The 70,470-nt window shown below is 48.5% G+C and overlaps 2 protein-coding genes, 1 long non-coding RNA gene and 1 pseudogene across 4 annotated transcripts; 1 reads left to right on the top strand and 3 right to left on the bottom strand.

The window, feature by feature from the left end:
- Positions 1-556: 556 nt before the first annotated feature.
- On the bottom strand, positions 557-3,864 carry Ap5b1 (adaptor related protein complex 5 subunit beta 1). Of its 2 annotated transcripts, none has more exons than XM_027944448.2 (3): positions 3,765-3,864; positions 3,242-3,409; positions 557-3,139 (listed from the first exon to the last, which is right to left on the bottom strand). In XM_027944448.2, exons 2-3 carry the CDS (start codon positions 3,389-3,391, stop codon positions 659-661), a joined length of 2,631 nt encoding a protein of 876 aa, XP_027800249.2. In that variant the 5' UTR covers positions 3,392-3,409; positions 3,765-3,864; the 3' UTR covers positions 557-658. The 2 variants fall into 2 exon arrangements, with proteins under 2 accessions (XP_027800249.2, XP_071472150.1); XM_071616049.1 differs by lacking the exon at positions 3,765-3,864 and adding an exon at positions 3,512-3,727.
- Positions 3,865-11,878: 8,014 nt separating this feature from the next.
- On the top strand, positions 11,879-21,512 carry Ovol1 (ovo like transcriptional repressor 1). Its single transcript, XM_027944734.2, has 4 exons — positions 11,879-11,978; positions 18,940-19,157; positions 20,743-20,932; positions 21,217-21,512. Exons 1-4 carry the CDS (start codon positions 11,879-11,881, stop codon positions 21,510-21,512), a joined length of 804 nt encoding a protein of 267 aa, XP_027800535.2.
- A 23,260-nt stretch (positions 21,513-44,772) lies between these two features.
- On the bottom strand, positions 44,773-54,536 carry LOC114100074 (uncharacterized). Its single transcript, XR_011708499.1, has 4 exons — positions 53,466-54,536; positions 45,726-46,008; positions 45,197-45,275; positions 44,773-45,035 (listed from the first exon to the last, which is right to left on the bottom strand). It is a non-coding gene; the product is annotated as an uncharacterized lncRNA (long non-coding RNA).
- A 4,463-nt stretch (positions 54,537-58,999) lies between these two features.
- On the bottom strand, positions 59,000-59,098 carry LOC114100145 (U6 spliceosomal RNA; annotated as a pseudogene).
- Between the last annotated feature and the right edge of the window lie 11,372 nt (positions 59,099-70,470).

The following is a 70,470-nucleotide window of genomic DNA, read 5'->3' as shown; positions in this document are numbered from 1 at the left end:
TAGATGCCAGCAGCAGAACTGACCTCAACACATCTGAATCCTAAGCATATTGCATATTTTGAAAAAGAACTAAGGGAATGAGTTCTTCCCTGAGATTCCCAAGTACAGCCTAGGGATCCTAGGGGCCAGGCTTTGGAGCCAGGTTAGGTCTAGCTCAGATCACATGGCCCTTTTCTGTCCCCTAAGCTGGCTCCCATCAGCATTGGCCTGGGGAGATGAGGAGGAGTCACTGCAACGTCCTTTTGCTACTCTTGAGCTGGGACCAGGACCCTAAGAACCTGGGTTGGAAAGCACCAGCCCCCAGTTTAGGAGGCCCAAGTTCTAACTCCAGCCTCCATAGGATATTGCTGAGTGACCTTGGTCAAGGCCAGACACACTCTGGGAAACAGAATATTTTATCTCCTGCCTCCTGGTCAGAAATTCTGAGACTCTTAGCCTAACTGAGCAAGAACTACCGGGTCCTACATTTCTGGACTTCAGGCCTTTGTTTCTCTGATTCTACCCTGTTGAGCCTGTTCCTACCAAAGTCCAAAACCAAAAAACAAGCCGGTGAGGGTCATTGGTGAAAGTAAGTTTTATGGAAAAGGCACTCCAGGAGCGTGTCCTAGCCTTTAAAAGCCCCTCTTAGGTAACTTGCACTCCATCTGTCTCCCAGGAGTCACTCAGTGACTGCAAGCCCACGGAGATAGTCCCCAACCAGAGGCAGCACCTCCCAGTCATCAGTCCGCAGGGCCACAGGCACTCCGTCCACCTGAGGGGCCTCCAGTCGCAGCAGCAGCATGGAGTTTGGGGGCAGGCGGATGGCTATGTGGTAGCTGGTAGGGGGCCGGGCCACCACTACAAAGGGTTCCAGGTGGCGGGACACCAAGGTTTCCAGACCCTGTGGGCCTAGTGGGCACCACACTCGACTCTCAGCACCCTTTGGCAGGCAGGAGTCCCAGAGTCCCTCAAAGAAGCCTGGCTGGGCCCCCTCAGGGGGCTGAGGAAAAGGCAAAAAGAGGTCTGCAAAGTTCACAGGCAGAGGTGGCAGGTGGGCGTGGCACGTGAGGCCAGTGGGTGTGGTGTAAAGGGCCTGAACTTCCAGCCGTGCTGGGGCGGGCTGTCGGGGCCGCAGGGGCAAGAACAGAGGGTGGGCAGGGCGGCCAGGACACAGGCAGGGCACGTGGACAGGCTCCAAGGGTGCATAGAGCTGTCCTTCCACGAGGAAGCGCAACTCCAGGGAGTAGACGGGCTCCCGGGCTTCCACCTGGAGCTGCAGCACCGGAAGAGGGCCTGAGGCTCTCTGGGGCCCCACACTCAGCTGAATGGGGGCCAAGGCCTCCTGCACTATCAGCCCTGCTGCAAAGCCCTGGTTCTCAGCCATTAATGAAGAGGCTAGTGCTGGTGCGGCAAGTGAGGGGCCCAGGGCCACCCCCAACTTGGGCCCTGCCAGATGGGCAAGGAGGATGTAGTAGAGGCGGGCATGGTCACGCCCATCAGGGTCCTCTAGCTGCCTGGCCAGTGCCTGCAGCAAGTCGGCCAGGCCAGCCCCCCCACCCTCACGCAGCAGGGCCCGGCAGACCTTCAGCAGGGCCTCCTGTAGACCCCAGTTGGCACAGTGGGCAGCTGCAGCCTGCAGAAAGCTAAGGGTGGCACTCTGGGCATCCCCCTCTGCTACTTTTGCCAGCATTTGCAGGTGCCAGCGAAGAGCTTCATCCCTTCCTGGCCGGGACACCACCTCCTGCCGTAGTACCATCCTGAGGGGCTCCTCCAGCTCAGGGCCCACCCTATCCAAGAAGTCCACAAAGTGGGGAGCCAGCACAGGACGAGCTTGGTACAATTGGGCCAGTCCCTGGATCAAGGGTGTCAGCACCATAGGTTGCCTAGCCAGGCAGCTGGCAACCAAGTATGAGGCCTGGAAGCAGAGAGTGGCCAATGCCCGTGGACCACCATCCAGGGCTGCCCTCTGCCGCAAGCCATCCAGCAGCTCCTCCAGGTACCACTGTAGGTTCTGAAAGGGGCCTTTCTCCTCTTCCTCATCTTCAGCACAAAGCAGGCACAGCAAATGCAGGCGGGACAGGAGGACCATTGGGTCATGCAGGAGACTGGGCATGAGACCACGGCATAACTGGGGCACCAGCAGCAATGGGGCAGCCTCCTCACCTTCAGGGCCGAGAGGCCAATTCTCAGGGAAGCTCAGGAGGCAGTGCAGATAAAAGAGGTGGGTGGGCAGTGGCAGAGCTGGGTGCTGGGCAGCCAAGGTGAGCCGGCGGAGCAGCAGCGCCTCATCCTGGGAGGTGAACAGTGCCTCTCCAAAGGCTGCCTTGAGAGCAAGAACTGCGTGCAGCAGTGTCAGCTGGGCTGTGCCCAACAGCCGTACCAACTGTGGCTTGAAGAGTGCTGGTGGCTGTCCCCGCAGACCCCGGAGGGCCCAACCCAGCAGCCACAGAAGCTGGGCCTGGGCCACAGGGGTGAGCAGGTAGGAGGTATCCAGAAGCTGGGCCACAGAAGCCCTCAGCTCCCGGACCTCCTCAGGGCTGGGCTCTAGCATTGCAAGGCCACATGCTCCCTCCTCTGTTGCTGGCCAGCAGGGTGCCTGGGGCTGAAGGTGAGCATGGCCCTCTTTAACTAGTGTCCAGTCCCAGGTACCACCCCCAGTGGAGGAAACCCCCGCCATAAGCAGGCCCTGCAGGCCAGCCCCAGATCTGGACTGTACCACCAGGGTGTTACGCAGAGCAAGTGCCAACAGCAGGCTAAGTGGCTGGATGGGGCCCTCCTGCCCCAGCTGACTTCGCAGCAGCCCCAGGAAGCCCCCTAGCAACCCAGGCTTGCAGCTCTCCAGCTCTCGCAGGCACTCACACGCGGTGGTCTGCAGGGGGCGCTGTTCTGAGATGGGACCAAAGCCTCGCCCCACATCACGACCTGTGGCCAAGCCAAGGAGTAGGGGCAGGAGTCGGCAAGAAGCTCCCGAGGTGGGGCCTAGCACACCTCCTGAGGCCAGGACTGTGGTGGCTGCCAGCAGCAGGAGCCGACGGAGAGCTGAGGGCCGTGGGGGTAGGAGGACCAGGATGTCCAACAAGGAGGTGGCAGCCGCCTCGGCAGCAGGGACGTCGGGCCACAGTTGGGCTGGATACTCCAAGCTCAGGGCCAGCAAGGAAACCTGGGATGGGGGATTTAGGAGGGAATCATGAAGATGATGTTCAGGGTGCAGTAGGCTGGGGTGACCACAGGGGCCATGGCAGGGAACGCATGCAGGGCCTACCTTGGTCTGCTCGCTCAGCTTCTCGCTCCTCAGGTCACTCAGCAGGTCGCGACCCAAATCCTCCCCATCGGCACCTGCCATGAAGGCTGACGGGCTGGCCCGGAAGGCCCCGAGACGCTGGGCCCAGGCTTCCCGGCTCAGGGGCCCCATGGTCAGGCACGCAGGGTCCTGTGCACCAGAGAGAAGGCAGTGTCAGGCCGGACGCGCAGGGCTCCACGGCCGCCAGAGGGCGCCCGAGCCCTCCTCCATCGCCAAGAAGGCTGCTGTCACCCTGGCGCCCGCTCGCGGATCCCAGCAGAGACCCCGCGTCTGGGTCGCAAGCTGAAACCTAAAGGTTTCGGGGGCGACGCCGGGGCGGACAGCCAAGGTCCTCGCGGGGCAGCAGCGCGGGCGAGCGGGGCAGGCGCGCGGGCAGGGTGCGTGCCAAGCGCTCATTAGGCCGCCAGCCCGCCCGCGGCCGGCACCGAAACCACAGCGCCGCCCCGGCTCCCGGCGCCCACAGTAACGGGCCGGCCTCTCTCACCGCCTGACTCAGCCGCCCCGGGCGCTCGGGCCGGCGGCTCCTTCCGGGAGGGCGGGCGGGCGGCGCGTGGGCGGCCGAGACCGGGCGGGCCCGCGGGGGGCGGGGCGTAACGGGGCCGCCGCCTGCCCCGCCCGGCCGGCAGGTGCCGACTCGCCGGTTTCGCTGGGGCTGAGTAACTGTCCCGCCGCGCAGGCCCCCTGCCCCGAAACCGCCGCGGGCCCGGGCAGGGGCGTGGAGTTGGGTGGGCCGGGCTCCCGTCGCGGGGGCGGCGACCGCAGGACCCTCGGCGCCCGCCGGGCCAGCCTGGAGGGCCGCGCGCCCCCCGCAGGCGCCCGGGCGCACCGCACTCAGCGCCGCGAGCGCGCGGCCCGCGGGTCCTCGGGCTGCCGCTGGGGTGCGCAAAGCGCGGTCCCGGGCGCCGCAGGAAGTGCGCGCCTCGGCCCCGGCCCAACCGGTCCGACGGGCGCCACAGGGCTTCTTGGCTCCGCGTCCCCGACGCCGATCCCGCTCCCCTCACCCGCTCAGCTTGGGGGCACCTAGCCGGCGCCGGGGTCGCGGCCTGGCGGAAGCCGCTGACCTTTGCCCGAGACCGCACAGAGGGCCGGCGGGGTCGGGGCGGCTGGCCGGGTCCAGCGAGCGCGGTAGGACCCACATGCCCAAGTGAAGCCGGGAAACAACGGGACCCAGACTCGGGACGAGCGGGTTGGCAGGGTCTGGCGGGTCACGGGGTTCGCGGAGCACGGACGGAGAAACCACCGCCCAGGACAGTCCAGAACCACAGTCCTAACGCCCAAGAGGGCCGGCCCGCAGCTATTTGGGGGCACCTGGCGGGTGGACTTGGAATTCTCCAAGCAGCGCCTCCTAGGCCAGAGGCCCAGGCTGCGGCTGCTCCACTGACCGCTGGTTTCCAGGGCACAGAACTAAGGGCGTCCAAACCCCGCCGCCCACCGCCTGACTAAGGCCTCTGGCTCTAATGAGCAGCTTTGAAGATGAAACGCAGGAGTCCCCATGCCAACTCGCCTCTCCTCTTCCTCCAGGCTGCCCGAGCCTCTCCCCGCCCCATCCTGCCGCCGCTCCAAATGAGAGTGGTGAGGTAGAGAGCTGGAAAGGAGGCTGTCTGGCACCCGGGTGGGGGGGGGCGAGGAGAGAGACAGGTCCAGCCAGAAGGCCTGGTCCTGGCTCCTCTGGGCTGGACTGACAGCTGACTCACAGGCGACAGCAGCAATCCATTTCCCTCTAGGTGCCTCAGTTTCCCCATCTATAAAATGGGAGTGATGACTCCCGCCTAAGGGGATGTGGGGTGGGGCACCTGGCTAATTAAACCTAAGATCAAAGAGGCCAGGATGAGAGCACCCCTGGGTAGGGAAGGCAGCTTGGAGTAGGAGCCTGTCTGGTTTTCCTGTCTGAGGTCCAGAGGGCATTGATAACTGCAAGTCCTGGGTCCTCACCTCTGTGAGAGACAAGGCTCCTTCTGGTCCCATCCTCTCAACAGCATGCCTCTGCCAAACTCCAGCCTACCTGTGCCTTGGCCCCCTGGGGGCTGGGATCTGGAAAGAGGGGGCCCCAAGTCTGGTTTCCAGGACTGAGATAGATGTGCCACATGGACTCACTGAGGCTCAGGACAACCCTGAGGTTGCCTGAGCAATCAAGGATGGGTACCGCACAGATGAGAGTCTGGAGTCCAGAGAGGTACAGTCATTTGTAGGAAGACCCAGAGCCCTCACAGGTAGATCCGGACTTCAGCAAACAGCCCCTCTCTGCGTCTGACTTGCCCCCGACATACCAGCTACCCTCAACCCTCTTGGGTGTCCAGTTCCCTGGGTTTCTGCTTTCTTTGCAGACCTTTCATGGCAATATTTGGGGTTGTCTTTTTATTTGTTGTCTGTTTCTTCCAGTCTTCTGTTTGTGAGGGACCCTCTTGGTAACATTTTTAAAGCTTTATACGATTTACACACCACAAAATGCACTCTCTCTCTTGCTGCTTCCACCTGCCTGCCTGGTAGTTGTTCCCATATAGGAGAGTGGTGATGGCTCTATCCCTGACATAGGCCAGGCATAGAGTTGAGCTCAGCCTCATCATCAGGCCTGCCTAGGAGAGTGGCATTCCTGCTACAAGGACCTAGGTGGGGCCACAGTCAGATGGCTGAGCAAGGAGTTCCCCACTCAATGCCCTCCCGTATTCCCTCTCTTCCTGCTGAGTTTCCGTCCTCCTCCATGCTGCCAAGTTCTGGGGAGACCCTAGGCATAAGGCTTGGAAAAAGGAAAGCCAGTTTTCCTGAGGGGTCCTGAATCTCGTTTTCTCATCTGTAAAACGGGGATACAACCAGCCCATCCCCACAGCACTGGATGCAGGGGAGCCAGGGAAGCCTCAAACAAAGGAGTGCATTGGCCCATCCAGAAACAAAGAGTAGTGGGTGCCAGGGGCAGGGTGCTGGGGAATGGAGGGTGACTACCAGGATCACAGGTTTTCTAGACTTGGTATAACTCTGAGGTGACTGACAACTACTGAACTGTACACATTATAAGGGGGTGATTTCTGCTGGGTGTGGTGGCACATGCCTGTAATCCCAGTGGCTTGAGAGGCTGAGGCTGGAGGATTGCAAATTCAAAGCCAGCCTCAGCAACTTAGCAAGGCCCTAAGCAACTTAGTGAGACCCCGTCTTTAAATAAAAAATATAAAGTAGGGCTTGGGGATGTGGCTCAGTGGTTAAGCGCCCCTGGGTTCAATCCCCATGTTGCAAAATAAAAAAAGAAAAGATGGTAAATTTTATATTATGAATATTTTACAAAAAAGAGACAGAGAGTGCATTTTGTGGTGTGTGAATTGTATAAAACTTTAAAAATGTTACCAAGAGGGTCCCTCACAAACAGAAGACTGGAAGAAACAGACAACAAATAAAAAAGACAAACCCAAATATCACCATGAAAGGTGCTGCAAAGAAAGCAAAATCAGGTAACAGGAAGTGAGGAAAGGTATCAGGCCAGTCATCACGTGGGTAAGTGCCTCGGACAGGAGGAGCCACAGGAGAGGCTCAGCTTAGAAGAGGCTGCAGCCTGTTCAGGGGACCGAGGAGGGAGATATGGTAGGCACCCAGGGAAGTGGCAGGACAGAGCCAGAGGTCAGCAGGGCCAGGGCACACCAGGCCTCACCAGGATGCTATCTGGGGCGAGGGGAGGTATGGTAGGACTTGGGTTTTCAGAGCATGGACAGGGAACTGGGGGCTGCTCATGAGACGGATTCAGGGTCCTAGTGAGGAGCTCCAGGGTGGACATGGATTTGGAAACTGATGGGACTTGCCAGTGGGTGGGTGTTGGGGGAGGAGGTCACAGGTGTCTGGATGGCCCCAAAGCCGCCCTCCCCAGCCTTCTGCCACATGGCAGCACCCCCTCTAGCAGGCCCCCAGCCAGGAACTCATCAAGTGATGGAGACTCAGTGTCACCCATGGCACTTCACAGTGTGTCAGGGGCTTTGCCTACAGCCAAACAGAGGAAAGGCAGCTGATGGACCTAACCAACCTGTTCTAGAGGCCCCTAGCTGCTTTACAGCTGTTTGCAAGGGCATCTGAGCAAAGGCAAACCCAAAGCATCCCCTGATGGCTGAGGGCAGAACTAGAACCCAGAGCCTCACTTTACACGTAGAGAAACAGGTCCTGAGAGGGTAGGAGCTTGGCCCACGTCCCCGGACACTAGGACATCTCTCCCATGTGCCTTTCTGCCTTAGCCTCCAGGATCCTCAGCCCCTCCCCCCTGCATCCCATCCTGGTTCCTCCAGAGACCTTCCCTGAAAACAGGAAGCCAGGAACACAGTGCTTCAAACGCTCTCTTCCCACCACCCAGCTTCCACCCTAGCTCTCCCTGTGTTCCTTGGGATGGGACCTGAGCACTCAATTCTGATGGCACTTTGAGGATCATGGTTCTTACTTGCCTCCTGTGGCCAGTCTTTCCTTCACACCCATCCACTGTAGCAACAAGAGATGGCCTCTCAGGATCCAGCTGGAATGGGTCCTCATGCCTTGAATGGAACCCGTCATTTCCTGCTTGGACTATTGCAGTAGCTCCTTCTCTGGTCTCCTCATCACCACCCTCCCCCACTGATACAGTCCATTCTGCCCCTAGCAGGTCTGATGGCTCTGGGAGACCACAGCTTCCCACCCCAATGAACCTCACATGGCATGACTCACCTGTCTGCAGTCTGAGTTCCCACACCATCCCTTCCCCTCACCATCCAGCCACTACAACTGTTATGTGCCTCGAGCCTCGGAAAAGGCTCCTTCTTGCTAAGGCCTCGGCACCAGCTGTTCCTTTCTCTGATCATTGCTCTTCCCCACTCTGCATAGCTGACCCCCGCCTCTCATTCAGATCTCAGCACCCCCATCTGCCAGCACCACATCACCCTAAAGGTTCTGTTTTTATTTTTGGTATCGGGCATTGAACCCAGGAGTCCTTAATCACTGAGCAACATTCCCAGCCCTTTTTATTTTTTATTTTGAGGCAGAGTCGCACTAAGTTGTTTAGAGCCTCCCTAGTTGCTGAGGCTGGCTTTGAACTTACAATCCTCCTGCCTCGGCCTCCCAAGTGGCTGGGATTACAGGCATGCACCACGATGCCCAGCTACCCTAAAGGTTCTGGTTTGCACTGTTTTCTTATCTCTTTGTTTATCCTGTATTGAAGAATCCCGGGGTCTACCACATAGTGGGCACTCAAAAAATTCTGGGCTTGGGCTGGGGTTATGGCTCAGTGGTAGAGCGCTTGCCTCACATGTGTGGGGCATGGGTTTGATCCCCAGCACCACATAAATAAAATTTTAAAAATGAAGGTATTGTGTCCATCTGTAACTAAATTTTTTTAAAAAAATTGCTGGGCTTTGTGGGGCACACTTGTAACCCCAGCAACTCGGAAGGCTGAGGCAGGGAATTGCAAGTTCAAGGCCAGCCTGGGCAACTTAGCAAGATCTTCTCTAAAAATTTAAAAGGTGTCTGGGGATATGGCTCAGTGGTAGAGTGCCCCTGGGTTCAATCTACAGCACCATAAGAAAAAAAAAAAAAGAAAAGAAAGACATATCTGTCAATGCAATTAAGGCACTGATGAATGATAGCTAGCTGACTCCGTGCTGAGTGCTGGGTGAACAGTAGTGACAGCAGGAGGTGGCCATCCTCACACACTTCACAGTTTAGCTCTGTTTTACCCAATTTCACATACTTTGCTGGCTCTGGAGCTGCCCTTGAACCACAGCCCACACACTGGCAGCCTGTGGGTCAAATATAACCCACAGAAGTGTCTTGTTTGACCCAGTCCATGTTTTTAAAAAAAACATGAGGTAACATTTAAAAATCAGTAGGCTTCACGCACAAATCTGAATTTCTGACTTGTTTGGAAAATGGGAAGGTGTGGCCATGCTGTGTTCCAGTACCCAAATGACATGCTGTGACTGCCTGTTAGATAAAAGGCACGTTCTCCACCGTCCCCACCACTCTCCAGGACCTTCTGAAGATTTTTTTTTTTTAAAGAGAGAGAGAGAGAGAATTTTTTAATATTTATTTTTTAGTATTTGGCGGACACAACATCTTTGTTTGTATGTGGTGCTGAGGATCGAACCCGGGCCGCACGCATGCCAGGCGAGCGCGCTACCGCTTGAGCCACATCTCCAGCCCTCTCCAGGACCTTCTATCACAGTTTAGCAAGACTCTTTTCCTCATACTTAGGAAATCAGCTCTGTCTGTCCCTACCAAAAGTTGGCACATGTAAGGCAAATGGGTCACACAAGTCAAGAAAAAATAGGATATTCATTCATCCCATAAGTATTAATTGATAACTGTCTTCATTCCAGGCTCCATAGTGGATGCTATAACTATAGCAGGGGCCAGCATGGATAAAGCACTCTTCCTCCTGGGACCTCACTCTGTCCACTGTAGCTCTCTTGGCACCAGTGGAGATGTGGGACTGGCTGGCCCCACCCATTTGACCTCCCCACCTGGCCTCCTGTGTGTTTCAGTTTCTCCCCTGATGAGAAAGCCTGCATTTATGTTGGGGGGTCATCTGTGTTGACCTCATAGATGCTACTGAGCACCCACTACCTACCAACCCATCAGGGACTAACACAACAGAAGTGCTCAAGAAAAACTTGTGGAATGGGGAAGGTCATTTCACCTCTCTCCTAGATTATTTATCAATGCTTATCAATGTTTCTCCAGGATTTACTGTCAAATGTCAGTGCCCAGTGGTTGCTCACTTAATGTCAGTTGGAGGAATGGGTCCAGGATCAGAGGGGAGGGTGACAAGGGAAGTGTAGGCTTCCTGAAGACAGAGCCCTGGAAGAGGAAGGAAAGGGGCAGACATTAACAGCCCCTGGCAAGAGCTCATGTCTTCCTCCCAGTAACCCTGGAGGGACACCTGAGGAAAGCCCCTTTGCCAAACTCAGACTCTGGGAGTCAGGTAGGAGGAGGCTTGGCTGCCTGCAAGGTCTCCCCTCACCTACATAGAGGACTGACTCTATAGGGTGGGGGGATGTAACTGGTCTCTGAAAAACAGCCTCTCACTCTTGAAAATATGTCACCTTCAACTAGATGCCTGAGAGCTTCAGCCACTTCTCTTCTGACTCCTGTATTGCTCATTTCCCTACAACCTTTTCCAGCAAAAGCTTAATACTATGTGAGAAAGGTGTAGGTGCTGTAGGGACTCTAAAACGTTAGGAGGGGCTCCTATCCCTGCACTTAGTGGGTCAGCTAGTAAAAGAAACCCAGTCACAGAGGCCACCAAGCACTCCTGGGCAGGGTGGTGGATGTGGGGTATCCCTCCAATTGAGCCTAGCGATCAGTAGAATGTGGCCAGTGGAGTAGGGTGGAGGCAGAGGTCCCAGGTTGAATCTTTGCCCCTCGTGGACGGTGACTGCAGAAAGAAAAGGCTGGGCCTGAGCACGTCTGGGTTCCTCGCCCTCAGCTCTCCTCCAGCCTCATGGAACCTGACATCCCATCTTTGAGACAGGAGACAGGAGAGTTGGACGATGTTGTAAGTCCAGTGACCAAGGTGCTGGGGTTTTGTATCATGTCGGTGGTACAGCGCAGTCTAAATGCTTACTCCCAAGCCTTCTCCGGGCAGAAGGGGCAGAAGACTCTAGCTGGGGTCCTGGGGACCCAATGGGCGCTGGCTGTACATTCGCATGTGCGTCCCGCCTCCCCGCTCCTGCGGCCCGGCGTGCCTTTCCGCACGAAGCCTGCACCCAGCAAATACCTCTGGATTGAACCACGAATTGCTCAGTCGGGCCTTTGGGATCCCGGGCCGCTTGGGCGCAGGCCCGGTTCAACAAGTGAGGGCCGGACCGCGGGTTCCAACCCGGCGGCTTCGCGCCTCCCTAGGCGCCTGGGGCGCGTCAGGCTGGGCCGGGCCCAGTTAGGCGAGTTTCATTTCATCACCCGCTGGGCGTGCGAGCGCCGGTGCAAATAACGTTGCCCTCCCCTCCCTCCTCTTCCCAACTCCCTCCGAAACTCCCGTTTGCAAACGCTAGCACGCCCGGCTGGCAGGTCCGGGGCGGTGGCCGGGTCGGCTGGGCAGCTGGAGCTGCAGGGGACTGGGTGCCGGCGCCCGCCCCCGCCCGTCCGCCCCGCCCGGGCCGCGAGGCCACCTCACCGGCAGCGGAATGGAAACCGGTTCGACAGGTAACAAATAGGTGGGTTGTCACCGTTATTTCCCAACGCATGCGCCATCGCTCCCCAGGCTACTCCAAGCTAATTAGATCAGATCACCCCCCTCCCCGCCCAGCCACCAACACACACCGCCGCGAGCCAATAAAGCGTGAACCTGTCGGTCCGGCTCGCACTTTAAGACTTCCCGAGCGGCCGAGGGGACGCCAGTCGAGTCAGGAGACGCCTACCTGCCGTTTCCCCGTCGCCCAGTGCACTTGGCTGCAAGGGCTCTGCTACCGAGGGGACCGCGACACTCCGCGAAGTTGGAACCGGCGCGCGCCGTCCCAGCACTGTCTTCCCTCGGAACGTGGGGGCGCCTCGACGATTCCTCCCCTCAACTGTCCGCTTCCTGCGCCTCCGAGCCGGCCCGGGAAAGGTGGGACGACCCGGTTCTAGTTGCGGAAACGGACCGCGCCGGGCCAGGAGCGTTCGAAAATGCCCCGCGCGTTCCTGGTGAAGAAGCCGTGCGTCTCCACGTGCAAGAGGAACTGGAGCGAGCTGCCAGATGAGGAGCGCGGCGAGATCTACGTGCCAGGTGAGGCGCCTGCAGCCCTCGGCGCCCGCGGCGGCGGGAAGGCGGGGCGCGGAGATGAGCGGCTCCGCGCCCGCCGCTGAACACCAGGATGCAGGTTGCCGCGGCCGCGGCTCCGTTAGCCCGCGGCTGGCTGACCCCGGGCGCGGGGAGGAGAGGGCTCGCGAGCGGAAGCAGCGTCGGGTGGGGGCGGGGGCCATCTCCCTCTACCGGCCCGAGCCACGGCGTAGGGGAGGCAGCGGGGTGTGTCACCGCTCTGGCGACCCTCGGCTCTCGAGTCGTAAATCCAGAAAGCGGAGACTTTGATGAAGCGCGAGGAGGGCGCTGGAGCGATGCCACTTTAGGGGGCAGGGAACGAGATGGAGTTTCAGCTGAGGCTTTGCCACTTAGATTCTGAGCCTTAGCCGCTTCCATAGGTCTTTCTCCCTCCGCCACAAATCTTGTGCCAGGTGGGGACGCGGGCGAGTATCCCCAAGTTGCCCTGCGGCTCTAGCCCCGCGGTCCGCACAGTGCGCAAGCGGGATAAGAAGGCACCCGGTTGCACCCAGCCTGCCCTTGAGACAAAGATGGGATCGGTTCTCACCTTTGTTAGAAACGCGATCCTTCAACCTTGCAAAGGATACATGGAGCGGAAAGTAGTTTTAAGGAGCTCCCCCCGCCCCAGCCAAAGACAAGCCCGGGGAAGCTGGTGCACCCAGTTTATTTTGAGAAGACGCCTTGACAAGAGTCCGCGTCCACTTTGAATGAGTAACCCCAGTTGTCTTCCTTTGAGGCATCTTCCTAGGGTCCCTGAGGACGCTTTTGCTCCTTCTGTCCTCCCCCTTCCCCCAACAAAATCTTTGGTCAGGAAGCCTTGGCAACTCCCCTTTTCCGACCGTGGGGGTGGGGTGGGGGCTGCAGTCAATACCTTGCCCAGTGCCTCCAAGGAAGGAGAGGTGGTAATTAACCAACCGACTTTGACCCTTGATCTGCAGATTCCCTGGCACCGCCTGGGCCTTAAGGAAAGTCAGGAAATCATCAGATGAGGGGCCAATGAGGGCTCTTGCTTCAGTCTCCCTCTTTTATTAAACTCTTGGGGGTAGGGTTTTTGTGGCCTGAGCTGCCAGGATCCTATGACCTGAAGCCAGGGTGGGATGTGTCACAGTTTAAGCTTATCTCATGGGGGCTGGGCCATCCTCTGTAGCCTCTTTAAACATTGGAATGATCCCAGTGGGGAAACTGAGGCAAAAAAGGAAATGAGTGTCTCCCTATCTAGGTGGGAGTGGGCCAGGACTGTAGTTTTTAGCTGGCTGTGTTCCCTCACCAGCTGGCCAGTGCTCCACCTCCGGAAGGACCAGGGAGAGGCCAGCCCTTCCTTGCTCCTACCTCCTCCCCAACCTGTGTTTGACTTGCTGCTTAGCTGCTCCATGGGATCTGATAAACTGAACTTGGACTGTGTTAAAGGTGAGCTGAGACTTGGGCCCGGCTCAGAGTGCTGTTAATTTTAGTTTTATTTCACATCCCATTTAGTAACAGATCACATATTGACTTTTACAAAGGACAAAGAAATTCCGCTTGTTCAAATCATTGACTTCCTTGGGTCCTAACAATTTTCCCCATAAGAGTTTTGGTGGCCAAAGTGGGAATGGTAGAAGAGACCTGGGCCCCGGGATTGTCCCATCAGGGGCAGGGGACGACTCCTAGGTGGACAGTTCATCTGCCACTACCATCCAGGTGGAGGAGTGTACAGATGCTCACTCTGCAAGAAGGTCCTGGAATGGAGGGCAGGCTGACCTCGAGGGCGATGGTAAAACTTGCCCCCGTGGCTCTGGCAGTGGATGAGAGTTCTGTGGGCCAAGTAAAGGGCATAGGTTTTACCTCTAAAGGCCACGTGACCCACTGGAGAATTTTCCCACAATTTTTGGAAATGAGAAAGGGAATGTCCTTGGGCCACACTTGGACGCTTCAGATGGCTGGAGGGGGCAGTGTTGTGGTGGCCTGTCCTCTGGCTGGGCCATTCCATCACCAACCGACCATGACCCCAGGAGTTGACTGGGCACGTTTCCGTCACCCCCACCTCACAGACTCTCAGCACGTTGTGACCAGCTAAGCACTGACCCCTTTCCCAGGGAGGGCAGGGGAACATGCCGGTGTCTGAATTTTGACCTTCCTGCCGGGGCCCTTGAGACACTCAGAGCATCAGAAGCTCCCTGGAATGAGTGGCTAAAAATACTGGGCCCAGTCCCAGTCTCATAAGTACCTCAGCCTTCCTCCCCCAGGCAGAATTCTACAGGTTCCTCTCCCAGGGCAGAATCTTTCCCTGAGCCCCCATCATCCTCCCAAAGCTAAGGGGAAGCCCTGGTCAGCTGGGTCTGGAATGCAGGCAAGGGAGAAGAGAGCCCCATCTGCTCTGGGATCAGGGGGAGGTTAGTGGACAGGATGCTCCCTCTGGGGGGCCTTGACCCCTTATCTTCCCTCACCTCCCCGGGTGTGGGCTTCTGTCCTCAGTTGTGTCAGTGTTGACTGTGGAGTAACAGGAGGATGCTGGTTTCTGGAGGATGAACCAGGTACTTGTACCTGTTACTTCCACTTGGAGGGATGATGCGTCCCTCCAAGCCTGGCCCCTGCTGAGTGAAGTCTAGATGCCAAGAAGGCACCTGGGGAAAGACCCATCCTGGAAGCTGGAACTCCAGGAGCATCCCTGGGGCCTCTTCCAGAACCCCAGACTCCCACCCCTGGGCCTCCCCTCTGGCTGCCAGCGGCCGCTGTTCTGCTGGTTCTGCAGCAGGGCACAAGCCCAAGAGGCCAGTGGGGCTGAGCTGCAGGAGCCCGGGGTTTCCTTTAGATAATGCAGCTGGGCCTCGCCCTGCTGTTAGGCAGTGTGGGACTTGACCATTCTTTTTCCAGGCTGAGTCAGAAAGGCAGAGAAAATCAGCTTTGGACCCCAGAATAGGGGTGGGAGCGGTGGGAGAAGCTAGGTTTCCAATGAGTGTTCTAGTGACTTCTGGAAGTGCTGGGCAGTGGAGTGGGTTTGCTGTGTCCTCTTGGGAAAGAGGCTGGGAGGAGACAGCCAGTTAGTGCATGGGACAGAAGAGCAGCTTGTGCCCTAACTGGTAGGACTCCTACAAATCCCATGGGGCACTGTCACCGAAGCTGCTAAGCTGTTTGTCCCAAGCTTGGGTGTCCTGTGGCAGAAGCTGCCAGACTGTCCCAGAAAGAGAGCAGGTGAGAGCAAGTGTCCTGGGTGCACAGAGGATGAGGACTGAAGCCTGGCCATCACTGGTGTCGGGTTCCTTTTTACCATTGTTCATCCCCTGGCATCCTATAGGGCCCCACAGGCCTGTGCTGGGCAGGAGGATGAAGGATGCCACAGGAAGTGCACTTCCTGGCTGGCCAAGCCATACACACTGGTGTGAGGACTGAGGACACAGTTCTGACTTCACCATGGACACTGAATGAAAAGCAATCAAGAAAGGGGGCAGATATCGCCCAACAGAGATGGCAGCAGAAGGCCGAGAGATAGGTCCATGTGTCCCCAGGCTGCTGCCCTGCTGGATGGCAGATACGGCTCCTTTCAGAGGATTGCCAGCTGACCTGCAGGACTGGGCACAGGGGAACCCAGCCCTTGTTGATAAGGGTACAAGGCTACCTGAAACCAGCCTGGGCTGTGCACACACCCAGAAGAGAGTTGACCCCACCAGCACCTGCGTGGTCAGCACCCAGGAGGTGGGGCACCCTCACATCTGCCTCACTTGCTCTCCCCATTCTCTCCCCAGAGAGCCAGGGATCAGGCCTCCTGCCCAGTCTAAGGCCTTTGATGGGGCAGGACCTAGCATCCTAGCCACTATTTGGGCCAGTGACTTTCAACCCAAGAAAGGGGGAACTTTTTTTTTTTTTTTAATACAGGGGATTAAACCCAGGGTCACTTAACCACTGTGCCACATCCCCAGCCTTTTAATTTTTTTTTTTTTTTTTTTTTTTTGAGACAGAATCTCACTAAGTTGTTTAGGGCCTCACTAAATTGCTAGGGCTGGCTTTGACTTTGCGATCCTCCTGCCTCAGCCTCCTGAGTCTCTGAGATTACAGGCGTGTGCCATGATGCTCGGTTTTAAGAGGGGGGACTTTTGGAGGATAAGGCAGAATGTGACCCTTGTATAGGCAGCTACCCTGGACCTAAGTCCCTTTTTGTCCATCCCATCGCTCTGGACTGGTCTGGAGGCACGTTGGGCCAATAGGAGGCAAAGCATGAGCTCCTGAGGGAGGAGGGGAGGTAGGCTAGTTTGGCCTTACCACACTCCACAGCTGTGGGTGGGCAGTGAGTGGCCACAGCAGCCACCGCCTTGTTGGAAACATCTAATTAAGGGACAGAGAGCAGCACCAGCAGGGCCTGACCAGTTCTGCTTCCTGCCTCCTATCACAGTAACACTCAGACGTGTGGCATGCTAATGTGCACTCCTGTGTATGCAGCCCAGCAGGGACACACGGGGGTGGCAGGGAGACAGGTTTGGCAGGGTGGGCGGGATGAGGCAATATCCCCACCCTAGCAGCCTTACCTGCCCCTCTCTCAGGGTAGAGGTGGCACAGAGAGCCAACCCAGGGAGGCTTCACCCTGTCCATGCTCAGCACCAGCTATGTCAGGTGTGTGTGGAAGGGCAGAAGCAGACAAAGGACACGGGATTGCCTCCCTACAGGTTGGTCCCAAGGACCCCAACCATGAGCCTCCCCTCTAGTGAAGCCAGAGAATAAAGTGTGGCAGCAGCTTCTTCTTCTTCTTCTTCCTCCTCCTCTTCTTCTTCTTCTTCTTCTTCTTCTTCTTCTTCTTCTTCTTCCTTCTTCCTTCTTCCTTCTTCTTCTTCCTTCTTCTTCTTCATGTGTTAAATTTCTTAGTTGTAGTTGGACACAATATCTTTATTTTATTTATTTATTTTTATGTGGTGCTGAGGATTGAACCCAGGGCTTTGCACATGCTAGGTGAGTGCTCTACCGCTGAGCCACAACCCCAGCCCCCGTTTTCTACTTCTTTTCTTTTTTGGGGTGGGGGATTGAACCTAGGGTTGCGCTGTCTCTGAGCTGCATCCCCAGTCCTTTTCATTTTTTATTTTAAGGCAGGGTCTTACTAAGTTGCCCAGGCTGGCCTCGAACTTGTGATCCTCCTGCCTCAGCCTCCTAAATCTCTGGGATTATAGGTGTGTGCCCCCAGGCCAGGCTAAAACTTTTTTGGGGGTGGGGGGGTTCTGGGAATCAGACTCAGGGCCGGCTCATGCTAGGCAAGCACTCTACAGTTCATTCTGAGTTCAAACTAACTCATCTCACCTGCTGCCCCTCCTCTCTCCTTTGCTCCAAGGCAGACAGAGCTGGGTTCTGGCTTTGGGTTTTCAGGCTCCTCATTCACAACATCCCAAACTGACAGACCCAGGAGAGTAGAGATCCCTGTTTTGTCCACCTGGGTTGAGAAATGGAAATGGCCGTTCAGTTTTGAACACTTGGCCAAGGTCATCAGTGGCCGGTAAGCTGGCACCAGTAGCTGCTAATGCTGTGCCCCAGGTCACCCAGCCTGGTCCCCTGTGCACAGACATAGGAGGGCAGACAGGCCACTGACAGCTGGACCCCCAGAGCTCGGGCCTGACACCAGCCTGTGTGGCTCAGAGAGAGGTGGGGCGCCAGCTCAGGGGCCACGCCAGGGCCTGGCGCTGGTGAATCAACCCCTGGAATGAGGTGGCTCATTAAAGTCCCCCGGACAGACGGACGCCAGCGCCCGTAGAACGGGTTCTGGGCGCGGGCAGGCACATTCTTCCCCCGTCAGAGCTTTGTTGTGTTTTGAGGGGGCGAGATCTGGGGCCTTTCCTGAAACTTCAGTGCCCTCATACTTACCCAGCCTCCATTATCCCGGTCCTCTTCCTTCTGCTACATCCCCATTTGTCCTGCAGAAGAGGTGAGGGCAGCGGCCCTGCCCTGGTCCTCACCACTGTCTTTCCAGCTTGGAGGGGTTGGGGCAGAGGACCTTGCTGGTGGGACTGAAATCCCATATGCACCTCTCTCTCATGCTCCCTCATCCTTTCTGTCCCAGGACTGTCCCTCTTGATTTGTCTTTCTGAAATTTATAGGTTTTAAGTTCAGACCTTAGGATGTACTGAGATTTTAATTGAAATATTAGACCATTTGCCCAGCTCTGCTGGCTTCGAGACTTGACTCCTCTGGGTCACTTCTCATCAGGACCAGGGCTGAGGGTCTGCAGCCAAGCCTCCCTGGCCCGTTTACTGTGATGTGTCTGCTGCAGGGAGTGGCTGCCAGGTATCGGTGCCACCACTGCCTGAGGGAGCCCAGCCTGGCTGCCACAGCAAGCGGTCCGCTGTGGGGGAGGGTTGCATAAGCGCCGGGCAGGCTGCCCGAGCATCCACCTGCTGCTCCCTGACCTCCTCCCTCTCCACCCACCTGGCCTGTTTGCCTGCAGAGCTGGGCTGGGCTGGAGTTGGGAGCCTGGAGCCCTGATGGGCTGTGACAGCAGGGACTAGCAGGCTAGAGGAGGAAGGGTCTAGAACCACCTAAAAACCCAAGACCAATGGCTAAATCTGCCTGGAGGAGAAGCCTGAAGGGTCCCAGACCATCACCCTCTGGGGCCAGGATGACTCTCAAGGAGTTGTCCTTGGCCAGGGCCTCCAGTGGTGCCCTTTGTCCCAGCAGGAGCACACACAAGCTTGGAATCCAGAGGGACTGGCCCAGGTGGGGCAGGCCGATAGGTCTGCAGCCATAATTGGCAGGGCAGTTTGGTCCTCCCAGTTCCGCTAAGACACAAATTACTCAGCGGGCAGTGGCGCTTGGCTGGCGTCACCTGTAATTACCTTAATGGGGCAGAAGGGAGGCGTAGCACGTGGTGGTTGGGAGAAGCCCCACTCTATACATGCCTGTGAGAGCTGGGACAGAGGCTCTAGCCACCTTCTTGCTGGAGAACCTTTCTGAAATCCTCACCCGGCTGTTCTCTCCACAGTCAGCCTGGGCTTCTGCCCACCACAGCCCTACCGGGAGCCAGAGCCATCAGTGGCCGAACCCCCTTCCTGCCCCCTGGCTGTGGACATGAGCCTTCGGGACTCCAGCTATAGTACGGCCCCAGGAGCCTGCGTGGTGGCCCAGCTGCCCTCTGAAGATGTGGGCCGCCTGACTGGCCCCCAAAGCAGAGATCAGGGCTTCCTACGCACCAAGATGAAGGTAACGACTGTCACATTGTCTCAGGGACCAGGGGCACATATGGAGACCTATGTCCAGCCCATGAGATGTGGCACCAATGAAATGTAGGCAGACTGACCTGGGCCCTGGGCCAAGGCTTCTGCAGAGAAGAATTTAACTGCAGCACAGATGGAAGAGACGTAAGTCTGAAGTGAGAACGGCCACTGACCGCATGGTTTGTGTGGCCACAAGAAGCAAGGAGAGCTGTAGGAAGAGCCCCCCAAGGCAGAGAGGCAGGAGTCTGGCCTGGCTGCATCTCCTGTCTGGGTCGCATTGAGCATGAGGTCTGAGTGGCCTAGCAATTAACTATTCCCTGAAGCAGCAACCACCTTGCCCAGATCTGTGTCTCCAGCCTGATCAGTGTCTAAGGACATGACTAGAGCTGGGCCTGGGTGAGCAGCCCCGGTACCCTCCGCAGTACAGGCACGAGGCAGCGCAGGTGTCCCTGCCCCCAAGGACAGCACCAACAGCAGGCCCGGCCTGCCTGGGTCTGCACTCCGGAAGCTCCAGGGTGGGGCAGCATCTGCACACTGATCTAGGGAAGGGTACTCCTTTATTGATGTCCTGTGTCACCAAAGACTGGAACACCATATTGCAACTGGGGGGGAACATGGTGTTCTTTGTGCCCCTGCTGCTCTTCCCCTGACTCTTGGACCCCTGTGGGTGGGGAGAGTAGAGGAGTTGGAGGACTGCATCCTGACATTTCCCAGGTGCCAAATAGGAAGTGTAGTGCGACAGAGGCCCAGGATCTCAGGAGGAGCAGCCAGAGACAGGCCACCCACAGAGCACAAGCACCCTCTAGATGGTAACAGAGGTGAGAGTACAGACTCCATCATCCTGGCTGTTCAGCCACTCCTGTGCTGATCTCACCTGGGGAGCTGCTGTAGCCACTCTGAGCAGCATACTTTCCAAGGTGTTACAGGCACCCAGGTCTTGCTTCAAATGGACAAGGCAAGGGGGAAGCAGGGTAGAAGAGATGGAACAGGAGTGGCCCTGAGTGACAGGCACAGGCTTGTGATATTGTCTCCATACTTTTGTATAAATTTGAAATCTTCCATAATTAGAAAAACATCAGAAAGATTTACAGGCCAGAGGATGGATGGCACAGGGGTCTGACCCACACCATGCCACCTGGCTCAAGTGAACCAGGGAGCTCGCTGGCCTGGGCCAGATTCTAGTCTTGCTGCATGCTTCAGTCTGTAGGCTGTGATCGAGACCCTTTCCCTGGGTGGTCATCTACTCTGTCACAGAGGCAGAACAGGAATGAATTAATAGAGACATGCAGATTTAGCCTCCATGAAGAGTGAATTGTCTTTGGACGCACAGCTGTTTCTGGGTAGTTCAGTTGCCTGTCTCCAGTGGTTAAGGAGGGCCTCAAAAGGGAACTCAGGAACCAAGCAGGATGCTGGACCCATGACGCAGAGGTTCCTTTGAGCCCCCAGACTTCCCATCTTTGAGCAGAGGGCCCAGGGCTGTGGCCTGTGGACATAGACACTGCTTTCCTCAGGGCTGGGGGTTGGCAGTCCCAAATTCTGGATGTTTGTCACAATGCTGTCCTTGCCCACAGGTTACCCTGGGGGACAGTCCTAGTGGAGACCTCTTTACCTGCCACATCTGCCAGAAGGCCTTCACCTACCAGCGTATGCTGAATCGCCATATGAAATGTCACAATGATGTTAAGAGGCACCTGTGCACATACTGTGGGAAGGGTTTCAACGATACCTTTGACCTCAAGAGACACGTCCGAACCCACACTGGTAAGCACAGGCCCAGGCCAGGAGGAAGCACCCCAGGACTGCCCGACCCAGGCCATGTGGGAAGATTCCATGGTGGGAGGGGCATCCTGCAGCTCAGGGTAGAAGTCCTCCTGAGATCAGGGATGTGGACTTGATTTGAGAGTCACTCAGGAAAAGTGGTGATGGACAGGCTTCATCCATCCCTCTGCCTGAGTCAGATGTCCTGACCTTTCTGTGTCTGGATGCTGCTGACAGGCTCCAAGGTCCCTTGTCAGGTCCCTGATGCTGGCCCCTGTCTTCCTTAGGAGTGAGACCCTACAAGTGCAGCCTGTGCGACAAGGCCTTCACCCAGCGCTGCTCCCTGGAGTCTCACCTCAAGAAGATCCATGGTGTGCAGCAGAAGTATGCGTATAAGGAGCGCCGGGCCAAGCTGTATGTGTGCGAGGAGTGTGGCTGCACGTCTGAGAGCCAGGAGGGCCACATCCTGCACCTGAAGGAGCACCACCCTGACAGCCCGCTGCTGCGCAAGACCTCCAAGAAGGTGGCTGTGGCCCTGCAGAACACTGTGACATCCCTACTGCAGGGTAGTCCCCACCTCTGAGCAGCTCAGGCTTGCTGCCCAGCCAGTCCGCCCTCCTGTGGCCTCTCCTCACAACCCTGACATCAGGACTGGAGTCTGTGTAGTCCCCCTCACTCAGGCTGATGCCGACCTCGACTCCTTTCCCTGTTTGTCTTATGGGCAGAGTTGATCTGCACCTGAAAGACACGCAGATGTCTGGGCAGGGGTGAGGCCCACGGATTAGCAGCTGCCACCTACAGAGACAGGCACCAGGACTTCCTTCACAGAGGAAATGCGGTGAGAGGGGATCCTGTTGCCCTGGGCCCTGAGTGCAGGACAGAGGCTGCAGGTCCCCTTGGACAGCAGAGTCAAGAACACTGGCGAGGAGCACCCTGCAAAGACCCACGTGGGCACTGGTGGAGGCTTGTGCGCCTGCAGGCCACGCATGCGTGCACAGCCATGTGCATGTGTGTGTGCAGCACTGCTCTGTGCGTGCTCAAATAGATGTGTCACTCGTGTGTGTACACAGGTGCACACAGGAGGCCTCTTCAGGTATCACCTCATTTTTAAAAAATCAAGGTGCCAGGGAGGTTTTATTTCCTTTTTTAAAAGATGACAAATGTACAGATATTAATATATATTTGGTGACCATGGCGACTGTTTTTAACAGAGGGATGGAGCTGGCTTTTCTCCTCCCTGTGTGGTTCTATTTATCCTGGACATTTCAAACTTCTCTGTGCCTTGGGTGTGGGGCTCCTGCCCAAACCACCCCTGTTCCCTGAGATCTCCACTGAAGACCTCCTCGGGCCCTCCGGAGGGTGCGCTGCTCCTCCTCTCCTTCCTCTTCTCTGGGCAACACCTCACTTCTGCTCCTCCCTGGGGCTCTGCCTCCCAGATCCTCTCCCGGCAGTCCCCAGGTTTCCTGAAGAGCCTGCTGGCACTGTTTGTTGGTGGTCCCAGGCTGACGACAGAGGTCAGCCAGGCAGGATGGAGAGTCTGTGACGGGGAGGCTGCTACTTGCAGTGCTTCCAGCACAGGAGGGCTGGAAAGCCAGCCCTTTTCCTGGGTGAGTCAGACACCCGAACACAGCAACCAACAGTTGGCACCAAAAAATAAAGACAACTGAAACTTCAAGAGGGAAGAGAGTGTGAGATGGCTAATAAATTCTCTTTGTAGCCTTTTTCCTGACTGTTTTCTAAATGGCAAAGCTGGGTTTTGAGTACCTGAGCTGGTTGGCTCCTCTGAGCAGTGGTCAGGCTCCCTCGGCGTAGTTGGGTTTCCTGCTGATAACAGCAAAGTGCAGTGAGTCAAAAGGGTGTTTTTCCAGTGGGTCAGAGAAGATGGGCAGAGGCCACAGCCAGCCCGCCTCCCTTGCCCTCCAGCAGATCCACCAGAAGGCCACCGAATGTAGCAGACTGGGCAGCCTGAGCAGCCCACGGAAGCCAAACCCATCAGAACCGCCATGGCCTCCCTGCCGGGAAGGTGCAGCGACTCTGTGGACCCCAGCTCTGCCCCACTCCAGGCTGAGCTGAAAGGAAAGAGCTTCTTGAATGGAGCTGGATATAGACTAACTCTGCAGACCAGTTTCATTTTACTGTTGTGTGTGTGGAAGCTGCTCTATTCTGAAAGTTCTAGAGTTTAGCTGGGAGCGGTTTGTGTTTACATCTCTGTCTCTCTGGGTTCATTACCAAGCTGAAGCCTCATGAGACTGTTTTTTTTTGTCTTATTTTATAACCTTCCCTTCGACTAGTAAAATCAGAAAAATAATGTTTTCTGTGTTCTGATTTTCTATCTTATGAGTCTTTTTTGCAGAGAAGTTCATCAAAACAATTGCTGCACTCTACCCAGACCCTGTCCCTTTATGGTTACCGTGGGCTGGAGGAAAGGCAAGACTCTGACCCAGCTAGATTAAGTGACTACCAAGGCCTCACCCTACCAGTGCTTCTGCCCCACCCAGCCTGCTCTGCTCTGAGGCTGTGGCAGCTGGGGCCCTCTTCCTGGGCTCCCTTCCTCTGCCCACCACCCCAGGATCCCAACCAAGAGCCTCCACCACCCAGAACCTGCAGCTTTCCACAGTGGCTCTGCCTCTGTCCTAGCTTCTTCTTAATACCCTGCCAGGATGGGAGCAAAGGAGGAGGAGCTGCAGTCACTTCCAGTCAGACACGAGGGAGGTCTGAACAATGCACACCCTAGGGATGGCTACACTCAAGTGCTGATCGGTGCCAGGCACACTCATGAAAGAAGTCAGGGAGGGGAGCTGGCCCAAGGCCTCAGGCCCATTAGCAGTGAGCTGGGCTAGAACAGACAGCCTGGCGATGTGTGCCTGAAGTGCTGTTCCTGCTGTGGATAGAGAACTGGGAGAAGAGAGTGGCCCCTCTCAGCACTCAAACTGGAGGGAACTTTGGAGATTACCTGGCTTGCCCATCACCCACCCAAGATCACTCTGGAAACTCTGGTCCCTGAGTCCTCGTTCAGGGTCATTCCATCACTCCCTGGACAGATGGATGGGGAGGAGAGTTACTAGGCTCTGGCCACTGGTGTATGTCCTGGGAGGCATTTGAAGGCTGGTGCCTGGACGTGTGAGGAGAAACCTCATTGTGAGAAGCCCAGACCCCATTTCACACACCCGAGTGGAGCAGAGCCCACTATGGGGGCGCAGGTGATTAACTGCTATACCAACTTCCTCAGCAGGGTTGGCCCAGATGGTCACATTTTGAAGGCTTTAAGGTTCTTAAGACTCTTCAGAGCAGGCCAGTGCAAGAGCCTGGGAGAGAGCGGGGATTAGTGCACACAAATGGTGTGACCGAACCACAAGGTCAGGCAACCCTGAAATGAATCTTTTGCATCTTGGAAGAGGGGGCACCACGTGGGGAAGATGGGAGGACCCGGCCAACAGAGGAGGACACAGGGTGTCAGGGGTGAACTGGAGGAAGGAGCGGGGCCCACCACCCATCCCACGCTGCAGTCAGTCAGTCTCACCACAGGGGTTTTGGGAGACCTGCCTGGGTGCCAATGAACACTAAGAATAAAACAGGCCTCAGGGGCACAGGGGAGCTGGGCAAGGCCTCATTAGGAGGGAAGCAGAGTCCTGCTGTCCTCAGAACAAAGCAGCAAGCATCGGGTAGGGAACTTTAGGGCTGCAAGTGCTCCTCATGGTTTATACTCCAGAGTTGAATATCTTCTCTAACAATTTTACAATGAGTATGTTATTTTTACTATTGGAACAACAATAAAAAAAAAACTTAGAGGTTTGCTGGGCGCAGTGGCGCATGCCTGTAATCCCAGCGGCTTTGAAGGCTGAGGAGGAGAATTGCAAGTTCAAAGCCAGGATCAGCAAATGCAAGGTGCTAAGCAACTCAGAAAGACCCTGTCTCTAAATAAAATACAAAAAAGGGCTGGGGATGTGGCGAAGTGGTTAAGCGCCCCTGGGTTCAATCCCTGGTACCAAAATTTAGATCTAAAGTTTGATACATCAACAGGGAGATGGGGCTGACTCCCCCAGCCCAAAAAAAAAAAAAAAGAGCAAACAGGATCTTGGACGTTATCAGAGGTGTGGCCTCAACCACACTTCATGTGCCTCTGCTTTGGGCTGGTCCCCAGAGTCAGCAAGTGGTAGGGAAAGGGCTTTGGCCTTCATCAGGAGACAAGGCTTGCCTAGCCCTCTCCCACTATCTGTGTGACTTTGGACAAGTGACAACCTCTCAGTTTCCTCATCTATAAAATGAGGTGGATTCTAAGTTCAAAAGACCCTCTCTGCTCTGAAGCCTGTAGGTGCCTATCTTGGTAAAGCACAAGAAGAAGCCCCCTGACAGACTGCTTCAGAGATGTGGACAACAGAAGCTGGGAGGCACCATGAGGGGAGGAAGGCCACCAAAAGGCCACCAGCCCAGGAGGCAGGAAAAATTTGTCCATTTGGCTTCCCACAAGGCAGAACCCTGGGTGAGCAAGAGTTAGAGGGGCACTGACCCGGTCTTAGAGAGCAAAGGACCTTACTGAGCCCCACACAGCTTGACCCTGGGAGGGAGGAGCTGGCGCCATCTTCAGAGCCTGGGAAGCCACTGTGAAGAATCTCTGAGTTCTCAATTCTAGGACCACACAGGCTGGAAAAATGATCCCCAAGCTCTTCCACCTATGAAATTTTATAAGGTCCGGTCAAAGTGCCATGGCTATGACCTTCAGGTCCAAAGGCCATTCCCAGCAAGGCAGATCTGGTGGGAATGCTGGTGAACAGACCAGGCATGAGACAAAGCCCAGGGAAGGGTGAGAGCAGGTGCGGGCTGTGCCAGCTCTGGGTTTGGGGTGAGGATGGCCTGGTTTGTTGTGGGAAGGGGCTCCCTTTCCTATACTCTGGGTCCAGCCCCTGAGGCAATGGCTGCCACTTGACCCAGGATGTCCCACTCTCACGTCCAAAACCAACCCGCTTCCTTCGTGCCCCCTGACAGCCCCTTCCTCATCCTGAAGTTTGTCTGACGCCCACCCTCCTTCGGCAGTGAGGCTCCTTGGGCACCTCTGGCCCATCCTGGTGCTCTTGCTCTGCCTCCCTGTGTCCTCTAGGCCTGAAGATCCCCGGGGCAGTGTCTGTGGGCTGCGGGCTCCTGGCATGTGGGCAAGTGGCTGCCAGCAGGAGGGTGGGCTGAGTCAGGTGTGGAGATCGGGTTGGGCAAAGGAGGCACGTTGAAGTAGGTCTCCCGGGCTGTTCCCTGAGCGTAAGAGCTGGGAGGCAAGTGGCTGTTCCATGTGTTCCTGACTTCTTCTCACTGAATACAGTTGTCCCTGCTAGCCTCAGGGGATGCATTGCAATCCCCCAGTGGATCCCTGAACCACAGAGAGTACTGAACCCCGTGTACACTGCTTTTTTTCTATCACAGAGACCTATGATGAAGTTTATAAATGAGGCACAGTTAGAGATTAACAGCAGCTAACAATCAATATAACAATTACAACAGCATACTGTGATAATGTGTGCATGTGCACTCTCTCTCTCAAAATATGGAATTTTCCGTTTAGTATTTTAAAACTGTGACTGACCTTGGGCAACTGAGACCATGGATAAGCGGGACTGCTGTAAAATGGTGCATATGCTCCTTCTTCATTCTTTTAAAATAGAATAAAACAAAATCAGGAATCTTTTTAAAATGTACTCAGATGTGGGGGGGTGGGGGAGCCAGGTCACTGTCACTGTGCAAAACCTCAAATGCAGGCTGCTTACCTGTGTTCAGACTCCCTCCTGTCTGAGGACTTGAGGGGCATTGACACGCCACCTCCCACCTAGAGAGGACACCATGGCAGGTGAGTGTCACTGAATGTCCAGGCTGTTAGGTAACTCCACCTGTTAGTGTCACAGCGGCATGTCCCATCCCATAGAACAGCATTTGGGGTGTAGGTCCTAGGGCACCGAGAGAGGCCACATATCACTTATTAAAAACCTAAGAGTCCTCAGAGTTAGGTTTTGCTTTAGGCACACATGTAAACATTCCTGTCACCACAGCTAATCATCCCTTGCATTTATTGAGCTCCTACTACGCGCGGGCAGTTTCGAGCTAGGCTTCTCTATGATGTCATTGCTAATCCTCACAACAACCTAAGGAGGTAGTTATTATTGTGCCTATTTTTAGACAAAGAAATTGAGGCTCAGGAAGATTAACCATCCTGTTTAAGGTCACACAACGCTAGTGAACAATGAAGCCAGATTGATCAGAGGTCTGCTGGACTCCAGAGGTTGGGCTTTTGACTATGGAATGAGAGATCTGCATTTGTTCTCTGGACACTGAGCACCTACAATATGCCAGGTGCCCTGTGGAGGTTTTTTGTTGCCAGACTGAACAAAATGACCTTGTTCCAGAAGTTCACATGGGTAGTGGGAACAAACATGGCCCCAGCCAATGCAGGACACACCAGCAGTGAGAACAGAAACAGCTGGCTCCACCTGGGACCCAGAACTGACCCTGCTACAGACTCCAGCCTAGAACAGAAATCTCTAAGTTCCAAATGTCATCCCATGATGACAGAGATGAGGAAAAAGGAAGGAAGGAAGAAACATGAGCAGGGTTGAGTACCCACCTTCTGTCCATCTGGAGTGTTGAATGGAATCTCCTTGAAACTTCCAACAACCCTGAGGTGTCGGTACTGTTACTGTCTCTTTATAGACAGGGACAGTCTCTGACATCACATTGTCTTCCCCAAAGTGTGGAAATAGAAGAAAGGAGAGTGGACACCCCAAGGCTCCACTATAGGGCAAAGCCAAGGCCTCATAGGGGACCAGGTGCTAGTCTGGCTCCTGCCACAGAATGCCAGGTGTGTTTGTTCCCCCTAAAGTTGCAGCTACACTGTCTTTTAAACACTCCAAACCTGGAGAAGGGGCGAGAGAGCAGAGAGAAGCTGCTCAGAGTGGGGTGGGACATTCCAAAGCCACCAGAGACATGGACTCCAGCACCAACCCTCATCATACCCGACCTCCACCCTACAGCCCCAGTTTTCTAGTCTTGTAAGAAACTCATGCTGTCCTCACCTCCACTGCCCGGCCAGTCCAGCCGGCTCCCGCCCGGCCCCCTCCCTGTAGCCTCCACCTCTGGGGACTCCAGGTAACAGGCCCGGGCGCCTCCCCCTCCCCACGCGCAGCAGCGGATGAGTTGCTGAAGAGACCAGGAGAACTGGAAGGACTTGAGTCCCTTCTGCCCGCGGCACAAATGACCTGCCAGCGGTAATAACAGGGCAAAGGAGCGGACCCGCCTGGGACTGGGGAGGAGGGGGGCCGGCTGCTGCCAGCAGCCTGTGGCCGTGTGCCCACCGCTAAGGGCCTTGCTCAGAAACTTGAGGGTCTCTGTTCTTGCCATGACACTACTCATGCTAAAATTCCCATGTCTCTGCTCTTCCACTGTTCTCCCGGAGTTCTAAGGGGTTCACATCAGGGTTTTCTGAAACAGGGTCTCTAGGGTGCAACGTACTCCCCAGGCAGCAGATCCTGTCAGAGGGAGCGGGAGGAGATGAAGGTTCTGGAAGTCAGAATAGAAAGGTTGAGACTACACTCATGGGGTCTGGAATTTCTTTCCTTCTTTTGTCTTTTTTTTTTTTTGATATTAGGGATTGAACCCAGGGGCAGTTACCACTTAGCTACATCCCCAATGCTTTTTATTTTGAGACAGAGTCATACTAAATTGCTTAGGGCCTAAGTTGCCGAGGCTGCCCTTGAATTTGTGATCCTCCTGCCTCAGCCTCCTGAGTGTTGAAGCTACAGGCATGTACCACTATGCCCAGAGGGATTTGGAAGCCAGTCTGGGTAATTCAGTGAGACCCTGTCTCAAAATAGAAAAGAGCTGTGCATGGTGGCACTAGCCTGTAATCCCAACCAATTGGACAGAAGGATCTCAAGTTTAAGAACACTCTGGGCAATTTACTGAGACCTTGTCTCAAATAAAGGGATGGGGGGCTGAAGATATAGCTCAGTTGGTAGAGTGCTTGCCTTGCATGCAAAAGGGCCTGGGTTCAATCCCTAACACCACAAAAAAATAAAAAGGGCTGAGGATGTAACCCAGTAGTAGTACTCCCGGGGTTCAATCACTAGTACCACAAAAGGAGAAAAAAAAAAAAAAAAGAATGCATGGACTGGGGTTAATCTGTCAAAGAAAAGGAGGAAAGGAAAAACCCAAACACCCATGGTCTAGGTTGGAAGAGTAGGGGTGATGGGGACAACACACACACAGATGCAAAGTGGGTCACTAAGAGGTAATGCTAACATGTGTCTTTGCCATATGAAGAGCTCTTGAGCAGAGCAAGGTGGCAGTTGAGTAAGATGCTTCAGTGGTGGGGGGAGGGAAATAGAGTTCTTACACATCCACAAGAAAACTAAAACACACACCACGGAAACTGACAAATTAGTATTAGATATTCATAAAAAACTTTAAGTGATAAAAATCATATAAAAAATACTCAAATTCTTTAATAATCAAATAAATGAAAATTAGATACAATTTACCTATAAATAGAAATCTATAATAAAACAGGTTGCTATAATATTGAAAAAGTAGGAGCAACCTAAATATTTGATTTTAAAGTACATTAAAATTTAAAATATATACTCACTGAATATGATGTTATAAAAACATTTCAGGAAAATGCTGGTAATATATTAAGTTAATATGAAAGTTTCCAAACAGCATCATGGGATGGGTACATGCACCATTTTTGTAAACAAAGTAAGTTTATGTGTACATCATACAAGTAATGGAAGACGACATGCCACCATTTTTACAATACTGTTATTGCTGATGTCAGGACTTTGTTTTTTATTCTATTCTGCATTTTTATTCTATTCTGCATTTTATCTATATTTTAAACTTCTCTATATATTTTTTTCTATATTTTTAATGTCTCTATAGAATATAAAAATATGTTTTAATATTGCTTTTGCAGGGTAAAGGAAGTTTATTGGTGAATCTGAAGGGTCCTCAGGAAAACTCATTTTCTTTACCTGTATGTTGCTGAGAAGTAACATTCTGATTATTGGATGGTCACAGAAGTGAGGTGAGATGAGGGTGGTTGGGTATGTAGCTCAGAGGCAGAGTGTTTAGCTAGCATTTACCAGGCCCTGGGTGCAATCCCCAGCACCACACACACACACACACACACACACACATACACACACACACATACACACACACAAAATATAAAGAAGTGAGGGGAGATGGGGATGATGGGAGAAAGGCTAAGGGGACAAATCATCTGAGGAAAGATTCCCCAGGAAGGAATCCTGACCTTGGTGTTACTTTAAAATCTAGGGGAGGGGGCATGACATTGTATGGAAAACACAAAGGACCTGGAGTCAGGGTCTGCAAGTTTGAATCTGAGGTTGGCCTTAAGGAAAATACCTTTCTGAAAGTCAATGTCTTTAAAATAAAATAACAGTGATGCAGGATTACTGTGAGGATTAAATAAGATTATGAGTTGCTTTGGAAAGTATAAATCCCTAAACAAATGTTGGATATAATAGTTAATAACATTCATTTACGATTTAACTTGGGCAAGAAAGTGGACCAGCTGCTGTGGGTGAGTTTACATGGGCTGTTGAGGGCATTGGACATGCTGGAGGCAGGAGACAGTTTTCCCACATGGTTCAGACAAACTTTGGTTTGCTGATCCATAGAAATAGAATATAAAAATAAACCTACTCTGAGCTCAGAAGAAGGCTTTTGGCCACCTTCTGATTATTCTCTGAGGAAAGAGTATAAAGCTCCTGTTAAGCTAGGCACACACCTGTAATCCCAGCAATTTAGGAGGCTGAGGCAGGAGGATCACAAGTTAGAGGCCAGCTTCAGGAATTTAGCAAGATCCTATCTCAAAATGAAAAAATAAAAAGGGCTGGGAGTGTAGGAACTCAGTGGTAGAGCGTCCCTAGGTTCAATCCCTAATACCAAAACAAAGAAACACAAATATAAACAAATAAAGCCCAAGAAATTCCTGGTTAGTCACGAGTTGGTCACTGGAAGGAGAAAACAGTACAAAATACAGAGACCTGTGACCTCCCTCACCTGTACTTGTTTACTGATGTTTTGGCAAAATGCCTGGGGGCTGAGCTGGGTGGACCAAGGATGCCAAAGCTTGTCATCTAAGGAGACTGGGAGAGGCTGGGCGTTGATTCCAGTTAGATGGGTCCCCACCCTGCACGAGGCAGGTACACCTGCACATGACTCATACGCCCCCTCCTGTCCACGCCAGTCAGCTAGTTTTTGCCATCCCACTCTGGGCTTTCACACTGTATGGTCCCAAACATCCGCTTTCTCCATCCTCCTAGACGGAACGGCTGAATTTATCATGACAGCTCTCCAGGTACTGGCCATTTTGGAGACTCGTTCTCGACTGTGCCACTCCACGTCCTTCAAATCAGGGACAGAATCTTCATTCTTCCCTTTGCTCCTTCCAGGACACCCCACCCTCATTTTTCCATTTTCAGGGTCTTTTTAGTCCTCTTTCTTTCCTCCTTCCTTAGCTTCCTGCTCCTTCTGTTCACCTCTCTGGCTCTTGATCCAGCCAGCATTTACCTCTGTGCCCCTCATGTCATAGGCACCTCCCACCAGGAGCCCCTGAATGCCAGGTGAGCTCAAGTACAGGGAGGACCCAGTCATGGGGGGGCCTGCCCCTTCCCACCAGGGCCACCAAGGCTATGGGCTCACGAGCTTCTTTATCCCCCTCTCCATTCATGATCCTGTCTCTGAATTATCCAACATAACCGAGTTTTTCTCATAACACTACTGCCAATCCCAGCTCCTCCCCTCCCTCTCCTGTGGGAGCTTTGGATTGGTCCCCGCCTGTTGGTGCTGACCTGCTGACATGCTGCTGGTGCTGACTTGACACCGAACACCGTGGCCAACATGGTTTCCCCTGGTGAGTGGAGAGGTACAGGGTGCTCAATCAGGGTGGGGACAGGCAGACAAGGAACAGCCTGGCACTTGCATTTTGGGGGCTGCACTGCTACCCCTCCATTCTTGGCTCTTCTGTGTATCCCCGCTATCCAGCAGGGTGTCCGGACAGGAGTTCTTCCTGCCTCCTTCATTCCTTAGAACCCCACCCACTATGTGTTTTCTAATCTGAATCTTGTTTCGAAATCTCCTGCCCGAGGGGTTTCCCAACCCCTCCTAGTTTTGAACCAACCTGCTGATCACAGCACTCCCAGATGAGGAATAGAGACGTTAGGTGGGACCTGGCATGCCATTGTGCCCTGGAGACGCTCCTGTGCCTGCAGCAGTCGTCTAACTGGTGGCATCTGGGCAGGAAGGGGAAGACCAAGTAGGGTCCAAACTGAGAACAAAGACTGGCAGAGGGCAGATGGCAGCCCAGCCCTGTTCTTCCCCAAGGGCAGCAGGTACAGGTCTGGTCTGCATCAAAGTGATTCTGTCCAGACAGCCCATGGAGTCCTCGCTCCCATGGGAAGATGCCTTTTAGTTCCCACCTCTGACTTTATGCGCTGGACTTGGGGCAGCAGGAACCCTGCCACAGGAGCAGCCTCACCAGAGCTCGTCAGTCTTCCATGTGCCCCACTGAGGCCATGGGGCATGATCATTCTCCAGAGGAAACTGAAGGGCAGCTATCAGGTTAGAGTAGCAACCTGGGTCCTCCATCAGGTTCTAATTTTTAACCTTGATTTTTAGTTAAAAAAATTTATGCAAAGCCTCACTTCTACATCCCCCAGACAGCCGATCCCTTCATGCAAAGGAGCAGAGTGGAATCCTGATTGAGGCTCCTGCTCTCCGTCTCGGAGGGGAACACTGCAGACTAAGCCTTCTCTCCAGTCCTCTGAACCAAGGAGAAAAAGTACTGGATACCACACTTGCTCTTATTCCTGGCACATGGTATCACTCTTGCTTCACTTTTTCTCAGCCCAAAGCTAAGATTGGTGGCAATCACACAGAGAACTTTCTCCTGTCTCCACCCCTCCATGCACATGTGCACACACGTAAACACGCACCTCCCAGGAGTGCCACATGGGAGATGGCGCTTGGAAAAGGGCCACTTGGAAAAGCAGGGGACAGGGGTTCTCATCTTCCCGGACCAGGACCTGCATGAAACCAAGTCTCCTGAAATTGTTAGCTGTTGACTTGGCCAACATAATCTCAAATCCAAAATGCTCAGAAGACAATCTAATGGCACACACCTGCACAAATAAACAATAAGGCTTACTGGGCCCTTGTGGGTACCAAGGGGTCAAGTTTGGCTCAGCTTTTGAACTCAGTCTAAACTATCAGAACATCAGAGACCACCAGAGCCAAGGACCATTCCTAAAAAAAATCAGGTGTTGGTCCAGTTTGCCCTGCCCACAGGGCCAGAGAAAGAGTTTGAGTTTTTCTTTTTTTTTTTTCTTTGTACTGGGATTGCCAGAGCTCCTTTTATCTTTGAGACAGCGTGCTGCTAAGTTGTGGAGGCTGGCCTCAAACTTGAGATCCTGCTGCCTCAGCCTCTTGAGTCAGTGGGATTACAGGAGCGTGCCAAGGCGCCAGGCAGGGTAAGGGCTTTTGAGGTCATTTGTGTATCTTCTCAATGCATTGGCTACCAGGCCTTGTTGGTCCCAGTGTGGCAGTTCACATTTTTTCCCTAAGAACATCTTCTGGAATGTTCTGTTCACTTTGCATGAGTTAAACTAATTAGTATGATTTAATGTCTCCTCCTCTAGGCTCTAGAGCCACAGCGCCATCCTCACAATCTCCCAGTTTCTGCTGTATCCTGTCCATACTCCAATCACCGCCAGGCTCCTCTCAGCAGGTTCAATAAACTCCCAGCGGGCTTCTGGGCTAACCCCGAGTCTCCTTCTGCACCTTTTCTCCCTCCTGACATCGTCTTACAAGTCTGTCCCTGAGGCTCCACTGTGGGTGAGTGACCTGCATGGGGATGGTGGTTCCTTCTCTAGGGCACAGCCAAAATATCCTTCTCATAAGAAATCCAGCTTCTTTACCACCCATGCAAGGAGAGTGGGTCAGGGCAAAGGAGACATCTAACAGTCCCTAACAATCGTGGGCTCAGTGAAGAGCCATCACCCAGGAGAGTCCATGTGGAGAGGGCTACCTGGCCAAGCGGCAGCTGTCCTGTGACCACACTTCTCCCTGTGGCGGACACAGCATCGTCACCTGAAAAGCATATGGCATCTAGGTTACAAGGCTTGAGGCTGCCTTGATGTCCCTGGTCCCTGGCTGTCCTGAGCAGAAGGTGGGGCTTCCCTGCCCTGTCACCCTGATGCCTTCCTGCACAAGTGAGCAGTTTAACCATTTCCCTGCCACCTCATCTTTGAAAACATCTCATAAAAGCGCATCAGAGGAAACAGCCTTTTCATTCTACCTATTATTAGTTCCCGGAACAGAGGCTTGAAATATGCAGTCGCCCTGGAGGTGATGAGCAGACACGAGTGGCAGAGCTACCATTTAACCCATTTCTGGAAACGATTGTTGATATCAAATTCAGGGGCCACCAACTCCCACCAACATGACCACGTGCCACTGTGTCAGTAGCATCCCTTCCGTCTTGGGCATCATTCCAGGCCAATGGACAGAAACTCTGGTCAGAGGGCATCTGTGATGAAGCACATGTAATAATGCGTGGGGCTACGTGATGACTGACATAGTTAAAGGAGTTTATAAGGATTATCTCATCCATCTGACCAGCATCGCAGGAAGGAAGGAAAAAAAGGGGAGGGGGAGCTCTTAGATGAACCAGCCACCTAAACTGTCAGTGAAGGAATGAAAATGAACTCAGAAGCCCTTTCTCTGGCCCCTTGGCCAAACCAAATCAGACAGACACAGGATTTTTTTTTTTTTTAAGAGGATGATTCTCAACTCCGGCAGTCTGATAGTCTGACAGTTAAATGATTTCAAGAGATGGACTGCACTTGATCCCTCTAAACTGCCAAGGGTACCAAACCACAAATCGCTTCCCTGCCTTCCACAAACTTCATAAATAACAGAGACGCTCACTTGAATAATTAGAAGAAAAAACTGTCAGCCAAGTAGTTTAAGGCGGTTTAGGTGTGGCTGGAAGCATTCTGTGTATTTTCTGTAAAGCCAAACATGTAGACAGTCAAAAATACTACTTTAATGAGCTTATAAATTTAGAGTGACGCTTCACAGCTACAGCGAGGTCTGGGGTTCAACTATTTTGTCTTTGAAATCAAAGCGGCTGCCATGAGACATTCACCCCATTGCTTTGTCCAGGGTGGCGCGGGCTTCTTCCTGGCAGCTTGTTCTTGGACCCAGGTAACTGACCCAGACAGTTCTACCTCCAGCATTTTGTGCAGGGAAAACTAACTCTTAGTATTGGGAGATGTTTTCTGACTTCTTAGCTCTTTCCTTCCTTTCCCCTTCATCTGCTCCCAGCTTCCCAGAATGCCTCTCAGCCAATGCTGTTACCCTCAACAAACTTGAATGCTTCTCAGAAGAGATGGGCACTTGTCCTGGTCAATCCTACAAGTTCACAAGTTTCTCTAATGCTCAAGTTCAAAGCACTCTAATCTCAGTAATCATGGTTTGTTAAATGTGTTTCTAGCTTTTCCTATCTACAATATTTCTAAACAATTTAAGTGAGCTTAAAAGAGATTTACATAATGTGCCACAATTTGGCAAATGAATGTTGTACATAGTGTCTTGCTGACAGGGTAAGTCTGGTGCAGGAACACCCTGTCAGCAGCGCTGTCCCATATGCGGCTGCTGTGATTCCGACATGGCCTCCAGGGCCCCACAAGGCACCAAGGGGAAGGGCGAGGTAATGCATCTGCGACTCCCTTAGACCATGGCTGGATCTAAAGGTGCACACCTGTTCTTCCCAGTCCGTTGGCTTTTCAGAACCAATATTTGGATGCCACTTCCATATTTTCCTTTATTCCCGATCCGTGCCAGCCTGGAGACCAAGACAGAACGAGTCTTCAGATGAACACTTGGCCATCAGTTTTTCCAGAGCCCCAGGACAGTGTTGCTAATATTCATGGTTATGTGTGACCTTGCTGTCTCTCTCCACAGAACTATCTGTTAATTAAACAGACAGACAACCTTACAATTAGGTCAACTCCCTATACTCTGACTTAAGCCCTGGGTTCCTTTCTCTCCAGGATTAGAGTACTCAGAGGGAATGTCTCAATGGCCAATATGCAGAATGTTCTCCTTATGCCCCTAGAGGACTCCTCAGTCAACAGCCACCCCCTGAATATCCCAGGACTTCTGGCACCGGAGCCTCTTACGGGATCTTCTGTTTTTCTGTCTCTATAGTTCTCACTGGTTTTTCTATGCTGTTGAGGATAGAATCTAGACAAAGAGAAGCCTCAACCTATGTGTGCTGGTTATGTGGCTCTGGGAAAATCATCATGACATGCCAAGCATTCATGGTGCAAAAGTTCCCAGTCCCTTAGCCAAGTGCTATGACACACATTTGTAATCCCAGCAACTGGGGAGGCTGAGGCAGGAGGATCACAAATTCAAAGCCAGCCTTAGCAGCTTATCAAGGCCCTAAGCAACTTATTGAGACCTGCCTCAAAATAAAAAATAAAAAGGGTTGGGAATGTTGCTCAGTGGTTCAGTCCAAACTATAATAATAATAATAATAATAATAATAATAATAATAATAATAATAAAAGTTTCCAATCCTACTCTCCTATCCCCAAACCAGCTGAGATACAGACAAGCCCTTGGCCAGGGTAACTTAGCTCCATTAGATAGGCATCTAGAATCCGTGCTATCTCCCTTCCAACTGAATGGGTGCCCAACTGTCACCTCCCATGGCTCCTTGAGACATCACTAAGTACAGCCTAGGGGTGACAGCTTCCTTCAGGGAGCCTACCATCACCTGAGAGCGCCACTTCAATCTCCCACCCTTGCAGGTGCATAGGAAAGACTCAGGAAAGAGGTGTCCTGCCATGTGGCAGCCCAGAGCCAAATGGGAAGAGTGGCCTCAGGAAGTGGGCAAGGTCTGAGAAACAGAGGAACTGCCCGAGATGCCAGCACAGGGCTGAGTTGGAAGGCTGGGCGAGAAACTGTATGACAACACAGATATGCATTCTCAGCAGTGATCAAACTCCCACTAGCTTGGCAATCTTCCTTCCTCTTCCTCCTCCTCCTCCTCCTCTTCTCTTCGTCTCTCATCTCTGCAGTACCTGTTTTCCTCTGGGCACATGAAAATTTTGCTTTCTCTCTTCTTCCATCCAATTCCGAGGTGAGAGAAGTGAGGAGCAGAGTTCTGTACTCTGCCAGCTCCGATCATGAATGGATGAATTGTTCTGCTCAGACACACCAAATACAACCGATAGATGTGTTGATGGGACATTCACAGAGTGGACAGGAAGCACAACAGTGTCAAGCTGTGAAAGACACACGCCCTGCCCCTCTGAGCTTTTGTGGGATTAACAGGCCAGCATGGATATATCTGGCTTTTTGCATCTGCCTTTATAAATGTCTGCACGAGGTCAGTTTTTCTAAATGGAAGGCTCATCTCCTGGCTGCTAAGCCTTGTGCTCACTGACTATGAGCTCTGCCTCTGATCTACACCTCCAGCCCCAAAGACTCATGTCTTTCCTACTGGGTAATCAGACCCTTGATTTTCATATTATAAGACTGATTTTCCACGGATATCTCTGGTTTTTCTGTCCTCCATCTTACTAAATGCTCCAGAAGAGCTCCATATTTAAGTAAGCCAAGTATGAATCTACAGTAAAGTGGAGACCATTTTTATAAGTAAGTCTTCAACGTGTTTGCTTCAGTGGAGACTGGTATTTCTTTTCTAGAATGATCTCCACCATACTTCCCATTTTCTTCTCATCTTTGATTTTTTTTTAATTGCCAAATAAGGAGTTTGCCACCTAAACCACAAAATGGGAGATAATCAATTTCTGCCCTTGATACATCAAGAATCCTTTGGGGTTTTACAAATACAAGTAATCATTATCAAAGGATTTGAGTTATGAAGGAAGAAGGGGAAGTAGAACTATTTCAAGGAGCACAGGGATCTCTGGACCCAGCTCTGCCACTGCTGCCTGGGTCAGGCAATTCTTAAGGAAGAGTGTGTTTAAGAAAACACACTCTTAAGAAATTATATTTTCAGAAATGAGAATTGGTGAGGGTCTTGATATGCCATCAGACAAAGGGCTGTGTTTTCTGTCCCAGAAATGCATATTGTCATGGAAAATAGAGGCTATACAGGTGCCCACAGGACAGCTCTGATAAGAGGCCATTCTCTGCCATATGCAGCTCAGCAATTTCCCAGGGGCCTCCAGGTCCCCCATTCTCTCCTCTGGTTTGCACTCCCTAGACACCTGAGCTTATTAAATTGATTAAAGCAGCTGTTCAAACAAATGTCCAAACTGATCTATCTGGTTACAATTTCCATTTTCCCCAAATCAGCCTCTTTTTTTAAAAAAAGAAGTAGGTTAGCAGTAAATGAACATAACTTCACCCACTATTGCCCTGCACTAAACCGGACCTTTTCAGAAAATTAAAAAGTAATTATTCCAAAAGTAGGTTTTATGGTTAAAATGAAACCACAGTCAAAAGCTATTAGAACCTGGACTTTGGGCAAACGCCAAAGAGGGCAGTGCTGGGCATCTTCTTGAGGGGGAGGGAAGGGACTAACCAAAGAAATCTTAAATGAGCATATAAAAAAGTAAGTAAAATGCTGAAACCTGTTCCGCCACCCCACTCCAGTTAGAAGGCACTTTTAACAGCATTAGGAAAGCGAAACCAGTTGTGGGTGGGGTGCAAAGGCTGCCAGGTCATCCGCCTGAAGAAACTCCAGGCTGCGCCTACATGAGCGACGTGCGGCCTCCAGGACCGCGGGCAGGGTGCGTGGCAAGCCGCGGGCCTGGGAGGGGCAGACCGGGTGTCGGTGGTCACTGGCTCACAGCTGCGGGTGACTCGGGTAGCTGCTCTGACTTGTTATCCTACAATATGATTAAAGAACAAGCGTTTAAGAAAACACAAGCACGCACTAGCATAGAGAAGCCCGCAGGCGCTGGGCTCCTGTACCCGGACTCCCGGAGTCGGGCCGTCGGGGCGGCGCCCTCTGCTGGGGCGCTGACGGTCTCCTGCCCCCCGCCCGGTGCGCCGCTGCCCTCTGTTGGACAAAAGGCTTTCAGCTCCACCAGGCCGTCGTTGGTTAAAGCGACACGCTAGCTACAACCCCTAGGTGGCATTAGAAAGGCACAGCCGGCTGAACCTCTGTTTCCACGTCTGTAAAAGGGGCGCGACGGTCATCCTTGCTCACGTCAAAGGGTCGTTCTCAGGAGCAAATGAATGAGGCCCTGCTGTTTTTACCGGTACCACGCCTGCTTCTGCCCAAGCAAAATCCATTTCACTTCCCCGAGGAGATCTTTCACCCCAGTGTCTCTTGCCGTGGGAACACAATTATGTGGCAGCTTTTTTTCTAGCAGCTCTAATAACTTCACTTTTTTTTTTTTTTTCAACTTTTTGCAGTGCTGGGGACCCAATGCAGGACCTCACACATTTCTAGCTCACACAAATTTTTTAACACAGTATTTACAGCGTTTTTCCCCTTATAAACATGTATCATAATTAAATTTCCTGTCAATTATCTGTTCAGTATCTAAACCCCTGAATTCCCCGGGTCTGTCTAGCATTATGCCTACTGTGTACTAGATGCTTGATAAATACCTTTTTTTTTTTTTTTTTTTTTTTTGGTGGCAGTTTTGGGGATGGAACCTAGGGCCTTGGCATGCTAGGCAAGCACACTACCCCTGAACCACACCCCAGCCCTTGATAAATACCTGTTGAATAAGGACAAGGAGGAATCATAGGAACTAGTGCAGGTCAGACAGAAATGGAAAGAACAAAGCAGAAATGGGGGAAATCCTATTTCAGGAGTGACAACATAAATTAATACTGAAAAATATGGGGGCAATGGCAGAATGCCTGGTTAGCATGCTCTGAGCCCTGGGTTCCAACCCAGCACCACAAAGTAAATAAATAAATAAGAAAAATGAATAAAAAGAGCATGGATGATGGTAAAGTTTTGAACTAGAGAGGTGGTGGCTGGGCAACATTATAAATGGAACAAATGCCACTGATTGTAACATATAACAATGTTAATGTTAGGTGAAATTCACCTTGATAATAAGAAAACAAAGGGGGCAGAACTGCAATATAATAATTATAGTTAATAATACTTGATGATTTAGCCACTTTACAAATACTTGATGGAGACAACATAAACAGAATATTCCTATACAGTGTTTGATGTTTATACAAATGTTTTCACATAAATGATTCCACTGGTTCCTCCCAACAAGCCCACCACAGGCAGACAAGGACCAGCCAGGACACAGTCAGTGAGAAGCTGCAACTCACCAGGCCACTAACACACCTGGCTGGGAAGCTACGCCCTCCTGCTGCCCTGCCTGGAAAGGACTCCTCCAGACAGTTCCCTGGCAGCACCTGGCCTCCTTCCCACTCTGCTTCAAGTCTCCCCATCAGAAAAGCCTAAGAGCAGCCCACCTCTCCATTATTGTGCTCTCTCTCTCTTACCCTGCTTGATTTTTCTTCAAATATCTTTCATTCTTTTCTTTTAATTTTATTTTTATTTTTAGGTTTTAGTCGCCAATGGATCTTTATTTATATGTGGTGCTAAGAATTGAACCCAATGCCTTACACATGCTAGGCAAGTGCTCTACCACTGAGCCACAACCCCAGCCCCTCTTTTCTTTTTCTTTCTTTCTTTCTTTTTTTTTTTTTTTTTTTGGTCTGGTATTGGGGATGGGGTCTTGCTAAGTTGCTTGGGCCTCACTAAATTGCTGAGGCCAGCCTCAAATATGATTCTCCTGCCTCAGCCTCCTGAGTCACTGGGATTACAAATTTTTCTTCAAATTTCTTAGAACATATTACTCATTCATCATTTTTCTTTCTATAACAATGTAAGCTCCAAGAGAACAGGGCCATTCATCTGTTTTGTTCTCTGTCATAATAATCCTGACTCCTGGAATGGTATCTGACAAATATAATAGGTACTTAATAAATTTGTGTTAAATGAATGAATAAGTACTAGAACTTTGCTATGAACTTGGCCAAATCTTTTGAGGAACCTAGGTTTTTTTGCAACACAACAAAATAAAATTATAATGTGACTGAGATAAAATGCCAGTTGTTAGGGAACTATATCCAAGTTCAGGATCAGAGCTTGCTTGGGTTCCTCTCATCCCCAGCTTCTTGTTTTGGGCATCTGTCAAGAAACAATCTGAGAACAGAAGAATTGGCCACAGCCCATGTCTAGGTCCCACCCTAGGCCTGCTCTTGGCAGGGAAGGGTGTCTCTGAGGAGGAAGGAGAAGGTGCCGGGCAGCGGTCAGAGTCCAGGGAGCAGCAGAGCGTGACCTTACAAGATCCATGTAATCTGAGTAGAAATTACACCCAGGACCAAATTGATGTGCAACAGGAACTTTTTGATTAACTCTCGTTCCCAGGGGAAAGCTTGCCTCTAACAAGTTGAGGCAGTGTGGTGTGACAGAGCAGTGACCCTTGCAAAACAATGAGACTCTGAGACCCAGTGGCAACCCCAGAATTGTGCCCAGTGGCCTTGGAAAACCTCATGGCCAGCATCAACATTCACTTTCCTCCAGTGCCTGGATCAGGCAGCCAGGCACGAGGGAAGGTTGTCAGGCGGAGTGCAAAGAGCAGACTAGGAGTCAAACCTGGGCAGCTCTAGTGTCGGTGGACTTCTTGCATCTGATGGCAGTTTACAGATTGCAGATTGGTCATTTGTCCAAACTGACCACAGCCATGGGATATCTTAAAATAATTTATATCTTAAAATAATTATATGTTATATCTTAAAATAATTATTGACAAAACATTTTTGACAAATGCCTGTTTGCCAGTCCAAGCCTTACATTTTAACTTAATGGTACAGAAACATGTTTTCAACCTTTAATAAATCATAAAACTTTCTAAAGGAAATATTTCCTGGACTTTCTCTTTCTTTCTCCCTCTTTCCTCTCTCTCTGTCTGTCTCTTCTAATGCCATCTGGTTTCAAATCCTGTTACTATTTTTCTTAGTTTAAAATATTTATTTTAATGCCTAGGTGCAGTGCATGTAAAGGAAGAAGAACTGTTAGAACAGTTCTTCTGGAACTGAGCACCTATAAGAAATTCTAAGCTATGTAAGCTGTGGCCCCCCGACCCCATATATACAAACACTGTCCCATGTGGGCACGCATACATACACACACACACATCCCCCTCAAAACTTCCTTATAACACATCCAAAGTACATAGCTCAAAATCCAAGCAAATGATTCCTTACAAATTAAACAAAAACATCACAGCATACTTTGCATACTAATAATAGGCCATGACTTTTGCCATTTTCTGAGCGCTATTTGTTGGCATTTTAACCTGTGCTGGTTTCAGGAACTACAACCATTCACCTTTGTCCTGCAGGAACCACATTTAACCCTCCTCCAGCCCTGGGCACTCAAGCATGGGTGGGTATTGAATTTTTCTCAATTCCCACAGCATGACGGTAAAAAGCAAACAAAGTAAAACCGTGGTTGTTTTTGCCTTATATTCCCTAAAACTTGGAAAGGGCATTTGGCCATCTATAAAGACCAGGGCTTGACAGGGATTAAAGGACAGCCTGGCATCTAATCCCAGCTGAGCAGCACACATTGTGGTGGAGCCCACCTGTGGGCCTGTGGAGGTGGGCAGAGGCCCCAGATAGGCTGGTGGGTTTCAGGCAGATGAGGGAGCACAGGTCCCATCTGAAGGATGTGGACAGACAGCTCTGTCTGGAGGCTGCATGGTGCCAGTGTATTTAGATCTCCTCACTTTCCAGGAAAAGCCAGAAACTGAGTTGTTAATGTGAATCTCCACATTTTTAAAAGTTATAAATTAGTTCTAAAAGTGGTATTAAAATACTGTTTGAGTTGAGTGCAGTGGTACATTCCTGTAATCCAGCTCAGGAGGCTGAGGCAGGAGGATCACAAATTCAAGGCCAGTCTCAGCAACTTAGCAAGGCCTTATCTTGAAATTAAAAGAAAAAAAAAAAAAAAGGAATTAGGATATAACTCAGTGGAAAAGTCCCCTGGGTTCAGTCTCTGGTACCAAAAATAAATAAATAAATAAATATTTTTAAAAATATGAGCCAAACACAATATATCTATGGCCTGATATGGCACACAGGAGCCTGACTGTGCACTCTTTGGAATAGTAAGTGGTTCTAGCAGGTTTCAGGCCTCAATCCACCACTCATTAACTGGTTTCTGGGTAGGTGCTTCACTTCCCAACCACTTAGAATTGGTGATCCAGGATGATGGAGAAGCTAGGGCGTTGATTTCCTCCAGTTCAGATCCTAACTCCACCACTTACTACCACCATATACTAGCTGGTCATTGGGATGGACTACCCTGGGCTCCAACTCCCCCACCCCCATAAAATGCAGACAAGCTGGGCACAGTGGCGCAAGGCCTGTAGGCCCAGTGGCTCAGGAGGCTGAGGCAGGAGGATTGAAAATTCAAAGCCACCCTCAGCAAAGCAAGGCACTAAGCAACTCAGTGAGATCCTGTCTCTAAATAAAATACAAAATAGGGCTGGGGATGTGGCTCAGTGGCTGAGTGCTCCTGAGTTCAATCCCCAGTACCCCCACACAAAAAAATTGCTGACAACAATGCAATCCCTCCCACAGGGCTGATGTGGGATTAAATGAGGTGATGCACACAAGTGCCTTCTGTGGAGGAAGCACCTGGTAGTCATGGCAGCCACTGCTGTCATGAGCTTGGCGTCCCTTTCTCCATCTGTCCACAGCCAGTCAGCCAGTCCTGCTAAATAAGACTTCTGAAACTCTCAAATCTATCCCAGGCATGACCTCACCCTCACTCTCTTCATCCTGAACTATCACAATCATCTAATGGTCATGCATCCTGCTTTCCTGAGCAGCCTCGGGAAATCAGCTGCTCCCATGTGATTCCCTCTCCCAGCTTACGCTGGCATTCATTCTCCCTGTCACCTGCAGAACAAAGTCTACTTCTCTAATCAAGGCTCTCCCCAGGCTCATATCCTACCAGTATCTATAACATTTTTATGCCCCAGCCACACCCTACCCTATCCTTGCCTTTCCTGAAAGCCATGCTGTTGATTGTCATCAAATCTCAGCAATAATATTCTTTCTGCTTACCTTGTTTGTCCTCCATGTCAACTTTTGACCACATCTCACCCTTCTAAATCCAGACCAAAACAGTGATTTCCACCATGAAGGCTTCTCTGATTGTCCCCCTAACCAGCCCCTGCGGTACAGCCCTCACTCCCCTGCATCTCTCCACACCTAGTGCATAGTGCCCTTTCGCCCATCTCAAAATGCCCTGTAGTCCACTTGCTGACATCTGCCAAACACGAGGTAGGGGCTGGGGATATAGCTCAGTTGGTAGAGTGCTTGTCTCACATGCACAAAGCCCTGGGTTCAATCCTCAGCACCAGGAAAAAAAAATAGGAGAACAAGGACAAGAACCTGGCCTTTCTTTCTTTTTTTTTTTTTTTTGTACCAGGGATTAAACCCAGGGGTGCTTAACCACTGAGCCACATATCTAGTCCTTTTTTATATTTTATTTAGAGGCAGGGTCTTGCTGAGGTACTTAGGGCCTCACTAAACTGCTGAGGCTGGCTTTGAACTCATGATCCTCTTGCCTCAGCCCTCCAATTTGCTGAGACATTACAGGTGTGTGACAGTGAACCCAGCTGCCTTACACATTTTTAAAAAAAATTTCTAGCTGGCACACAGTTAAGTTCTTGGTGTTTGCTAAATAAATTAATAAAGGCATTGTAACAAGGTCAAAGATAACATCACTTTTAATATATCCTGTTGCAAGAAATTGGGATCTTTGGGAATATACTTGCCACAAAGAATAGGAGGGGCTGAGGTTGTGGCTCAGTGGTAGAGCACTCGCCTAGTGTGTGTAAGGCCCTGGGTTTGATCCTTAGCACCACATAAAAATAAATAAAATAGGGCTGGGGATGTGGCTCAAGCGGTAGCGCGCTCGCCTGGCATGCGTGTGGCCCAGGGTTCGATCTTCAGCACCACATATAAACAAAGATGTTGTGTCCACCGAAAACTAAAAAATAAATAAATAAATATATATATAAAAAAAATAAAGGTATTGTGTCCAACTACAAGTAAAATAAATAAATAAATAAATATTTTAAAGAAAGAAAGAATACAAAAAAAAAAAGGCCCATAAAAATCACTTAAAAGAGCAGGTGCTGCAATACTTGCCTGTAATCCCAGCAAGAACTCTGGAGGCTAAGGCAGGGGATCAAAAGTTCAAGGCCATCCTGGGCAGTTTAGTGAGATTCTGTCTCAAAACAAAAATAAAAATAAAAAAGGGCTGGGGATATAGCTCAGTGGTAAAATGCCCCTGGGTTCTATACCCAGTACTCCCCAACACCCAGCCAAAGAAATCAATTGAAAGCCCTCAACTTGCCAAGCATAGTGGCACATGCCTGTAATCCCAGTGGCTCAGGAGGTTAAGGCAGGAGGGTTGAAAATTCAAAGCCCACCTCAGCAAAGGCAAGGCGCTAAACAACTCAGTGAGACCCTGTCTCTAAATAAAATACAAAATAGGGCTGAGGATGTGGCTCAGTGATTGAGTACCCCTGAGTTCAATCCCTAGCACCAAAAAAAAAAAAAAAAAAAAAAAAAAGCCTTAAGTTCCCTGGAATGTGTGCATTTTGGTTCATTTTAGCATAAAAAGATGTTATATTTAAAACTCTAACTACCTAGATAGTTGAAAATATGCACTTACAGGTGGCTGGCATTTGTCACAGAGCCTTGACATTCACTTGTCTTTCTGTGGCCTCTATGGAATGCATGATTTCCCAGGTGAAAATGTCATTCAGACAAAGAACAGAAATCTGATGTTTTGGGTCATAATTTATACAACGTGCCAGTCTGAGAGGTTTTCACACACGGGGAACTGCCTGAACCTTGCCCTTGTGTCCATGCAAGCCTCTTATGAGAGAGAATAATTCCTCAGCTGAAGAGTCAAGAAAGGAGGCTGGAAGCCATCCTCTCTGGGAGGCACAGACCTGGGGAAGAAAATAAACATAATTGTTTTAGAATTTGTATTCTTAAAAACTTGCCACAAAGCATTCACCAAATGAATGGAAGGTTGTGACTCAACCTCATCTCCCCCTCCTCCCCCAAGCAGCACAGCAGAGCTTGCTTTGGCAGCCTGGGAAACTGATTTCTGGGGTTGGTCTAGAAGGAATGGGGGCAGCAGTTCAACAGAGAGCTTTTCGGGTGCTCTGGGGTGAGGCTCTCTGGGATGGCCTGGCTCTTGCAGTTTCTAGTTGGTGCGCTTGATAGATAATGGTTCTTTTTTTCTTAATATTTATTTTTTAGTTGTAGTTGGACATAATACCTTTATTTTATATATTTATTTTTTATGGAGTGCTAAGGCTCAAACCCAGGGCCTCACACATGCTAGGCAAGCGCTCTACCAATGAGCCAGAACCCCAGCCCCAGACTAATGGTTCTTACTGCAAAAAGCTGTAGGAAAGATTAAATGATAAAGAACAGGTAAAGTGTTCTATCATGGTACCTATTAAATACTCTGATTATGACAAGAGTTTAGGAAATATTAGCTTTTATTATCATTCATCAAAAAGATCCTGGGCTGGGGTCGTGGCTCAGTGGTAGAGCGCTTGCCTAGCAAGTGTGAGGCACTGGGTTTGATCCTCAGCACCACATATAAATAAAAAATAAAATAAAGATATTTTGTCCATCTACTAAAAAAAATTTTTTTTTTAATTCTGCTACTAGGCTTGAGCTATATGGAGTTTATCTTTACAACTTCATATATTCTTAGTATCTCTATTGTCCATCTATGGGAACTGAAGAAGGAGAAAGCATTCAACTTCTCACCAAGGAAAAGGCAGAAAGAGTGGAGATAGAAAAAAAGAGGCCACATCCACATAAAGGCCAGCCCTGCAACTGGTTCCGGCATAAAAATAGATCTGGACTCCAGTGGCTGCACTGGAAGGAAGGAAACAAAGAGCGCCTTCAGTCTGCCACATAGTAGAGAGCAAATCCTGGGCCTGGACAAACCTCAAGTTCAAGTGTGGAATAAAGACATTTTCAGACTTTGAGGCCTTTGAAAACAAGAGGCATTCTCAGAAACAGGGTAAATTATTACAGTGATTTTTTTTCAATAGATGTTAAATGATACTAAGACTAGTAAAGCCACTGAATGTGAAGGATTCATTCATTCCACGAATACATCCTGAGTGCCTACTATGTGCTGTTCATTCAGCAGGCCAGAACAGGTCCCCACAGACACTTGCGGCTGCTCCATGGAATTTACTTTATAGTAACAAACAACTACAGGAGGAAACTGAATCAAAGAGGAAAGTGACAGAGAAAGAAAAATGAGGATCCTGAACTCCAACTTTCAGTTGAAAAACTACAGGAATTGCAGCAGGTAGAAGATGGAACCACCTGCCATCCTCAGAACCCACTCAGATAAATCCAGAAGGTGGAACTGGCCTGGGCTGGGCATGAGGCTGCGTGCCTGTAACCCCAGCTTTTCAGGAGGCTGAGACAGGAAGATCTCAAGTTCAAGGTCAGCCTGGGCAACCTAGGGAGACCCTATACAATTTTTTTTTTAAAGGGAGGGGACCTGGATGGTATAGTTCAGTGGTAGAGCATTTACCTTGTTACATACAAGCCCTGGACATACTCAATCCCTGGAACCAAAGAGAGAGAGAAAAAAAATGCCTGGATTCCTGAAAAAAGTCAAACTGTTAAAAACAAGACAAGAGGTAGACTTGTGTAGATTAAAAGAGTTAACAGGAGCTGAGGGTACCTCCATGGTGGAGTGTGTTTAGCATATATGCAAGGCCCTGGGTTCCATCCCAGCTCCTAAATAAATAAATGTTAACAATCTCATCCAACTAGTAAACCCTTGAGTATATCCTGAGCCAACAAAAGCAATTTTTTGTTTGTGGTACTGGGGATTGAGCCCAGGGGTACTTTACCATTGAGCCACATCCCCAACCATTTTTATTTTTTATTTTGAGACACGGTATCACTAGGTTGCTGAGGCTGGTCTCAAACTTGTGATTCTCCTGCATCAGCCTCCTGAGCCACTGGGATTATAGGCATGTGTCATTGCTCCCAGCTTCATTGTTTTAATCTTTTTATTTTTCCATCTAAATGAAAACATTCAAAAGGTGATATGCCTGTAGTTCCAGCTATTGGGGAGACTGGGGTAGAAGATTTCTCAAGTGTGGGTATTGGAGGCCAGATTGGGCTACAAAGTGAGACCCAGTCTCAAAAAACAATAACAACCAGGCATGGTTCCTCACACCTGTTATCCCAGCAGATCAGGAGGTTGAGGCAGAAGGATCACAAGTTCAAAGCCAGCCTCAGCAATTTAGTGAGGCACTACATAACTTAATGAGACACTGACACAATAGTACAGTGACTTGTTTACTATGTTAACTATTCTCACATAGGAAAAATCATTAAGAGGAAAAGCAAGGTTCTGCAATGTGGCAGACTGAATACATTCATGTATTTATCTCTAAACCCCAGTTAGATGAAAATAAAGAAATAAAAATGAGGCTGGGGTTGTGGCTCAGCGGTAGAGCACTCGCCTCGCATGTGCGAGACCCTGGGTTTGATCCTTAGCACCACATAAAAATAAATAAACAAACTAAAGGTATTGTGTCCAACTACAACTAAAAACTAAATATTAAAAAAAAGAAAGAAAAATGTTATAAACCCACAAAACAATGAGGTGGATTAGAGATGTCAACCAGCTTTGGAAGATGGAATGGAACTAATAGCCCAGTAGAAGATTCTGCGACTCCAATGCCTAAAGAGAGCCTGGGGATATGGCTTAGTTGGTAGAGTGCTTGCCTTGCATGCACAAGACTCTGGGTTCAATCCCCAGCAACACACACACACACACACACACACTCAAATGCCTAAAGAGGAGAATGTATGCAAAAAATATAACAGTCATCTTTCACCAATGTTCAGGACCTGGAGAGACCAGACACCTCTGATAGAACAAGGACATGGAGCTGGAAGCAGGAAAACTGTTTAGAAGTCTGTACATAAAGCAATTAAATGTGGGCGCAGTGGTACATGCTTGTAATCCCAGCATCTCGGGAGGCTGAGGCAGGAGGATCAAAAGTTCAAGGCCAGCCTCAGCAATTAAGTGAGATCCTGTCTCAAAATAAAAAATAAAAAGGGATGGGGATATGGCTCAGTGATTAAGTGACCTGGATTCAATTCCCAGTACCAAAAAAACAATTAAATTCACAAATCCCCTCCCCAACTTTTTTTTACCATTGAGCTGAAAACATAAAAACTGCGATAAAATGTATATATCTTACTACATCTACATCTACAACCCTATACCCCCTTCCCTATTGCTACAATCTCAACATTGTGGCCCCATAAGTATTCCCCCATGCAGGTAACTGGAAAATTCTCTGGAGAAACCAAATAGTCCCTACAATATGATCTACACATTCTGACACTTGGGGGTACCCAGAAAAAAATTCTGCTTGTCCCAGTCACCCACAATAGGGTGAAGCCCATCAATCGACATGCCCCATCTATGTGAATAGTTTCCAATTAGCTCTGCTTAATGTCTCAGTATCAAATATGAAAAGCAAGCTGTTGAAGAAAATCTCCAACAGCATACATACACTTCAAAAGAAAAAAAAGGGAGGCAAAATCAGGGGAAACAGTGTGAAAAACAGAAAAAATATAGTTCATGTAGTGAAACCTAACAGACTCTATCAATTCATTTTTTTCTCCCTTCCTCTCCCTAAGAGAGCTAAGAGAATATGTACACAAAACAAGAGGACAATGCTATACACACACACACTCTCTCTCTCTCTCACACACACACAATAGAAACAGTGACAACAATTTAAAATTTAAACATTAAAATTCAAAAACTCATGGGGCTGGGGTTGTGGCTCAGAGGTAGAGCACTCACCTACCATGCATGAGGTACTGGGTTCGTTCCTCAGCACCACATAAAAATGAAATAAAGATATTGTGTCCACCTATAACTAAAAAATAAATATTAAAAAAAATAAAATTCAAAAATTCAATAGAAAGGGTAAGGTTAATGAGCTTGACCAAAGAGTAGAACAAAAAGAAAGATAAAAGGATAAGATGCATAATTCAAGTTCCAACATCAACAGAAAATGGGATGTGGGAGGGCCGCGCGCTGAGTGACCAGCATTTCTTCTCGTGATCAGTGGAGGCTCTGTGGGTCATTTTCATAGTGATCTGGCCACATTCATAGTGGCCCCAGACACTGCCCCCCGATCCTCGAAATAGCAGAATGCGTCTTCATGCATAGGCGTGCCTTCCTGCAACCCCAGGGGTGGAGCTATGCTCACCTGTCCCTTTGTGATATTACTCCCTTGCCCTGTTTGGGATAGAATGTTCCATGGAAATACCCTTTGTGTGTCCCCTTCTCTTGTTCTGCCTTTGGGTGTGGCCTTCCTAGATGTCAGTCAACCTGCTGACAGCAGACATCATGAAGTTAGACTCAGCCCCCTGAAACCTGACCCCTGGCCTCATTTGAATGGCTTCTTCTCAATAAAAGGGTCAGCATGTGTTGGCTCTCTCTCTCTCTTTCTGTGGACCCTTAAGGTCAGAGGAGCCGTCACAGGACCCCTAAAGAAAAAGGTATCTCTGTCTCTTGTGTGGTTATTTCATGCAGCCCAGTTCCCCTGGAGTGATCCTGAGTGTTTTAGTGTCGAGGAACGCAGCAGGGATGAGTATATAGGTTTAGCCATGAAGTGACAGAAAACAGGTAATTTTTTTTTTTAAAGAGAGAGTGAGAGAGGGAGGGAGAGAGAGAGAGAGAGAGAGAGAGAGAGAGAGAGAGAATTTTTAATATTTATTTTTTAGTTATCGGCGGACACAACATCTTTGTTTGTATGTGGTGCTGAGGATCGAACCCAGGCCGCACGCATGCCAGGCGAGCGCGCTACCGCTTGAGCCACATTCCCAGCCCTGAAAACAGGTAATTTTCATGGGAAAGAAAAATATATCCTTACAGTCAAAATAAAAGAACACCCAGATGCAATGCCACATGCCTGTAATCCCAGTGACTCAGGAGGCTGTCAGAAGGATCTCAAGGCCAAGGCTCAAGGCCAGCCTCAGCAAATTAGCAAGGCCCTCAACAACTTAGCAAGACTCTGTCTTAAAATTAAAAAAAAAAAAAAAAATTTTAAAGACCTAAGGATGTAGATCAGTGGTAATGCACCCCTAGTTTCAACCCCCAGTACCTTAAAAAAAAGAACAGCAACATCTTGAACATCTTGAACAACATCTTGAATGGCAACATTTGGAGTTAGAAGATAGTGTTAGAAGTTAAAATTCTATGGGAAAAATATTCCTAACCTAGAATCTATACCTAGCTAAACTATTAATCAAATATGAGAAAAGAATAATATTTTCAGACAGATTCAGTTATCACAAAGTTTACCTCCCACGGTCCCTTTTTTGGAAGCCATTAGATGATGCAGTTGACTAAGAATAAGGGAGTAAAATAAGCATTTTAATTTAAACATTTTGAAGGATGGAAGGAAGAAGGAAGGAAGGAAAGAAAGGAGGGGGGGCAGGGAGAGATGAGAGAGAAAGGAAGAAGAGGAGGAAGAAGAGGAGAGAGGGGGAAACAAGGACCATTGATTTTCTGTTAGATTAGACTACAGGAACAAAAATATGGCAAGGGGTTTAATGATCTTCTGGAGTCTTTGGGACAAATTACCCAAGAGTATGCAGAAAATATAATCAATAACACCAGCTATTATATGTTTGTGTTATGATATTTGTGTTAGGATAAAGTTTCTACTCAGAAATTTGGCAGACTTTTAAAAGTACACAGAGGATAAAAATGGTAAGTGTTTCTTTCATCCTATTTCTGCTTTTAGCCACCTCTTACATTCTTGCCCAAGAGACAAACAATCCAACAGACCAAGTTAAGACTTGGACTTAACATGGAAGTCTTCACATTAGACACTCAGGGGACCTTCTCTCCTCCTTGGGATAAGAGTAGAGAGTGTATAACATAAAAAGAAGACCCTTAATGAGATACAGGGGAGCTGTGGAAAACCTCATGTGATTAGATAAATAATTAAAAGTCAAGATCAATGGGCTAGGGTTATGGCTCAGTGGTAGAGCGCTTGCCTAGCGTGTGTGAGGCACTGGGTTCGATTCTCAGCACTGCATATAAATAAAGAAAAATAATAAAGGTCTGTTGACAACTAAAAAAATATTTTTAAAAAAAATCAAAGATAGGGGCTGGGGTTTTAGCTCAACGGTAGAGTGCTTGCCTAGCACATGTGAGGCTCTGGGTTCGATCCTCAGCACTACATAAAAATAAATAAAGGTATTGTGTCCAATTACAACTAAAAAATAAATATTAAAAAAGAAGTCAAAAGGCTGGGGATGTGGCTTAAGCGGTAATGCACTCGCCTGGCATGCGCGGGGAGCTGGGTTCAATCCTCAACACCACATAAAAATAAAAAATCAAAAGATATTGGGGGCTGGGGATGTGGCTCAAGCGGTAGCGCGCTCGCCTGGCATGCGTGTGGCCCGGGTTCGATCCTCAGCACCACATACAAACAGAGATGTTGTGTCCGCCGAAAACTAAAAAATAAATATTAAAAAAAAAAAAGATATTGTGCCCACCTAACTAAAACTAAATAAATAAATAAATAAGATGTCAAAGACAGAAACAAAAAGCAGGGGACTAGGGTTATGGCTCAGCGGTAGAACGCTCGCCTAGCATGTGTGAGGCACTGGGTTCGATCCTCAGCACCACATAAAAATAAATAAATAAAATAAGTGTATTGTGTCCAACTACAATTAAAAAATATTGTTTTTGCATTTTTAAATTTGTTTTAATTAGTTACACATGACAGTACAATGATCTTGACATATCATACATTTGAATCAGATGGGATATAATTTCTCATTTTTCTGAGTGTACAGGTTGTAAAAAATAAATATTAAAAAAAACTAAATATTCTGCTGGACACAATGGCACATGAAAGAAAGAAAGAAAGGAAGGAAGGAAGGAAGGAAGAAAGAAAGAAAGGAAGGAAGGAAGGAAGGAAGAAAGGAAGAAAGAAAGAAAGGAAGGAAGGAAGGAAGAAAGAAAGAAAGAAAGAAAGAAAGAGCAGGTACAAATAATTGAACTAACCCCATCTCAAGCATGGGTAATTCAAATTTGGGGTGGAGGTCGGGGTACCCTGTGACATACTGGCCCTGCTAAAGTAGGTTAAACAGTGCAGCCCAGCAATTATTCTGGGTACAACTCTGGTGCTATTTAGAAGATCCATAAGGATGAATTTGATCCAGATGTGTATAGGACCCTGCAAGAGGCCTGTCACAGTAGATGGTAAAACTGGCTTCATGGGAGTGGCCAGTACAGAAATAGTGAAGGAAGTAAATTTAAAACCAACAAACATAACCATCATTATGGAATATGGCGTCTTACTTTTTGAGTTTTTTCCCCTTCATTTGCTCATCTCCTCTTCACTTGCTTTTGTAACTTTGGAGCCACTCATTCTTCAGGATCCATTTTCATTTTGCTTACTCCAGGCCTGCTGCTTCTTCCACAGCCCTCGATATCTATCCTTTATCCTGTTGTAATTCTTCTCATCAGGCCATGCCTGCATATTGTCTCCCTAATTATGTGTCAGATGAAATCCTTCTAGCCCATCCTAAAGCCACTTCTCAAAGAGCTATTTAAGAACCCCAAATCCAATTTTCTTCTATCATTACCAAATCTATTCTTTCTCCTCAGAATGTTCTTATTTTCCTCTTTACCACTATTTTTTTTCCCTTCCACTGGTACTGGCTCTGCCTTCATGCCCAGTAGCTCTGCTCCATTCCCACATCCTTCTTTCTAGACTCTTCTTTCCTCACTCTTCTTTACGCCTTCAAGATCAATAATGTCTCTAATAATGACTCTAATGTCTCCTCTTTGACTTTCAATAGTTCCCCTACCTGGATATCTCCTTCTTTAGCTGCAATCCTTCATCTGCCTCATCCACTGGGACCTTCCCCTGTAATATTTTTCTCTTCCATAGAAACGAATTCACCAGTAATATCTTTCACTTCATGAAGGCTATCCTCATCAATTTCTATTCCTTCCTCAATCCCTTCTAGTTCTTCATCTCTCATTTTTGTACTTTCAGAAGGAATTTCCATCTCCTCATCTGTAAATTCTATCCCTCTTTCATCACCAGTAATTTCTATCACTCTTTCAATGTTCTCTTCACTTCTGCTCAGTTTTTCTCCATTAGATTCCAGTTTCTCTTCACTTGACCCCGCTTTATCTCCAATGGATCTCGAATCCTCTCCATCAGTCCTTGGTTTCTCTTCACTGGACCTTAGTTTCTCTCTACTCAACCTCATCTTCTCTCCACTGGACCCCCGCTTCTCTCTCCTGTACACTGGGTTCTCTCCATTGGACCCCCGCTTCTCTCCGCTGTACACTGGCTTCTCTGCAATGGAACCCCGTTTCTCTGCAGTGGACCCCCGCTTCTCTGCAGTGGACCCCTGCTTCTCTACAGTGGACCCCCGCTTCTCTACAGTGGACCCCCGTTTCTCTCCCCTGGACTCCCGCTTCTCTCCACTCAACTTCTGCCCCTCGTTCTGCTGCAATTGATATTCTCTGGATCTCAAGTCCTCTCCACTGGTCCCCACGTTATTCCCAGTAGACGTGGGCATCTCTTCAGACAGAGACCACCCCTTCCTAGACTCTGCGGTCATCCCTGAAGCGTTAGATTCAGCTCCAATTTTGCGTTTGACGTCTTGTTTTCCCCAAATCTCTCTGGCAGAATCCTGCAATGCATCTGCTGTACTACTGCCAGTCCCTTCCTGACTCAGGCCTGCCTTCTCTTTCAAGACGGTCTTTCCCACACTTTCTGGTCGCAAGTTCTCAGGACCAACCCTCGGGTCCCACGTTCTAGGCTTTTGCGTCTTTCTGCCCAGAAGCTCCACCCTCTTTCCAATCACGATTAGCCCGTTCCAGGGCACCCACATTTTCACTTTCTCTCGCTGCACCTGCGCCCTCTTGCAGCCGGGCTCCGGCGAATGCCAGCGGATGGAGGCCTGAACGGCGCCTCCTGGGGTGAGGGCCTTGCTGAGCCGCCTCAACTGATTGTTCAGCCGCTCCCTTGCGCCCCTGAGCGAAATTAACGGAATCCCTTTCTGCTCAGACATCGCCACCTGCCCTGGAGGGTGGCCCACTGGCTCCACTCCGGGGAATCATTCCCTAACCCTCCCTCCCGCCCCTCCCGCCTCACGCCGTCCCACCCCGCCCCACCCGCCGCCTCACCCACCGCGTGGAAGGCGGGAGACCGAGTTAGTGCGCACGCGCAAAACGCGCGCGTGGCCGTTGGAAGCCGGGCCGGGAACCGCCACGAGCCGGAGTCCCCCAGCCCCCGGGGCGGGGGATGGGGCGGTGGCCGTGACTCGTGACGTCCCTGGCCCTGAAGTGTGACCGAGGCCCTGAAGTGCTCGTGTATCACCCGCCCTCTTTCGGTTCCGCGCTGCCCGTTAAAAGCCCTGCTTGGGATCTCACACACACACACACACATATACAAAAAAAAAAAAAAGACTTGGGCGTTATTGCCAATGGAGTCCCGCAAGCTCGACCTGCTACCCAATCGGAAGGCGCAGCTGCCCGGGACAGGGTGGGAATCACCCGGACCCCAGGTAACTCCCAGGCCGGGAGGGGGAGGTGTCACCAGCAATTGATGGGATCCCCACTCGGTCCGTTCATCCGGGCGAGTTACAGTGACGAAGCTGCGGGAGCGCGCGGGCAGCGTCCATCCACGGAATGTGTGTGCTGCAGCTGAGTAGCCCGAAGGAGCAGCATCTGGAGGCTGGGAAGGAGAGTAAGGTAAAGAAAAGATGTAAACCCTCTTCCAACCACCACCTCACTCCCTGGTACCCGATTGATATCCAAGGAGAGTGAGAGAGCGAGCGCACAGTGGACCAGGGGATGGGGCGCCTCTGTGCCCTTGCATAGCTGTATGGCGACTGGTGAGGATGCCAAGAGACACAGGGTTTTACCTTTGCCTGCGCAAATGGAAAGGGATTCATCACTGTAACTCCTCCCTAGGACTGACTCGCACTGGCTAGATGGGGAAGAAGAGGAAGAAGGGATGTGAGGGATTGTGAAGGGGCTGGTGTCCTCTTCCCTCCGCCCCCGCAGTGGGGGAATCCTGAAAGCACGCATGGCTTCACCTGTGTATCTATGTTCATATAATCATAAGACCCTTCATTTTTCCTTTCAACTTCATTCTACAAATAGTCATTGAGCATCTACATTGTGCCAAAGATGGTTAAGGCATGCAGAGGTGCACACTTTGTGGGCTGTGGCTGAGGCTGAGAATGGAGCAGCTAGGGTACACCCTGAAGGTCCTACCTCCCCCAAGCAGCTACCCAGCAGTGTAGTTGAAAGCAGGGATACTAAGATATCAGGAAGCAGGGCAGGTGACTAGGAGGCCTACTATATCACTGAACCAGACTGCTTGTGTTTGGAGCCAGATGCTGGTAAGGGGAGTTAGGAGAGCCTGTCTTGGGAGTGTTACAGAAGTGAGGAGAGGATTCTAGTGGAATTTGGAGGGACTGATAGACACAAAACAAAACAACAAGTGACTGTTTTAGTGTTTATCTATGTTCATATTCATGGTTAAAATAGATTACAAAATATATCTCAGAGCTTAGTGTGTGTATGAAGTACCTAGCGTACTGTAAAGACAAATACAAGTATTAGCTGTTATATTAATATTGTTGTTATTCCTGTTGTTAGTGCTATCATATGGGATGTTGTGTTTTCTGAGGATGTACTGAGCCACACGCTCTGAAATTCCACTCTTAACACTTATCCTCTAGGTTAACATTGCCTCCTAAAGCTCCTTCTTTAAATGCAGAGACATTAGAAGAAAAGCAAGTATTAGGCATGGTAATACACACCTGTAATCCTGGCTACTCAAGAGCTGCTCAAGAGGATAATAAGTTCAAAGCCAGTCTAGGCAATTTAACAAGGCTCTGTCTCAAAATAAAAATTTTAAAAGGGCTGGGGATATAGCCAAGTGTTAGAGCACTTGCCTACCATGTGGAAGGCCCTGGGGTCAATCCCCAATACTTAAAAAAAAAAAAAGCATTTTCACATTGGATTTTGAAAACACAACTACATACTATACATGTAAGGACACAAAAAAGGTTGAAATAAAGGATAAAAGGAAAGGAAAATGTACACCATGCACACACTAACCAAAAAAAGCTGATGTTGCTATTAATTTCCAAGAGAATAGACTGTAATCATGAAATATTACTAGAAATAAAAGGGACATTTTTAATGATGAGTCAATTCAACAGAAAAACATTCCTAAATTTATATGCATAAATTTATATATGCAAATATGTACACATTTATAACATAGCTTCCAAATATACAAAGTAAAAGTGACAGAACTGAAAAGAGAAAGAGGCAGTTTTAGTTAGAGATTTTAACACAGCTATCTCAATAACTGCTGGAACAAACAGACAAAAAAAATCAGTAAGGATTTTGAAGATTTAAACAGCATAATTAATCAATTTGATCTAATTGACCTATATAGGAATCTGTACCTAACAACTGCAGAAAACATTTTTGTGCACATATTATATGTTAGGCTACAAAGATAGTTATCAACAAATGTTAAAAGACTGAAATAATATAGAATACATTCTCTGACCCAGGATTAATTAGGAATTAAAACAAACAAACAACCAAAAAAAAAAACTAAATTCTAAACTATTTGAAGACATTGCTTCTAAATAACTCATAGGTAGAAGGAGAAATTATAATGGAGATTAGAAAATACTTTTAAATAAATGACTATGAAAACATGACACATCAAAACTTACAGAATATTGCTAAAGCAGTGTCCAGAGGGAAGCTGATACATCCACAGGCACATGCACATTTTGGAAAAGAAGAAAGACTGAGAAGTCATTGATCTAAGCTTCAATCTTAAGAAGCTAAAAGAAAAGAAAGTGAAACCCCAGGAAATTAGAAGGATAAGAGAAGAAAGTGATAGAGAAATTGATATGTAGAAAATAAATATATAGGGCTGGGGATGTGGCTCAAGCGGTAGCGCACTCGCCTGGCATGCATGCGGCCCGGGTTCGATCCTCAGCACCACATACAAACAAAGATGTTGTGTCCGCCGAAAACTAAAAAATAAATATTAAAAAGTTCTCTAAAAATAAATAAATAAATATATATATATATATGTATATAAAGAAAAAACAATAAGGTAAATTTTTGAAAATGTCAATAAAATTGATAAATTTCTAGCAAGACTAAGAGTACACATGGAAGAGAGAAAAAGCAGGATGTAGGGGGAAAATACTAATTATCTGTATTAGGAATGATATTGAGTATGTTGCTGAAGATGCTCAGACATTAAAAAAAAAAAAAAAAGGTAATAAGGGCTGGGGCTGTAACTCAGCGGTAGAGCACCTGCATTGCATGTGTGAGGCACTGGGTTGAGTCCTCAGCACCACATAAAAATAAAGATATTGTGTCCATCTACAACTAAAAATATTTTTAAAAAGGTAATAAGTGTATATGTGCCAAAGAACTTGGATAATTTAGATGAATTAGACAAACTCCTTGAAAAAATGAAACTTATCAAACCTGATAAGCAAGAAATAGAAAAGTCTGTGTGGTTTTATCATTTTTTTTATAAATTGATTATGGAATTTGAACCTTTCTAAAAATATCTATATACAGATAAATTCATAGGTGAATTCTTGAAAGACTTAAAGGAAAAATGCCTTTTTTTACTTTTTAAATGGACACATATATGTACATATTTATGTACATAATTATACTATACTATAGTATAATTTAATATGGTGTATATAATGTACAATAATCAAATCAAGGTAATTAGTATTTTCATCTTCTCAAACATTTGTCATCTCTGTGGGTTGGAAACCTTCAAGACTCTTCTAGTTATTTTGAAAAACATGAAATACTTCATGAATTAATGTGGCACAGAGGCCTTGCTAATCTTCTCTGTATTGTTCCAATTTTAGCATGTGTGCTGCTGAAGTGAGCACAATAGTACCATTCTTACACAAATCCTTCCAAAAAACAGAAATAGAAGGCACAGTTCTCATTCTAGTTTAGGAGGACAGCATAACCTTGATACAAAAATCTTTCAAGAAGAGATACAAGCAAAGACTGGGATGTGGCTTGGTGGTAGAGCCCTTGCCTGGCCTGTGCGAGGCCCTGGATTTGATCCTCAGTACTGAAAAAAAAATAAGAGAGAGCAATGAATTGTGGCAAGAACTACACAACAGTGTGAATGTACGTTGTGCCACTGAATTATACACTTAAGAATTGTTGAAATGGTAAATTTTAAATTTATGTATGTTTCACCACAAAAAAAAAAAATTGTCAAGAACATAAGAAAGGAAAAAAATACAATCTCTCATGAACATAGATGCAAATTATAAACCAAATATTGTCAAGTTGATAATATAATATAAAAGGATAGCATTTAATGAGCAAGCCTTCTTCCAAAATACAATGGTTTAACATTAGAAGATCAGTCACAGAGGTCAGTACAAAGGTTCATGCGTGTGATCCCAGCAACTCTGAAGGGTGAGGCAGGAAGATTGCAAGTTCAAGGCCATCCTCAGCAAGTCTCCAAATAAAAATTTAAAAAGGGCTGGGATGTAGCTTAGTGTGGTAAAGTGCCCCTGGGCTCAACCCCCAGTACCAAAAAAAGAAAGAAAGAAAAAGAAAATCGGTCAATGCAATGTGAAGGATAAGAGAAGAAAGTGATAGCAGAAATTGATATGTAGAAAATAAACATATGTAAAGAGAAAACAATAATGTAGATTTTTGAAGATGTCAATAAAATTGATAAATTCCTAGCATATAAACAGAGTAACAGGAAAATCCATATGATTATTTCAAAAAGGTAGAAAATAAAAATCAACACTCTGGCTGAATTAGGCATAGCAGGGAGCTTCATTAATCTGAGACAGTATATCTAGGAATATCTTCATTGAATTTTAAAAGCATCCCCTCAGTCAGGGGCAGTGTTGCATACCTGTAATCCCAGTGGCTCAGGAGGCTGAGGCAGGGGGATCGCAAGTTCAAAGCTAGCCTCAGAAATTTAGTGAGGTCCTAAGCAATTCTGCGAGACCCTGTCTTTAAATAAAATATAAAAAAGATGGCTGGGGATGTGACTAAGTGGTTAAGCATCCCCTGGGTTCAATTCCCTATACCAAAAAAAAAAAAAAAAGAGAGAGAGAGAGAGAGAGAGAGTTCAAAGCCAGCCTCAGCAATTTAGCAAGGCCCTGTCTCTAAGTATAAAAAAGGGATGGGGGTGTGGCTCAGTGGTTAAGTGCCCCTGTGTTCAATCCAAGGTACCCCTATCCCCCTCCCATGAAATAAAGCCAAGACTTTCCTTTGTCGCCATAGCTTTACTTCTGTTTTGTATAATTTCCCAGTGAGTGCAGTAAGGCGAGAAAAGGAACTGAAAGCATAAAGAATGGAAAGGGAAAATATCATTTTAGATTACAGGATTGTGTATGTAGTAAACCAAAGAACCTATAAACTATGAAGTTAATAAGTAAATTTATTTATTTACTTTTTAATTTGTTCTAATTAGTTATACATGACAGTAGAATGAATTTGATACTTTGTACAGAAATGGTACACAACTTCTCATTCCTCTGGCTGTACATGGTGCAGTCACACCAGTAGTGTAATCAAACATGTTATAGGGTGGTAATGTCTGCCAGTAAATTTAGCAAGGTATTTTAGTAATTTATACAATTAAAGAGTAGGTGCTATAGGTGTTGTAGCTCAGTGGTAGAACACTTGACTGGCATACACAAGGCCCTAGGTTCAGTCCCCAGCACTGCAAAAATAATAATAAACAAACATACCTGGACACAAGGTAAATATATAGAAATATATTGTTTCTGTGTATCAGTATGATTGTAAAATTTTAAAATATGCCATTTAAAGAAAATTTTAAAAGAAAAAGAATTTTTAAAATAGCAAAAAAAAAAGATCATCAAATATCTAGAATAAATCTAACAAAAGCTATGTAAGACCTTTAGACAGAAAACTACAAAACATTACTAAGAAAAATTGAATTACTTAAAAATTAGAAGATATTCCATGTTCATTGTTTATAAGATTTAATATTTCAAAGATATCTGTTTTTTTTTTCTGTTTTTTATCTACACATTTAATATAATTTCAATCAAAATCCCAACTTAAGGGGCTGGGGCTATAGTTCAATGGCAGAGCACTTGCTAGCATGTGTGAGGCACTGGTTTGATCCTCAGCACCAAATAAAAAATAAATTAATAAAAAAAGATCTTGTGTGTTCATCTACAACTAAAAAATATTTTTTTAAAAAATCCCAACTTAAAGGGGCTGAGGTTGTGGCTCAGCAGTAGAGTGCTCGCCTAGCACTTGCAAGGCCCTGGGTTCGATCCTCAGCACCACATTAAAATAAATAAAGGTATTGTGTCCAATTACAACTAAAAATTAAATATTAAAAAAATCCCAACTTAAAATCAGCATACAGGCTAGGATTGTGGTAGAGCACTTGCCTAGTACATGTGAGGCACTGGGTTTGATCCTCAGTACCACATTAAAATGAAAGTATTGTGTCCATTTACAACTAAAAATATTTACCAAAAAAAAAATCAGTATATTACTATAGTGATAATAGCCACATCAATGTTTAGAGCAGCTCAATTCACAATATCTAAGCTATGGAACCAAGCTAGGTGCTCTTCAACAGATGAATGGATAAAGAAAATGTGGTATATATACACAATGTAATATATTACTCAGCCATAAGAAAAATGAAATTATGGCATTTGCTGGTAAATGGATGGAACTGAGGCTATCATGCTAAATGAAATAAGCCAATCTCAAAAAACCAAAGGCTGAATGTTTTCTCTGATATTCAGATGCTAACACATAATAAGGGGTGGGTGGAGCAAGAAGAAGTTCATTGGACAAAGGGGAATGAAGGGAAGGGAGGGGGATGAGAATAGGAAAGACAGTAGAATGAATGAATTTGATATAACACTGGTCATGTATTCGTATATAATTTGTTTATATACGAATACATGACCAGTGTAACTCCACATCGTGTCCAACCACAGAATGAGAAGTTATGTTCTATGTATGATATGTTAAAATACACTCTACTGGGGATGGTGGTGTTGCTCAGTGGTAGAGCACTTGCCACGTGTGAGGCATTGGGCTCAATCCTTAGCACCAATATAGAAAAAAAATAAAGGTATTGTGTCTATTTACCAAAAAACACTCTATAGTCCTGTATAACCAATAAATAAATAAATTTTAAAATAGACAAGTAGAGAGGGGAAAATAAAATCCCAGTAAGTTTTTTTGGGATAGAAATTAACCAGCTGAATTGATGTGGAAATGTAAAGGACTTATAATAGCCAAAATGATTTTGAAAAAGAACAACAAAGTTGGAGACTTTACATTATCTGAGTCCAAAGCTTGCATATCAGTTTACCATATGCAAGACTATAAGAGAGAATGTCATAAGAATAGACATAAAAATATATGAACAGGAATTTGGTTGCCATTTGGGTATATTCATATACACATGAATGGATAGAAACATGTAGGAATATATATGTGAAAATATATATAGATATTCAAATTTAAAAAATAAAGTTTAAAAAACTGAGCACAAACCAAAAAAATAAAAAAGAATACACTTATAGATCAGTGGAACAGAAGTGATCACACTTATACGGTTAGTTGAATTTCTATCAGCATGTGCACCAAAGCAATTTAATAGTGAAAAGAAAGTCTTTTTAACAGATAGTGCTAAAATATCTGGCTGATATCCAGCAAAAATGAACCACAGGGCTGGGGTTGTGACTCAATGGTAGAGTACTTGCCTAGCGTACATGAGGCACTGGGTTCGTTCCCCAGCACCACATTAAAAACAAACAAACAAAAAAACCTCAATAAACAAAATGAAAGTACTGTGTCCATCTACAATTAAAAAAAATCAAAATGAACCACAATCTGTACCTCACACTATATACAAAATTAATTGAAAATGGACCCCACTTGGCTGGGGATATAAGTTAGTAGTAGAGTGCTTACCTAGCAGGCACAAGGCCCTCAGTTCAGTCCCAGTGCTGAAAACAACAACAAAAACATAGACCTAAATGTAAAAGGTAAAACTTAAAACTGTAAAAGTTCTAGAATAATAATAAATAGAATGTCTTCAGGACCTTGGGATAGTCAGATTCCTTCAATAGGACATAGGAGCTGGGGGTGTAGCTCTGGTAAGAATGGGTACCTAGTGTACTCAAGGCCCAGGATTTGACTCCCCACCACTAAAAAGGAAAAAGAAAATAGGACACAAAAAGACTTAACTGTCAGGAGCTGCCACATAGGAGTGAGCATGGACCCTTAGCCTTGAGCCATGGAGGTGTGAGACTGTCCCTGGAAACAGGTAGATCTCATCTCCACTCAGCAGGGGAATGAAATTCTGAGAGTGGGTGTCACCCAATGAGACTGAGCTACACCCCTCTGAAACCCAATCCCTTGCCTCATTGGGGTGGAATTTTCTCCAGTGTCTTCCCTCAATAAATAGGGCTTCAAGCATGTGCTCCCCCCCTTTTTTGCTAGACTCCCTTGCCTCCTTATGGGAGCTGGGGCAGAAGAGCCATCACTGAACCCCAAGAAAAAGGTACTTTCTGTGTCTGTGTGATTATTTCGTGCCAATCCAATTCACAAGTAGTGACCTGACTAATTTAGAGTTTCATGGCACTTAACCATAAAAGGTGTAACCAGACATGGTGGCACAGTCTACTGTAATTCCAGCAACTTGGGAAGCTGAGGCAGGAGAATCACAAGTTCAAGGAAAGTTCAAGGCCAGCCTTGGCAGCTTAATGAGATCCTGTCTCCAAAAGAAACAAGGGGGGGTTTAGAAAAGATGTTCTAATTTTAAAAGAGAAGGGCAAGAGAGGAGCAAAAGCCTGAGATAGGCACTTTACAAAAGAAGACATGCAGATGGCTGATAACAAAATACTGTCCCATATCATTCCTTAAGAGGTATCACACCTGTACTAACATGGCAAAAGTAAACAGGTGGTACAACTGGAATGTTCAGACAATGTTGGTGAAAGTGTAAGTCGGTTCAACTGTCTTGAAAAAATGGCAGTATCTACAAAAGCATTTTAAATGTATGCCTGCCCCGTTACAAAGTGATTCTCCTACCCAGCAGAAATAAGGCCTTCGGTATCTCAAAAGAAATATGCAGAACCAGGTGTCATGGTGCATGCCTGTAATCCCAGCAGCTCAGAAGGCTGAGGCAGGAGGATTGGTAGTTCAAAGCCAGCTTCAGCAAAAGCGAAGCACTAAGCAACTCAGAAAGACCTTGTTTCTAAATAAAATACAAAATAGGGCTGGAGATGTGGCTCAGTGGTCTAGTGAACCTGCATTCAATCTTTAGTACCCCCCCCCCACCAAAAAAAAGAAATATTCAGAAGTATTCATGGCAATTTTATTCATGATATGTGGGGAGCCATTCTCGCATGTGATTGGGCACCTCCCTGATTGGGTGTGAGGCGTTCTGGCCAAACTGTATTGGAGCTAATCCCCACCCTCCCCAGGTGCTAGAGCCTGTCCATGTGGGGGTATGACTGACCATTGACCCTGAGACCAATCACTGACCCTGACCTTGGAATGCTGCCCCCCTCGACCTTCACTGGATGGAATTTTCCCCTGAATTTCTTGTTCCCCAACAAAAGGCCACTCCCTGGCGTGCTCTGTCTCTCTCTCTCCTGTTAGTCCTGAGTAAGGCTTGCTGCCCCACCGGGTGGTTCGAGGTAAGAGCTAGAGGGAGGGCCGTCTCGGACCTGGTCAAAAAAAGGTAATTGAGTCTTGTGTGTTTACTTTGATCTCACTAGTTAACTTCTATGCTACAAACCTCTTTTATGAAACCAGCGTGCTGGTCGCGCAGTGAATATAATAGTCAAAAACTTGAAATAATCCAGATGCCCATTCCCAGTAGAATGGGTACAGAAATTATGATATGATCACATAAGGGAATATGACACAGTAATTAAAACAGCCACCGCTCTATTCAGCAATAGGTGGATCTCACTCGAGAACAGGGCCACAAGAAGGCATGGAATAATAACATTTATGTAAAGTTCAAGATTATAGAGAATTAATCTATCATGGTAGAAGTCAGAATAGTCATTAGCTCTGGGTTGGGGAGTAACTGACTAGGTTGTAGATAAGAGGTAGCCTTTTGGAGTATAGAAATAGCTGAATATCTGGATTTAAATGGTGGTTTCACAAGGGTATACATATGTAAAGATTAACTGTGCTTTACATTTAAGATTTGTACACTTTATATCTCAATTTTAAAAAATAAAAAGGAGCCAAGTGCAGTGGTGCACACCTGTAATCCCAGCCACTCAGGAGGCTGAGTCAGAAAAATCACAAGTTCAAGGCCAGCAAGGCATGTAGCTCAGTGATATAGCACCCAGGTTCAATTACCAGTACTGAAAAAAAAATTTAATAAATAATAAAAAGGAAGGGCGGGGTTGTGGCTCAGCGATAGAGTGCTTGCCTACCATGTGTGAGGCCTTGAGTTCAATCCTCAGCACCACATAAAAATAAATAAATATAATAAAGGTATTGTGTCCAACTATAATTAAAAAATAATAATTGGGCTGGGGTTGTGGCTCAGCGGTTGAGCATGCAACTAGCAGATGCGAGGCCCTCAGCATCACATAAAAATAAATAAAACTAAGGTATTGTGTCCAACTACAACTAAAAAACAAATATTTATTTAAAAAAAATAAAAATAGTAATAATAATAATAAAAAAAAGGAGACAGATAACCCCATAATTGGTGACCTCAGGGTCAGTTCCTTCATGGGCTAAAGCCAGAGGAGGGGACAGGTGTGGTTGTCTCTGTGTGTGGAGGAGAAATTACTAGACCAGCCACAGATGTGCCATTGTTAGGCAGGCCCTGGCCTGTTTTGGGACCCATAGATCATTGATCCCCATCATAGGCGTCTCCAAAGCATGCCAAAATCAATGAGAGGAGAGTGAGGAGGTCTGTAGGGGCAGGTGCCCATTTGTGGGTGAGCAGTGCTTAAAGGAAGGGCAGCTTCATTGATGAAGGCTCTTCCCTTCTCCTTGGCATCATTTGGCACAGTGGTGTGGATATATTCAATTAAGTGCACATGGAAAAGAAATACACACACACACACAAATACACACACACACAAACACACATTGAATAGCTTAAAGCAAGAATGAACTGATAGAACTGGAGTTGTGGCTCAGCAGTAGAGCATTCACCTAGCACATGCAAGGTGCTGGGCTCAATCCTCAGCACTACATAAAAATAAATAAGATAAAGGTATTGTGCCCAACTACAACTAAAAAATAAATTTAAAAAAATGAACTGATAGCTTGATGCTTCCTGGATCTTTTCACTTGGAGAAATGTTTGTGCCTGAAGTCTCTTGCCTCTTGATAGCAAAAGTAGTGATTGGGATGGTTTTGGCAGCCCTCAACAGGTAAGGTGGGAACTTATTTCTTATGCCCAGGTGAAGGGTCCCTGAAGTACCAGCAGGGAAAGGGGTAGGTCTAGGAATCAAGAAACTGAGTTCAAATATAACCCTGTTACTTTGCAGCTCTGTGCCCTTGGACAAATTACTTCACTTCTCTGTTAGACTCATCTTTAAATGGGGCGGGGAGGGTGTCTTTTTGGTTTCCAGAGCTGCCTCCCTCATTTTACCCACACCGAATTCTCAATTTTATGGCAGCATGGAGAAATTCATCTGGCTACATGACACCTATACAGGGAATGAAGACTACACCAGGATGGGCTGTGAGAGGCAGGCCAGATGCATGGGCGAGTGGCCTCCTCAGCAACCTATTCCTCCTTTGAGGAGATTCCCCCCCGCCCCAGTTCCTCCCAGGCCAGGCTGAGTCTTCAAAGGAAAATCTGCAGAAGCTCCATGAGCAGGACAACTAACCGTAACCCTAATTAAGAATCTGCCAAAATGAAGCAGGAGCTAGAAGCATGAGTGCCACCTCCTCCTCCTTCTGGTGGCCAAGCCCCAGCCCCACTCTTCCCAGAACTCCATGATTTCTTTTTTTTTTTTTTTTAATATTTATTTTTTAATTCTCGGTGGACACAACATCTTTGTCTGTATGTGGTGCTGAGGATCGAACCCGGGCCGCACGCATGCCAGGCGAGCGCGCTACTGCTTGAGCCACATCCCCAGCCCACTCCATGATTTCTTACCTATGCCCCTATGAAAGTTCCTCTGGCCCCAGGACTGCTGAGGGGAAGATGGGCAGGGCAGTGGAGCCCAACAGGGCCCCAGAGCTGCCTACACTCCTACAAGAAGTCCCTGGCCATCTTTAAGATAGTTTGCAATGCATGAATTCTGCAACACTGGCAATCCACCCAGCCTGCATCAAGACCACAACTTTGTGGTTTTGGAACACTGCTGGGATGTGAGTCAGGCCAGAATACTATGGTCACCTTCTGGGTGGAGTTTTCAAGCTAAAGAAGACTACCACTAGGCTCAAGCCCCTATCTCATGATTGGGGATGGGCAATTCAAGCACCCACCCCAGCATCTCATCTTCCTTTTGTGTGCCCCAGCTGAGTGTCAGAGGGAAGAACAGGAAAGAGCTCATGGGGCTTCTGAAGTATATCACGAGGCTTGCAGATGAAGCCTCATTACTGGTATGTTAGGGCTCAAGGTGACCCTGGAGCCCCTCTCTGGATTCAACCCAAGTCCTCAAGCCTATGGCAAGGTTGGCTGTGGGAGGGAAGCCATGGACAGACTGGGCTGGGTTGCAAGGAGATTTGCCACCCTAGGGGCCTGTGTTCCTATTCTGGTAACCTAGGTAAGCATCTTGTCTGGCTCACTGGCTCATCTGGTGGATGCCTTCTTTGAGCATGAGAGGACCTTCCTGTTGGAATACCATACCTGCATCTGAGATGCCTATCTCTGGGCAGACTGTGTCATGCCTATCCACAGTGGACACAGGGTCAGGGGGCCCTGGACACCTGCCTTCTCCTAGTAGTTTCACTCCTTGGGGGAAAGGAGAGCAGGGAACACCATGGCATCTGTCCATCGTGATGAATACCAAGGGTGAGGCTTGATGTTCCAACGTAGAGGCTCTGATGGCAGGTTGTTCCCCAACAGGCCCAGCAGATTATTATATCCTTTTCAGCTGCACTGAGCAGCCTGGGAACACAGGAAGTCAATCAACTAAAGATTTGAGGAATCGTAACCTCTCTTGCCCTGTCTATGCCTGTAAACTGTGTGTCCATTGAAAGGTCACTCTGTAGAAGGCTGCTGTTAGCTCTAGGTAGGAGGTACACAAGTTCCCACAGAGGATTGGTTGGAAGAGAAAGGGGAGACTCCCAAGGAGGGGCTGAGGGCAGAGAGGCTTTGAACTGCACCAGACCCCTGTCCTAAGTCCTCCCCATCACCTAGAAGCTTGCCCAAATTGGCAGAGCTCTTTGAACAACTGAGGGCGAATACTGCCTTGTATGCTCAAAGGCTTCCACAATGAGCCTCTGTCAGGAAGAGGAGTCCTGGGAGAGGGCAAAGCTGCAGGGCCAATTTGAAACATTAGTGATAGGTGGGCCTGGTGGCACTCTGGACTCCCACTAGACTAGTGTAATGAGATGTGGAATGAAAGCAAGGATCCATCCTCAAGGGTGTGTGAGAGATGAGGGAAGGGTAGGAAGTCGGCTTGGTAAGGCACAAGGATGTGCCACGTGCCTCTGGCAGGCTACCATGAGCCACTAACATCCTGCCTAGATACATTTCCTGAACTCTTCTCCAAGGAAGTCACTGGAGTATGTCAACCTTTCTTCTTTTGGACTTCATCTCTTCCCCACCTGAGGCCTGCACAGGGGCCCTCCCCATTTCAGAACCTACCCAAGATACAAAGCCTCTAAACTTTTTTCTTTTAATACTTTTAGTTGTAGATGGAAACAATACCTTTATTTTGATTATTTTTATGTGGTGCTGGGATTGAACCCAGGGCCTCATGCATGCTGGGCAAGGGCTGTACCACTGAGCTACCACCCCAGACCCTTAAACTTAACTTTCAAGCCTTTTGTGATCAGGCCACTGCTGCCTTTCCCAGCTTTGTCCAACATGCCCGCCCCCCCAACCTATGGTCCTCTGACACATACCAAGCTTGCACATCTGCAGAGCCTTTGCCTCTGTCTGGCTAACTCCATTGCAAAGGCCCAGATCAGAGACCACTTCCACTCTGAAGTCTTCCCTGGCTGGCTCCCTTGAGCATCAGGGCTTTCTGACCTGTAGTGGTTACCAAGTGAGTCTCTGCTGGATATTTTGAGGAAGAGGGGGTCTCCCACACCTTAGCTGCCCTTTTGGAGAACTTGCTTCCCAGTCCCCACCAACCTGATGTACAAGTTGGAGGGCCAGGTGGCCTGTCAGACATGCTAAGATATTACATATTCATGGACAGTCTAGGTCAGGCGCGGCCCCAAGGCACCCTCAGAGCTGGAAGTCAGTGCGGGGAGGGTGGGCAGGCAAAGGCTGTGAGCAGTGGTTACCCTGTGACTGGTGGCTGTAGGACCTATTGTACCAGCAGCTACAGGCAACCATGAGAATGCCAGTAAGGATTTGGATAAAGCATGCACCAGGAACTGGGAGACGGCCAGCTGAGAACCACCAGCAGCTGTGTTGCCAGTGATTTGACTGCCTGACTCTGCCAAGCAGAGTGATCCCCACAGCCCATAGTCCCCAAACTGCTACCCAGCTACACTGCCTATTCCCAATCCTCCTCCGCCTTGCAAGAGCTTGTGGACTTCAGATCCTTCTGGGTCTCCTCTTTCCACAAAAACTTCATGGAGTTGGTAAGAGCTGGAACTCAAACATGCGAAGGTGAGAGCCCCCAGCTTCTCCCAAGTGTGTGCCTGTGTTGGGCAGGGGGGTCAGGTGGCCTGTTAGCAGCCCCATCTTGGGCCAGGACTCATCCCTGTAGAAAGGGCCCAAAAGCTGAGGTGTGGAAAGGAAAGCTCCCAGCCTAAGGAAGGAGTAGGGAAATTAAAGGATCTCTCCTTTGCAGGTCAGCACCCTACTCCTCCAGAAAACCCTTGTTCTGGAGATTCAGCAGCCAGACCCTGCCCTGGGACCTTAAATAATAAGGGCCTCAATCCCTCCTCCCCTAAAAATGGTCACCCAGCCATAGCCTCATCCTGAATCCAACTTTCCCATCATTGAAGTTCATTAGACACTGTTGCCCCACCTCCGTTCTTAATAAAGAGCCTGACTTTGCAATAAGGGGACCTACTTGTCTTTGCTTCTCACAGCTCAAGGCACACCTTAGGACAGGGCAGGATGGTATCAGGCTCTTCAAAGGAACCTG

The sequence above is a fragment of the Marmota flaviventris genome, chromosome 9 (assembly GCF_047511675.1).
Source record: "Marmota flaviventris isolate mMarFla1 chromosome 9, mMarFla1.hap1, whole genome shotgun sequence".
Lineage (NCBI taxonomy): Eukaryota > Metazoa > Chordata > Mammalia > Rodentia > Sciuridae > Marmota > Marmota flaviventris.
This window is presented reverse-complemented; position numbering and strand designations above follow the sequence as displayed.

Coding starts and splice junctions, on each gene's coding strand:
- Ovol1 (XM_027944734.2), top strand. CDS start 11,879: ATGCCCCGCGCGTTCCTGGTGAAGAAGCCGTGCGTCTCCACGTGCAAG. Junction 11,979..18,939: donor CGGCGAGATCTACGTGCCAG/GTGAGGCGCCTG, acceptor TTCTCTCCACAG/TCAGCCTGGGCTTCTGCCCA. Junction 19,158..20,742: donor TCCTACGCACCAAGATGAAG/GTAACGACTGTC, acceptor CCTTGCCCACAG/GTTACCCTGGGGGACAGTCC.
- Ap5b1 (XM_071616049.1), bottom strand. CDS start 3,676: ATGAGCGCTTGGCACGCACCCTGCCCGCGCGCCTGCCCCGCTCGCCCG. Junction 3,410..3,511: donor ATCCGCGAGCGGGCGCCAGG/GTGACAGCAGCC, acceptor TCTGGTGCACAG/GACCCTGCGTGCCTGACCAT. Junction 3,140..3,241: donor AGCTGAGCGAGCAGACCAAG/GTAGGCCCTGCA, acceptor CCCCCATCCCAG/GTTTCCTTGCTGGCCCTGAG.